The sequence below is a fragment of the Martes martes genome (genome assembly GCF_963455335.1).
Source record: "Martes martes genome assembly, chromosome: 5".
NCBI classification, from domain to species: Eukaryota; Metazoa; Chordata; class Mammalia; order Carnivora; family Mustelidae; genus Martes; species Martes martes.
In genome coordinates, this window is record NC_137892.1 from 101451623 (window position 1) to 101519399 (window position 67777).

The 67777-nt window shown below is 47.0% G+C and overlaps 2 protein-coding genes across 6 annotated transcripts in view; both read right to left on the reverse strand.

Moving 5' to 3' along the window:
- The window catches only part of FGFR4 (fibroblast growth factor receptor 4), a 10512-nt gene extending 1502 nt beyond the window's left edge, over positions 1–9010 (reverse strand). Inside the window, exons 1-16 of one of the 4 annotated variants that reach the window (XM_080805097.1) lie at positions 8847–8939; positions 6905–7047; positions 6248–6391; positions 5300–5563; positions 5128–5208; positions 4838–5004; positions 4178–4301; positions 3473–3663; positions 3192–3330; positions 2672–2865; positions 2414–2559; positions 2208–2329; positions 929–1039; positions 657–847; positions 138–260; positions 1–52 (exon numbers count right to left, since the gene is read on the reverse strand). The exon at positions 1–52 is cut by the window's left edge and continues 19 nt beyond it. In XM_080805097.1, the coding sequence (XP_080661223.1) occupies positions 1–52; positions 138–260; positions 657–847; positions 929–1039; positions 2208–2329; positions 2414–2559; positions 2672–2865; positions 3192–3330; positions 3473–3663; positions 4178–4301; positions 4838–5004; positions 5128–5208; positions 5300–5563; positions 6248–6391; positions 6905–6944 (2089 nt within the window). In that variant the 5' untranslated portion in view covers positions 6945–7047; positions 8847–8939. Of the gene's footprint in view, positions 53–137; positions 261–656; positions 848–928; positions 1040–2207; positions 2330–2413; positions 2560–2671; positions 2866–3191; positions 3331–3472; positions 3664–4177; positions 4302–4837; positions 5005–5127; positions 5209–5299; positions 5564–6247; positions 6392–6904; positions 7048–8801 lie in introns of all 4 variants that reach the window. The other 3 variants (XM_080805096.1, XM_080805098.1, XM_080805099.1) reach the window with 3 other exon arrangements.
- Positions 9011–24026: 15016 nt separating this feature from the next.
- On the reverse strand, positions 24027–59319 carry ZNF346 (zinc finger protein 346). Of its 2 annotated transcripts, none has more exons than XM_080803783.1 (7): positions 59095–59319; positions 46443–46546; positions 45774–45866; positions 43876–44020; positions 39614–39799; positions 27906–27999; positions 24027–25471 (listed from the first exon to the last, which is right to left on the reverse strand). In XM_080803783.1, the coding sequence occupies exons 1-7, from the start codon at positions 59267–59269 to the stop codon at positions 25384–25386; spliced, it is 885 nt and encodes a 294-aa protein (XP_080659909.1). In that variant the 5' UTR covers positions 59270–59319; the 3' UTR covers positions 24027–25383. The 2 variants fall into 2 exon arrangements, with proteins under 2 accessions (XP_080659909.1, XP_080659910.1); XM_080803784.1 differs by having other exon boundaries at positions 24029–25471; positions 39614–39847.
- Positions 59320–67777: the final 8458 nt, after the last annotated feature.

The window sequence follows — 67777 nt, forward strand, 5'->3', positions numbered from 1 at the left end:
AGACTCGATCAAACAAGGCCTCAGGTGCCATCCACTTGACAGGCAGGCGGCCCTGGATGGGACAGGTAGGGGCATTGACACCGAGTCCCACAGGTATCCCCCACCCGCCCTTTCCAACTCTGCCCTGCCTCCCTCACATTGCTGGTTTTCTTGTAGTAGTCAATATGGTGGACGCCACGGGCCAGCCCAAAGTCAGCAATCTTCATCACATTGTCTTCTGTCACCAGTACGTTCCGGGCAGCCAGGTCCCGGTGGATGCACTGGGGGTAGGGCAGGGGACTTAGGTTTATTAAGACGCATGGCTGGACGCTGGGCACACTGTACTTCCCAGTAACCCTAGGGAAGGCACTATCCACTTGTTTCATAGATGAAGAGGTCAATATTCGGAGGGGGAGACTAAAGCTGACTTCAGGGCCCACCCCCTCCCTCTCGCATGGCCTCTTCCCTTGCCCTGTGAGTTAGGGCCTGTGAGAGGAAGGAATGGGGACAAGCAGTGTCAAATGTGTACATATGGGAGGTACAGAAGGGCTTGGGGACATTTAGACAGGGCAATGGAAAAGGGGCGAGAGGAAGATGAGGACATTCAGTGCCGGGGGGCAGGAAAGTGTACAGACAGAGCAGTGAGAATGGTCCAGAGTGCTGCCCACCACCCATACCTTCCTCGACTCTAGATACTGCATGCCTCGGGCCACCTGGTAGGCGCAGGAAACCAGGGCGGGGAAGGAGAGCGGCCCCTCACTGCTCCTCGGACCGTCAGGGCTGAGGTCAGGGCCTGGGGGCCGCCGGGCCCGCAGGAACTCCCGCAGGTTTCCCTTGGCGGCACACTCCACAATCACATACAGGGGCCCTGTCGGTGGGGGGACGGGGAGGCTGCAGAGGCTATAGCTCCACACCCCCCATCCCTGCCCTTAGCCCCATTCCAACGTACCTTCCCGAGTACAGACGCCCAATAGATTGATAATGTTCTTGTGCCGACCGATCAGCTTCATCATCTCCATCTCGGAGACCAGGTCTGCCAAGTCTTTGTCGGAGGCATTGTCTGCAAGGGGATGGGGCAGCCAGGGTGACAGACATGGGGGAGCTGGGACAGGGCCTGGAGTGCTGGACCTGAATCCCTGCTAGGCGGTGTGGTCTTGAAAAAGTCTCCTAACTTCTCTGAACCTCAGGAGCGTCTTGTCTCCAATGGGACAATGGATCATGCCCCACCCACCGCTCATGGAAGTTACAGGGAAGCACCAAGATCAAGGGTCTAGAAAAGGTGGGCCTGTCTGTGAGTGGGGCTAGGAAACGGAATTCTGAACAGGAAGAAGCTCTATCTGGAGGTTTGGCGTTAGTTCCTGAAAGCGGTGAGAGCTCTTGGGGGCGGGAGGCAGGCTGGCGCCCTAAGGTCAGACTGGGGACTAGAGACCATCTGGCCTGGGAATTCAGGGAGCTGCCAGTGGGTTGCAGCTCGGGGAGGCTGGGAAGAAGCTGCTTCAGATTCTCTTGAGAAGGCTGAGGAGCAGGGGCTGACCTGTGGCCCTGGGCCAATGACATACCCTCCCTGCCAGACCTCAATGCACATTTCTCAATCCCTGCCTCCCAGAAAGTACCAGGTGGCCCCAGCTGTGCAGAGGGGATGGGGGAGCAGAAAAGCGGTTTGGGCTGCTCTTGTAGAGGAGGTGGGGGTAGCAGTGAGAGGCCCTGATGGTAGGTCCCCAGGTATCTCCTGTGGACTTTGGGGCTGGCACTTGGGCTGTTCTCCCGGAGTGGTGGATGCAAGAGGACAGATCTGGAAAGGGCCCAGGGTGGGGGAGGCTGAAGGTGTGGCTTGGGGGTACTCGGGAGGAATGAGGTGGAAGCCTGTGAGACTGACAAGGTTATTCGAGGCCACGGCTGACATGGGGCTAGGGCTGAGGTGGGGGTGTCTGACCCCAAGTCACCCCAAATCCTTGTAGTCATCATCCTTCCAGTGGGCAAGGTTTAATATACCAGGCACTCTCCAGGAACCTCAGGCCAGGAGGTAGGAACTACTGTTTACCCCCAGGTAACACGTGAGCAAATAGGTTCAGAAACGGCTTGCTAAGGTTGGTAGCAGAGTTGGGCCCCAGGCCCAAGGGTGGGATCCTGCAGCCCTTCTGGCCACCTTCTGGTGCTCAACTGGTTGCACCATGAGCCTCTTCTGTTGGTCCCAAGGCCACGGCACATCCCTCAGGGCCACCACTCACCCTTGAGCATCTTGACGGCCACAGTGCTGGCTTGGTCAGGCTGGGTGGGGTCCATGCCGAAGGCCTCTGCACGCACCACCTGCCCGAAGCAGCCCTCGCCCAGCGGCTTCCCGAGCACCAGCCTGGAGATGAGACAGCCGAGGCCTCAGCCACCTCAGCCTTCCTGCCTGGAGGCTGAATGCCCATCCTCCCTCCGTGCTGCATACCTGTCCCTGGGGAACTCCCACAGTGGGTCGAGAGGTAGGTCTAGACTCACAAGGCCAGCGAGCAAGGGAGGGCCACTGGAGGAGAGACGGACACCCCGCACCAAGGAGGAGCTGGACTTGGCCGAAGAGCCTGACTCCAGGGAGAACTGTAAGGTGGGTGACTCGGTCAGCCTGCTGGAGCTGAGCTGGGGAGGCGGGTGGGCAGGCCGAGAGCTTCGCTATGGGGGACATGGTAGGGGGTGGGGAACAGCATGGTACCTGCCGGGCCAGAGGGAAGCGGGACAGCTTCTGCACAGTGGCGGGCTGCCGGGGGTGCCGACTCAGGAGTACCTGCCCTCGATACAGCCCGGCCAGCAGCAGGAGGACAACCAAAGCCAGAGAGCCTGACACGTAGAGAATGATGTCCGTGTACCTGCCCTCAGGGGCCACTGCTGTCCATGTGAGGTCCTCCTCTGCTCACAGACACACACATAGACAGAAAACTGAGCAGTCAGTGGTTAGATGGCCAGCTCCACATCCTCTAACTCAGGCCTCATAGCTCCCAACACCCACCGAGACACTCACCACGAAAGCTGCAGTGACACCCTGTCCTGCGCACCCATAACCCAGGGGGTCACAGGGCAGTCCCACGGGGACACGCACAGAAGCACTGCGACACGCGGAATCGAACACACAAACCCTCATGCCACGTCCCAAGCCCCACAGGCCAAGGGACACAGCTTGCTGCTGGGGCAGAGCGGGATTACTGCAGCCCCTCCCGGCCCCCTCAAGTGCTCACCTGGCAGCACTGTGAGCCAGGCTGACTGGTAGGAGAGGCCAATGGAGTTGCCCGCCAGGCAGGTGTATTCGCCTGCATCCTCAGCTGACACGTTCCGAAGATATAGGACTTCCACCTCTGAGCTATTGATGTCTGCTGTCTGGGGACGGGGGCGGGACATACTCAGGGGTCACAACAGGGCCAGGGGCCATATTGTGGCCAGGAACGAAGCAGGGGGCCAAGCCCGTACCCCCACGCCCCATGGGAGAGCAGGAGGGTTCAGGAGCTGGCGGGTGCCAGACCTTCAGGACTTGCACGTAGGGGAAGCCATCGGCGCCAAAACTGCTGCCATTGACAACGATGTGCTTCAGCCACTGGATGTGGGGCTGGGCGTCACTGTACACCTTGCACAGCAGCTCCACGTCGCTGCCTGCCACAGCTGTGGTATTGGCTGGGAGCCCCGCCTGCAGGATGGGCCGGTGCGGGGACCGCTCTGGGGGCCAGGCCAGGCGGTCAACCCTGACCAGTGGCACCCACAGAAGCACCCTGGTCACCTGCCCTCAGCTCAAGGGACGGAACTTCCTGATGTGCAACTCAGACCTTGTCTGCCCCCTGCTTACGCTGCTGCAACCTTCCATGGCTCCCTATTGCCTTTGGTGGTCAAGGACCACTTCATAGTCTAGCATTCAAAACCCTCCCCATACACAGCTCCCCGCTTAAATGCCACACCCCAGGCATACACCTCTTCACAAAGGCATTGTTTTCATTACACCTAGGACCTTTATTCAGCCTGGGCCCTCTGCCTGGATGTCTTTCCCACCTTTTCTGCTCAGCTGACCCCCATTCTTCCAGGCAAACATGACCCCCCACCACCACCCCTGAACTTCTCACTGACCCACTGGGACACCTAGGGCAGCTTGAGCCCATGTTGCCAGCCAGACTGTGCACTAGCCGAGGGCAGTGTCAGGCCTCCCACCCCAGACCACCTTGCCTGCCCGTCCGCTCACCCAGCACATCCAGCAGATAGCTGTAGCGGATGCTGCCCATTGGGTTCTCCACGAGGCAAGTGTATGTACCGCGGTCCGAGGGCACCACACTTTCCATCACCAGGCTCCAGTGCTGGTGGCGCAGCTGGGGGCAGGGAAGCGTCTGTGAGTGGCCATTCACCGGTGCCCACCCAGGGTTCCAGGGCCCAAAGAGGCTAGATCCTGCCCACAGTGGTCTTCTCAAGTTCTCCAGGCCCTGGGAAGGCCAGGCCAAGGCCAAGAGGGATCTGAACCTTTGGTTTGTGCCTGAGTTTTAGCATGGCTTCTTCTTGGTTGTACCACCTGGAGCCAGTGTTTGCCCTCTCAGAGTCCCAGCTTCCTCCCTGCACCCTGGAGCTGACCCCATAGGGTCTTATGAGAATTAGCTGCTGAAACGCCCTACCTGCCAGTCAGTGAGCCTTCCCACTTTACAAGGAAAGCTGAGGCTGGGGGATTAAGTCACATGCAGGAGGGTGGTGGAGTGGGACTTGAATCGAAGCTGTCCCAGTCCGCGGTCTAGTGCTCTTTCTAGGGCCCTTCTAGCTGCCCTCCTCATTGGAGAAGGAATGACTTCTAGGCCGCAGCAGATCAATGGGAGAGTGAAAATGGAGGAGCAGATGGTCTTGGAACCTGGAGACTCACCCGAATGCCTCCAATGCGATGCTCCCCATGGAAATCCTGTCCGTCTTTAAGCCAGCGGATGGTGGGTGTGGGGTTGCCTGCCGCTGGACAGCGGAACTTCACAGTGTTCCCAGCAGGCACTGCGTGCAGTTTCTTCTCCATGCGTTGAGGGTGTGTCCAGTAGGGTGCTGGTAGGGAGGGGGAAGGCAAACTTACTGCCCCCAGGATGATTACCTGTTTCCACACAGGTCCCTTCTTCTCAGTGACCAGCTGGGAGGGAGGGAAATGAGTCCCTGAGGACTCATACTGACCTTGCTGGGGGTAAATGTGCCCATTCAAGGGGCCCCCGTGGGCCTTAGGGTCCTCATTGCCATTGCTGGAGGTCAAGGAGTCTATATCAGGGACAAAGAGAGACCTCTGAGGTCTAGGATGGGGACAGTCTCTCTCCCCAGGCACCCTTTAGCCCCTGCTAGACCCCCTTACCATCCACAACCAAGGTAACATTGTGCAGGACAAGCATGGAGCCTCGTGCCAGGCAGAGGTAGCAGCCAGCATCCTCCGGTAGGAAACTGGCGATCTCCAAGCGGCCCCTCCAGCCTCGTACCCGGCCAGCAGGTGGTAGGCGACTGCCCTCCTTGTACCAGTGGCCACCACGCTCAGCCCGCCCACAGCACAGCCGCACAGGCTGCCCAAGGGCCACAGTCAGCTCCTGCTCTTGCTGCTCGGGGCCAGGGGCCAGGCAGGGTTCTGTGGGCCAAGGGCAGAGGTCAGCAAGCCCCCCAGAACCCCAGCTGAGGGAGCCTTCTGTGTATGGGGAACATGCTGCACAGGCGGGACACAGCATCCCTCAACACATGCTGGACCCCCGCTGCTCCTCAACATAGACACCTGTCATCACATGCTACCGACACTGTACATAAGGCCACTGCCATGCCTCTGGTGCACATCACACATATGGTGCATAGCACACATGCTGGACTGGACATGCCATTGCCACACACACACACACACACACACCCCACATGCCACAGGTGCCACACCTCCAGGGCACAGCACACCCACAGTGCATACACCACACATGCTGCTGGGACTCCCAAACCACACACCCAGTGCACGGAACACACACGCATGCATGCGCACACGTGCACGCGCACACACATATGCACGCACGCGCGCACACACACACGCGCACACACGGTGAGGGGCTCACCACCAGCTCTGCAGCCCAGCTCAGGACCCTCACCCTGCAAGGCCATTCCTCTCTTGTGGACATAGAGATAGGTGGGAGCCAGACACTGAGTCTTAATGGTTGGGTCCTGCCCTGCTGTCACCTCCTCAGGGACTGGGCCAGGTCCTTCCCAGCTTTACTCAGCTAGTAGCCCCCCTCCAGGTGCCCACCCCTGCCCCCTTCTCCCACCTTAAAGGCCATACCTAGCTGCATTTCCTCAGAGGCTTCAAGGGACAAAGTGGGAGCCCCAGGCACCTCCACCAGGACCCCCAAGAAGGCCAACAGCAGCCACATATCCTTCCTGCCGCTCACAAGGACCCAGGCTGGGCTTAACACCAACTGCCTTCCTGCAAAGGAGGGAGAAGAACTCCTGCTATGCAGGCACCTTTGGGGGTGCTATTCCCCTGTTCTGCAGATGAAGAAACAGACCGGAAGTGGTCAGAAGACTTGTCCCTCCACCCTCACCCCCACACAGCAGTGCGGCAGAGATTGGGCAGACACTGGAAGCAGCTCTGCTGTGGCCAGAGCCCAAAGCTTCTTCACAGTAGGTTGTGCAGGGGGGCAGGGCCAGGCTTCCTGCTCTCCTCCGGTCCTGCTGAGACCCTGGCACAAGTTCACAGAAAGGGCAGTTTGGGGATTCTTTCCTCGGAGGAAAGCAGAGAATGGAGACATATCTTCTGCTCGCTCTCAGCACACATAATTTATTTTTTGCTGAATAAATGAATTTATTGCTAAAGAACCAAAAAAAAAAAAAAAAAAGAAAGAAATCTAATACAAGGCCAAACTTCAGCATCTGGATGTTATCTGATCTGACCCACACTTCTAGCACGGCTGACATTTTCATGGCCAGCTTTGAATACCTTCAGTGGCAGAGCACTCACTCCTAACACAGCAGCACATTCCATGGCGATCAAAAGTTCTTCCTCATTCTGAACCAGAATGGCATGCTGGGAATACATCTGCTTTTTGTGTCCTCACAGCTCCGTTTGAGGCAACACGGGCTCTGTGTCCAACAAAGCCAAGTTCAAATTCTGACTCTTACCAACTTACAAGTCCCTGTCCCTCTCACCAACTTACAAGTCCCTGTCCCTCTCAGGGTGCTGTCCTCGGAGGACTGATTGGAGGATAAAAGAGACCATATGTAGGGGCTGAAAACACAGAATGTTGGCATGTTCTTCCCTCCTCCCCCACCCCTTCGTGACGGTCACCCTGGGTCTGCCCTTGGTCAATTACCTCCCATTCTGGTGCAGTTCCTGTCAGGTATGAGGTACACACCCACCCTATCCATATGCCACCAAGGATGTCTCCATCTCCCAAAAGGAACTCTCAAAACAGCCCCAGCTGGAGCAGGGGAAGAGGTGACCAATGCAGTCCCAGGGGACCACTGGCTATTACCTGGGGCTCCGTAAGTCAGGAGGCACTGATGTCTCTGAATCTACCTTGCCCAGGAAGCTCACTGCACTCTCTCTTCAGCCACTGCCCCCCTTCCAGCTCTGGCTCCAAGGCAGGGGGCACTCAGCTTGTCCTGGCCAAAGCCATCATCTCCCCCTTCCAACTGCTCCTTCCCTGGGTTGCTCCTGCAGCTTGGGCATCATTTCTTCCCATCCAACTTCACCGCGCCCCCCCCCCCAACTCCCAGTCCCATCTTCCTCCTCAATCCTTCTCCTGTCCATCTCACCTCCTCTGTTTGGACCCAACGCAGGCCATGGTCATCTCCAGCTTGGGCCTTTGCAAATATCTCCCTTGACACTCCAGCCTCCACTCTCCAGCAGGGCTTTAGAAATTACAAGTATCTGCCATGTCACCACCCTATATCCCCCAGTTCTCAAGCCCTCAATGGCTGCCCATATCCAGCAGGGTCCAACCCACAGTTTATCTAGCATTCTAGGCCTCCCTCCTTGCCCTTGTCCTTGTCAGTATCTTTGGTTGCACAGTCTGCTCCTTCAGCCTCTTCAGCACTAAAGCCATTGGCTTTCAAAACTGGGCATGTCTTCTCTCTTGCACATACATACCTCTGTGTCCCCATTTCTCTTCTCCACCTTAACCAGATGCCACTGTCCTTGCACCCACCCCCAGTTTCCATGGCCCTTCTCCATAGAATCCGCTCAACCTGCAGAGCATCCCTCTGGGTCCACAGCTCCAGCTGGGAGAGGGGCGGGAAGTCTACGGATTTTATTCCCATTCCTAGGCTGCCCCGACCTTGTAACCTCAGGACCCTTCATTGTCGGATCACACCCAGCCACAGACAGACCGACCCACCGCCTTGCTAAGGGGCTGAACGGCCTGACTCTGGCATCAGACAGTCCTGGGTTCTCCTCCAGCCTCCCGCATTCAAGCGCTGGGAGACCTGGAGCAAATGACTGCACCTCTCGGATCCTCGGCTTCCTCATCTCTACTCGGGGGGCGCAGATGGTCCGGCAGAGGGACCAGGCGCTCTCCTTCCTCCACCCCTACCCGGTCACCCTGGGGGGAGGTGCGAGTCGGCAGGACCTGAGGGGGAGCTGCAGAGACAGCCGGCCCGCCCCCGCTCGGGTGGGCAATGAGTAACCAGCTCCATGGCCAGGGTGCTCTTTGGACAGAGCGGGACAAAAGGCCCTGTGTGCGCTGCGGGTTACTGATTTACCGTCTCCTCCACCCCCCTTCCGAGAGGACGCCCAGGTCCCCAGTGCTGGGAGGGGGCAGCTCCCTGAGCCCCGCTGCCGCTCGCCCTCTGGCGGTGGGGAGCGCACCCTGGGCCCGCAAGAGGTCCCGGCTCACCTCGAGCCTCCGCGGTCCCGCTCCAGGCACAAGGTTCCGGCTCACCTGGGTCCTCCGCTGCCCCGCTCCCAGCTCCGGCCAGTCCCGACACCCGCACCCAGCGGGGACCGCAGACTCAGCCGGGGCGCTCCTCCGCCCCCGGCCAGAGAGCCAGGAATGCATCCGCGACAGCGGCGTGGCCGCGGGAGGCCCAGCGCCCCGCCCACCTCGCGCCCCGCCCCTCCTGGACCAGCTCTATCCTGACAGCGGCTGGGCGGGGGTACAACAGCGCCCCGCCCACCTCCAGCCCGGCCCTTCCTGAGCCAGCTCCATCAAGACAACCAGGACGCCGCGTGTAGCACAGCATCCCGCCCACTTGGAGACCAGTCCCGAAACCCAACGGAAACCCAACGGAGCCGGAGCCGAGTGGCCCACTGGGCCAGCCCAATCCCGGGCCCCGCCCCAGCCTGCTACACACCCCATCAGACTCCGCCTCTTTAGCCGCTCCCAGACCAGGCTTCCGAGTTCTAGTGACTTGTCCTCTGCTCTTCACCCTTTTTAGGGAGCAACACCCAGCAGTTCTGATGGGAGAACCTCAACAGACCTTAGCCCAACCTGGCTACTCTGTCTTATGTGCAAACACCATACAATGGCTAGGAGATCCCCTCTGCCACCAAACACCCCCATTCATTCTCTGCACAACCTTTGGGGTGATATTTGAAATACAAAATCTGGCGAGCGCCTAGCTGGCTCAGTCGGTGGAGCATGCGATTCGATTTGGGGGTTGTGAGTTTGAACCCCACGTTGGGTGTAGAGATTACTTAGAATCTTTTTTTAACAGGCATCTGGGTGACTCAGTGGGTTAAGCCTCCGCCTTCGGCTCTGGTCATGGTCTCAGGGTTCTGGGATGGAGCCCTGCAAGGGGCTCTGCTCAGCGGGGATCCTGCTTCCCCCTCTCTCTCTGCCTGCCTCTCTGCCTACTTGTGATCTCTCTCTCTGTCAAATAAGTAAATAAAATCTCTTTTAAAAGAGATTTTATTTATTTGAGCGGGGAGGGGCAAAGGGAGAGGGGCAAGCAGACTCCCTGCTGCGCAGGGAGCCCAAGGGTGGCTGGATCCAGGAACCCTGAGATTATGACCTGAGCCAAGTCAGGCACTTAACCAACCAAGCCACCCAGGTGGTCCTTAAAAATATAATCTAGGGGTGCCTGGGTGGCTCGGTGGGTTGAGCCACTGCCTTCTGCTCAGGTCATGATCTCAGGGTCCTGGGATCAAGCCCCGCATCAGAGAGAGCCTGCTTCCCTCTCTCCCTCTGCCTGTCTCTCCGCCTACTTATGATCTCTCTCTGTCAAATAAATAAAATCTTTAAATATATATATAATCTAAATTAATTAATTAATTAAAAAATAAAAGGAAAAGAAAAGAAATATAAATCTGAATGTATCTACTACCCCTTTAAAACTTTCCACTAGCTTCCCATAATGATTTTTGGCATGACCTGGCCCCTGTCCATATCTCCATACAAATCCTTCATTTCTTTCCTTTCTCCCACTCTACCTCTGCACCTTTACACATATGGTTCCCTCTTCCTGGAATGAAGGTTCCCCTCCAGGTCTGTTTGGTTCCATCTCATTCTTAGATGTCAGCTCACTTCCTGAGAGAAGCCCTCTGGACCTGCCAGGCTCCTCTTAGATACCTTCTGTCCTGTGAGCATGGAGAAAGAAGCAAAAAGTGAAGTGACTCAGAGCACAGATTTCAGGACTCAAATCTCAACGCCATCACACTTGGAGTAACCTTGGCAGGTTAGTTTTCTAAACTAGTTTTCTGTGTTTTCATTTTCTCATCAGTATGGTTAAGTATAATGCTAGTATTTTCCTCATGAAGTTTTTGCAGAGTAAACATGTGTAAGCTTGTAGAACACTGCCTGGTTGGTATATGACACTTGCTTTGTAATGTTAACTATGACTAGGACCCGTTATTTCTTCATTTTCATGGAACATTCCAGAACTGTAACTAAACAGTTGTGTAAATAGAAGGCAGGAACTGCCTACAGACTTCAGCATTGTATCCCAAGTGCCTGGCACACAGCAGGTACCCCCAAATAGTTCTGCCCCACCTTGCTCAGGTCTGCCTCACTTGCAAGCATCTTTCCCCTTGAGCAACTAAACTGTGGCCGAACTAGGAGGGCAGCTGAACTTTGACCTCTGCCTGAGCCTCACCTGAAATCTAAGCCCTCCACTCTTCGGAAGATTTCTTGAGGAGAAAGGAAACGCCTTAGTTGGGGTCTTAGACTCATCTCCCCGCTGGTGGAGACTCTGCCCTAAGGCAAGCAGCTTTCTTTCCCATTGTTATGCAGAGGAATCGAGCTCTCTCCTCCCTGACTGTTTGTGGGACAGAGGCTTTTCCTTTGCATAACTAAAAAGCCCAATAAAGTGATTTTTTTCCTTTTCAAATAAAATAATCGTCTCTTCCCAAAGACAAATCAGAAAATAATTGGCTATCTTTTAAAACCAGCTGGTTCTGATTCTTCTTGTTCAGGGTCCTTCCTTGCTGGAGCACCTGGAAAGGTTGATGCTCCTGGCACTGCCGGAGCCCAGCAAATGGAAGCCTGCTGCCCAGAGGGGCCTCACCAGACCTCCCGGACTCCTGGAGAGATCCAGTTCCCTACCTCTGGTCCTCTGCTGGCTCCCCTTAGTGAATGTGGTTGTTGGGGGGTGGGTGAGCTGCCAGCAGGAGCTGGACCCCACACAGATTTCATTCAACTTCCAGGCACTTCTCAAGCTTACCTGAGCCTAAGGCAAAGGAGAGGTTTTCATAGCCCAGGCTGGGCAAGCTCCCTGCTTCCTGAGATGTGCATGTCCCTCAAGACTGGCAACCTATACCTCCCACCCCTGAGGTCTGCACGACCCTTGTCCGCCTCCCAGCCCACATTCGGTGACCGCTCACACTGACCCTCTGCCGCATCTGATGCTCTTTCACGTCATTCATTCATACACACATTCAGTTGCCAGGTGTCAGTTAATGGTTCATGACATGGTATGCGCTGTTCTAAATCGAGGGGGGGGAAAGCAGGCCTCCGACCCGACCCCTCCCCTTCAAGGAGCTGCTGACACTGTAGTGGGGAGAGATGGATAAGTAAACAGAGCACACAGGAAGACATGCTGAGGGAGTCTGGGAGAGGCATCCAAGCCTGTCTCCCCATCATGGCCTCGCTCTCTTGGTAACAATCTTCTACCAGTTACATTTGCAGTCTTCCTTTCAAAACTTTCAAATACAACCTCTGTCTCTCTCTCTCTCACACACACACACACGCCTAGAAGCTCAGGAGCCTGCCATCCTAAGATCCTGCGTTTGGTCTGCCTCTGCCTCAGTTTCTCTATTCAGGAAATGGACACACTCCTGCTTTCTTTTCCCCAGGGCTGTTGGAGGAAGTGAATGAGTTAAGAGCTGGGACTAGGTTTCAGCGGAACAGGAAGTAGGGAGGAAGTTCTTGCCTTGGCAGAGCTCCCACTGTCTGCCAAGTGACATGCTAAGCTAGCTAAGACATCATTTCACTTCCTGCTTCTTTCTTCATGCTTCATGAAGGTTATATATGCATTATATCCTTTGATCCTGCCCACAAACCAAACGGGGTTAGAATCCTTAGCTCCATTTTGCAGATAAGGAAACAGAAGCTCAGGCAGATGGAATGACTTGTCTAAGGTCATGTAGCAGGGCGACTGGCTGGCCTAGTTGGTAGAACATGTAACTCTTGATCTCAGGGTCATGAGTTCAAGCCCCACGTTGGACATAGAGCTTACTTTAAAAAAAAAAGTAAAAAAAAAATAAGGGGCCCCTGGGTGGCTCAGTCGTTAAGCGTCTGCCTTGGGCTCAGGCCCTGATCCCAGGGTCCTGGGATTGAGTCCTGCATCGAGCTCCCTGTTCAGTGGGAAGCCCGCTTTTCCTTCTCCCACTCCCCTTCCTTGTGTTCCCTCTCTCACTGTCTCTCTCTCTCTGTCAAATAAATAAATAAAATCTTAAAAAAAAAAAAGGAAAGAGAAAGAAAAGAAAAAGAATAAAAAAAGAGTAAAAAAATAAAGTCACATAGCAAGTGAACAACAGCATTGAGACTTGAATCCTGATCTCCTGGGACAAAGAGGGAAAGCTCAGGATGACTCTCCGCAGAGTTGGGCTTTTGTTTTTTTAATTTTTTTTTTCAGATTTTATTTATTTGACAGAGAGATCACAAGTAGGCAGAGTGGCAGGCAGAGACAGAGGGGAAGCAGGCCCCCTGCTGAGCAGAGAGCCCAATTCGGGGCTCAATCCCAGGACCCTAGGAACAGGGCCTGAGCTGAAGGCAGAGGCTTTAACCCACTGAGCCACCCAGGCGCCCCCAGAGTTGGGATTTTTGATGTGACTGCATCAGCTTGCTTTCTGTCCCCATGCTTAATTTCAGCCCAGGAAGGTGCAGACTCACCTGAAGGTGAGTGTGGGAGGTGGCTGGGGCTGGGCACGGCTCTCCCTGTCCATTTGGCTGGGACTGATGGGGCCCCTATGAAGTACCAGGCCCTAGGCAGAGGTTTGCAGATTCTGGGCTCCTGAAGTGCAAGGCTGGGCCAGGAGGGACTCCCGAGGCCAGGCCCTGCCCCCCACCTGCCTGAGAGCAGAGTTGGGGGGAGGGGGCAGACGTTGCCTGGTGCCGACCATGTTGCTCTTGGATGGCAGCCGGGCCCAGGGAACACTGGGGCTCTTGTGCAGAAGGGCTGCCCTGAGCCCCTGCCCAGGCCCCATTCCAGCCCAGGCCTGGTCCAAGCCCTGGCCTCTGAGCCAGTCCTGTGCTTTCTTGTCTTCTTTCCTTGAAAATTATTTTTATTTTGAGAAAGTTTTAAAATATATATTAAAAAAAAAGCACAGGGTAAAACCATATACTTGCTACTCAGACTTGACAGTTGTTATCACGTCTTCATTTTTTCTAACCCCTTTTCACCCTGACTTCTCTCACAGACTTCAGGGAGGTCTGGCTTGGCTTGTCAACATGGAGGTGATGCTGAGAGCTAGTGAGTGGTGAAAAGTTGGGTGTTAGAGCCAGACAGATAAAGGTTTGAATTCTGAACACTTGGGACCTTCGACAAGTCACTTAACGTTAAGCCTCAATTTCATTTTCTGTAAAATGGGAATAATAGCTTTTCTGTGAGGACTCAGTGTAATGATGTATTGGAGTCCAGGGCCAATGCCTGGCACATAGCCCATGCTCAGGAACAAGCAGCCAATATTAATAATAGCAGCTATGGGCCTAGGTAGGACCTACCCAAATACATGAGTAACACACTTTTGTGACCAAGAGGGAGGGACTGTGACTCCTCACAGGGACTGTGACTCCTATGGGCTGCCAGGGCTTTGTGGTGGAGGCAGGGAGCCTGGGGCAGCCTGGGAGAGGATGAAGCCAGATATAGGGGATGGGCTAGGAGTAATCCAAGGCTCTCTTTGGGATAGTCCTGGTTCTTCCCAGTCTTAGCTGCACCCTGGCCCTCTTGTCCACTGGTACCAGACACCGTGGACCCATGTCTTGGGGAAGTTTTCAGAGGAATAGGTTGTCAGTCTAGCAAGACTCAGCTCTCTTGAGGCTTGGGCCTACAAGCCTCACACCTCCTGGGGCTTGGCATGCGTATATTTTTGGAGGAGATAGGGGCCAGGACAGCTGTGAGGTGGCAGTACTGGGCAGGAAGGGATACAGGGCTGGTAGTTGGAATCAGGAAAGAAGCCTCAGAGAGGCCCTCACACTTCTCTACCTTGCCTCATTCCTACCTGGACCATATAAGATTTTGTCTGGGCACCCAAACCAGAAAACCTAAAATGCCAAGGGCTTTAATGAAACAGGTTAATTCATCCTTCACTAGTCCCAGGTCTCCTGAGTCTGGGAATGGGTGAAGGTGGGTTTGAAATCAGGGTTGAGGTCCCTTTGTTCTCTACACTTTCCCCTAATGCTTACAAAATGATGGTTTCAGCTCCCACCATCACATTTGTGCTCAGGCAGGAGGAAGAGAGAAGCCTCAAAGAGTGGAATCTCTATCCAGCAGCTTCTGATTTTATCTCTTTGGTGAGACTGTGATACATTGCCACCCCTAACTGGAACGGAGGTCGGGAAGGTCTGCTAGAAAGAAGGGGGACTGAAGAGCCTCATTGTCTCCATATCATCAATCTTCTCTTCAGTGCCAAAACGACTTCTTTATTATTATTATTATTTTAGTTTAGTTTTTTAAAGATTTTATTTATTTGACACAGAGAGAGACATCACAAGTAGGCAGAGAGGCAGGCAGAGAGAAAGGGGGAAGCAGGCTCCCTGCTGAGCAGAGAGCCCGACGCAGGGCTCGATCCCAGGACCCTGAGACCATGACCTGAACCGAAGGCAGAGACGTGGGGCTCGATCCCAGCACCCTGAGACCATGAACTGAACCGAAGGCAGAGGATTAACCCACGGAGCCACCCAGGCGCCCCTATTATTATTATTTTTTAAGTAAACTCTACCCTCAGTGTGGGACTCAAACTCACCACTCCTCCGAGATCAAGATTTGCGCACTCCCCTGACTGAGCCAGCCAGGGGCCCCACCAAAATGACTTCCTTAAAACACAGATTTAGGGGCTGAAGTGTCTGCCTTCGGCTCAGGTCGTGATCCTGGGGTCCTGGAATGGAGCCCCGCATCAGGCTCCCTGACCTGCAGAGAGCCCGCTTCTCTCTCTCCTCCCCACTTGTTCTTTCTCTTGCTACCTCTGCCTCTCTCTCAATTTAAAAAAATAAAAATAAAACACAGATTTAACCAACTCTCTCCTCAGCTTTAGCTACTCTTTCTCTCTCTCCCACTGGCATCCCCACCTCCTCTGGCACTGGAGGCCCTTCGAGAATGGTCTCTGCTGCTCTCCCCTGTCCCCCCTCCCCTCTCTGCAGAGATAGGTGTTCTGGGTGACCACCGCCCTGAGCTCCGGGCGAGCCCTCCCGATACTGTGCTGGAGCCTTTGTACCTGCTGTCCTTACTGCTGCGAGTGTCTTTCCTTGGTCCTGCCTCCCCTCCTCCCTTCCCTCCAACCATCGCACCAGACAACTGCCATTCAGCTTTCTGGACTCCTCTTAAGTGTTCCCTCTTCTCTGAGAACCTTCCAGACCACCTTGAACTAGACATCATCTGAATACTTCTCCTTTCTCTGAAAACAGCTCTCTATTTTCTTGGAGGTCCTGGCCTTCCCCTACTCCCAGTCCACTGGGATTTGGGTGGAACCAACTTCTCCCTGGTTCCTGTGGTGGGCATGTGTCCCTGGACTTGGCTGATGAGAATATTCCATCCCCCAGGCTATTATTATTGGGTCAAGGATGAGCGTGTGATCCACACAGGGCTAATGAGAGCCATTCTGGGTCTTTTATTGGAACTCATGGGAAACTACCACTCTCAGAGGTTACAGAAGCATGAATGTGGAAACCTAGCGCTGCTTGAGAGAGCCTCCTTATGAATGAGGCCAACCCAGGAAACAAGAGGACCAAGAGATGGAGCAGGCCTGGATTTGGCCATGCCTCAAGGCAGAAATTACTACTTTGACCATTTCATTAATTTGATCCAAATATGTTTTCTTAAGCTAATTTGTCTTTTCTTTTTTTGACTCTTTATAAATAAAAGGCCCCTAATAAATTCCTCCCAGTAGAAATGACTCCTCCCTCCCTTGTGTCTCCACTAAGCTCTGTTGGCTTCCAGGCCATAGTAGTCACCTGTTTACATGTCAGCGAATTCATCATGTCATTGTTCTATTTCTTTAAAACCTTTCAACAGCTTCCTGTTATTTATTTTTTTATTTTTAAGGATTTTATTCATTCTTTTGAGTGAGCGACAGAGAGACAGAAGAGAACACAAGCAGGGGGGAGTGGCAGGCAGAGGGAGAGGGAGAAGGACACTCCCTGTTGAGCAGGGAGCCCTAGGTTGTGGGGCTGAGATCCCAGGACCCCAGGATCATGACATGAGCCAAAGGCAGATGCTTGGCCGACTGAGCCACCCAGGTGCCCCTCGAGTCGCTTTTAGAATCAAGACCTGTATTAGTTACCTACTGCCACATAACAAATTACCCCCAAACTTAATGGCTTTAAATAACAAACATTTGGGGATGTCTGGGTGGCTCAGGGATGCCTGGGTGGATGAACTTAAACTGGCTGGAAATTGTTTCTTTTTTTTTTTTTTAGCTGAAAATCTTCATACACCCTGAGGGACCTGGGTCCCGCCAGTCTCTTTCCTTGTCTGGTGACACTCTCTCCCTCTTTCAAGGTGAGAAGCACCATCTTGCCTTGGGACCTTGGCACATGCTTTTCCCTCTACCTGGAGCATCCTCTCCCCACCTCTCCCTGCTTACCCATGGGCTAATTCCCATTCATGCTTCAAGTCTCAGCTTGTCTGTAACTTCCTCAGAGAGACCTTCCCTGCCCTGTCTCCCCCTTCCCCCCATGCCTAGGCTCAGGCCTCCTATTATATGCTCTGGCTACACTGGCATTTTCCTTTTAACAATTTATCGCAATTGGAATGAGATCTTCTAGGGTATGAAATTGTGTCTCATTCCAGGGTTCTGGCATACAGCAGGGGCTGAGGAAATATAAATTCCTCTTCCCACACTGTCTAGGGACCTCTGTCTTACCCTAACAACCCTCTGCCACACGCTGCTCAGCTTCTATCAGACTTTCTGACTCTCAATATTTTCATTCAGGTGCAAGTAACAGATACCCCAACTCAAATGGGCTTAAGCAAAATGACGACTTTATTGTTTTCTGTAATTTTTTAAAGATTTTATTTATTTATTTGACAGAGAGATAGAGAGAGAGAGCACAAGTAGGCAGAGGGGCAGGCAGAGGGAGAAGCAGGGTCTCCACTGAGCAGGGAGTCCGATTCGGGGCTCGATCCCAGGACCCTGGGATCATGACCTGAGACAAAGGCAGTTGTTTAACCGACTGAGCCACCCAGGCACCCCATGTTTTCTGTAGTTTTAAAGTCCAGGGGTGGATCAGGCTTCAGGAACAGTCAGACCAAGACTCATTCTCGGGCGCCTGGGTGGCTCAGTGATTTAAAGCCTCTGCCTTCTGCTCGGGTCATGATCTCGGGGTCCTGGGATCGAGTCCTGTGTCGGGCTCTCTGCTCAGCGGGGAGCCTGCTTCCCTCTCTCTCTCTGCCTGCCTCTCTGCCTACTTGTGATCTCTGTCAAATAAATAAATAAAATCTTTTAAAAAAAAAAGACTCATTCTCTCTTTTGCTTTCTTCCCTATGGCTCCATTCTCTGGCAGGTGCTCCCCAAGAGGTGACAAAGAAGGCTACCAACAGCTCTGGGCTCAAAACCTTCCCATTTAGCAACTCCTTCCCACCTGTTTTAGCAGAAGCCAGGAGGGTGGAGGTCATCTCCACCCAGACCACCTCAGCTGAGCATGGGGTTCCTCAGTAGACACCAGGAGGCCCCAACAGGTATGGTTACTATACTTGGTGATTCTGGAAGACTTTCTACCTAATAAGCCATTCCCACACATGGTGATTTAAAATGTTTAATGTCCCTCACAATTCTGTGGATTAGGTGGACTCACCTTGGCGGTTCTCCTGCTGCTCTCTTCTGAGGTTGTTCATGCAGGGCCGGATGGTCTAAGATAGTCTCCTTCACTGCCAGGAGCTGGCTTGGCTGCTGGCCTTTCTCCACATGGTCTCTCATCTTCACTTGGTCTAGCCCAGGCTTCCTGTTATAGTGGCAGGAGTGGAAGCTTCGAGGCCTAAGTTCTAGCCTTGGAAGTTGCACGGGGTTACATCGCTGCATCCTCTGATCAGAGCAAGTCTCAAGGCCGGGTCAGGTTCCCCATCTCAGTGGGCTGAGTGACAAAGCCACATCGCAAAAGCGCACAGATGCACGGAGGCAAATGGCCTCCTGAAGGCTATTAGTGAAACAATCAACTCTACTCACAGCCCCTCTCTTCTAGGTCCTTGCACTTACTCTCCTTCCAACCTGGGTTCTTTGACCTTGATAACCAAGGGAGGCTCAGCAAATTTTAGTAAGTCCTTAGCCCATACCCACTTTTAACTTATTCATTAATTGACTCAATCACTAAGCAGTTGTTAAAGCAATCACCGTCCTTTGCTGGGCACCAGAAACCCACTATGATAAGACCCAGTTACTGTCGTCAGAGAGTTTCTAGTCTAAAAGAGGAGACAGGGAATTGAACAGATCATAACATATATTAAGGGCAATGCTAGAGGGGGCACAGAGCATCTGAGAGCACAGAAGGATAGCCAACTCAGCTTTGGGGGTTGATGATCCTTTTAGGGTCACTGGGTTGATAGAGAAGCTGGAAATTGTATGAGACAGTACTCCTGGGGCGCCTGGGTGGCTCAGTCATTAGGCGTGTGCCTTGGGCTCGGGTTGTGGTCCTGGGGTCCTGGGACCCAACCCTGCATTGGGGAATCCCTGCTCAGCGGGGAGCCTGCTTCTCCCTCTCCCACTCCCCCTGCTTGTATTCCCTCTCTCACCGCTGTCTCTCTCTCCGTCAAATAAATGAATAAAATCTTAAAAAAAAAAAAAAGACAGTATTCCTGGTCATGATAGAAACCCACCTTCAATTGCCTTAAGGAAAAAGAGGATTGACTCATAACTCAAAAGTCCTGACAATAGTGGTTTCAGGCCTGATTGGATCCAGCTGCTCATCAGAAATCAGTCACTTCTCAACTCTCAGCTATTTTCTTCTGTGATGACATAATTTTCATGCATATTGTTTTTACATGTGGCAAAGATGGCTACCCACAGCCCCAGACTTATTCTGATTGCCCAGGCTTAGGTCACGGCTTCATCCAGGGAGTGGGGTCCATCTCTCAGGGTTACAGGACCACAGGTGGAAGAATGGGAGAGAGATATTACCCATGGGAAAACAGTAAGAGAAAAGCTGATGAGTAGGGTGGCCATCAGGTGTCCTCCTGGGCAGGTGACTGGCCTTCAAACAGTGTCCTCTGGAAGGAATTGTCCTGAGAAAAGGGCGAGGGGCCCTTTGGAGGTAGAGCGAGCCGGTGTGCTAACAAAGATGCAGAAACACAGTGGCCAGTGATCTCCATTGCTACTTCTTGGACGTGTAAGCTCTCCAAGATTCTGCCTCTGAGTTTCCACTGTGAAATCGAGCCTTTCTGAGTTGTCTTGAGGGCTAAATGAAATATCAAATACAGGGGCTCAGGAAAAGTCATCCTATTCTCTTCAGTCTTTAGTCAAATAGTGACTTCCTGGGACTGATCTACTTTGCCCAAGGAGGGGGGAAAAAACCACGTTCTCCACCTAGTGGCCACAAGGGTCATTGCGCTGTAGCAATGACCCATTTACAGAACTGTCTAAGGTTTCTTCTGAGTTTTGGAGACCCTGGACAGATGAAGCAGCATTTATGGAGGACAGCGAGTATTGGACAGGGATACACCTTGAATGTGGACCTGGCACAGGACAGAGTAGGTGAGGTTGTTAGGTGAACAGATGGCCAGTGGGAGAAATAGTTTTTTCCTATTCTATTTGACACTAATGACAGCTAAACAGAAGGAAGGTCTGGTTAGGGATGGGAACAGCTCATCTGGTAGGGGCTGCTGTGATGGAAGGGTTTTCTTTGTTACCTGCTTTGGGAAGAACCTCTAACTGCCCATCACTACCTCTTCAGCACTCGGGCTCAAACTATGACTTCTTACAAGTTCTACCTGACGACAGCAAGGCTTCAGGTCACATGAAGTTGGTGGCAGGGTCCATACCAAAACCCAGGGACCCTGAATCCCAGACCAGTATCCCTAGCGACATGTTTCATGGCTGCTATACGGCTGAATACACAGCTGGGTGTCTGCACTGAGAGGTTATTACATCCCAGCTTGCTTTTCATCCAGCTCTGGGTTAAGAGCTTTATATGCATGATTCCATTGTCTTCTCCTCAGATGTCTTTGGCTGCAGAACCTGAGGTGCCTGGGATAAGCTAAGGTTCCTTAGCAGTGAAAGATGACTTCTGGCTGGAGCCCAGGGAACCACGGAAGAACAACCTCTGGTTAGCATGCCCCCCGCCCCCACGCCCCAATCAGATTGAATGAGGTTTCTGGCATTTCATAAATCATTGACAATACAGGACTCTGTGCCAGATGCCATCTGCTTCTAGCCTCACATTCCCAGGGAGACCCAGAGCTTACTTCAAGCCAATAATATAAGGAACATTTACATAGTCCTTATTTTCATAGTATCTATCATAGGTCAGGTACCATAATTGTTTCATATGTATCTATTCTTTTAATTCCCCAAATAACCCTAAAAGGTAGATACTAATGTTTCACCCTTAGGTACAGGGCACCTCAGCAAGATCACACAGCTCTGCAGAGATAAGATCTGAACCCTGGCTGCCTGATTCCAGCCCAAGTTTTTGCTGCTACTCTAGACTGCCTTGTTAGGGCTGATGCCTCTCCCTCCATGAGACCTTTCTTCACTACTAGAGCCACTGGCTCTGTTGGAGCCTGCTGGATTGGGTATTGTGGGTCCTGGGCACTGACATGAGAGATCATCCCAGGCTAGAGAAATTCAAATCTGATCTCAGGGATGCTCAGAGTAAGAGCGGCCCTGATATGAAGTCAGTATGAACCCTTGGGTTCAAATTTCCACATGTCACAACAATGTCCAAAATTAGAAAGACTGACAATACCAAGTGCTGGCAAGTTGGTAAGTTGGTAGAACCACAGTGGAAAACCATTTGGTAGTATCTCGACAAGCTAAACACACACCTATCCTATGATACAACAATGCTACTCCTGGGTATATGTGTGCACATGCATGCCAAATGACACATACAAAAATTTTCACAAGAGCTTTATTTATAATAGTTCAAAATGGAAATAACCCAATTGCAGTGTATTCATGTAACAGACTGCTACTACATAGCATGAAAAAAATGAACTTCTGACACACATAAAAAGATGGATGAATCTCACAGACATAATATTGAGCAAAAGAGGATGTGATTCCATTTTATAAAATTCAAGAGCAAGCAAAACTAGTCTATGGTGATAGAGGTCAAAGCAGTGTTTACTTCTCGGTGATAATAACTAGGAAGGGGAACAAGGGAACCTTACGGCGATCTGGCAATGTTCTGTATCTTGATCTGGATGGTGATTACTCAGATGTGGACACATATGTCAGGTTTATCAAACTGTACTTGAAAAATTAGAGCACATTATGAAATGTAGCTCAACAAGTTAAGGAAAAAGTAGTATTTCAAATACAGACAATTTTTGGGTCTGGCTTACAGCAGTTATTTTTTGCCCACCTCCAACCATTCTTCTCCCTTGGTCTGGAAGAAGCCCCACACTTTCTCCTTTTCTCTTCCAGTCAAAGTGTTTTAGGTGGAGCTCACTCTATCCCAGGCCCCAAATCAGGGCACCATTTCCCCCAGTTGTAATGATTGGTTTAGGAATTGGAACAGGGCCAAGTTGGCTAATGAATCAATCCAGGATTTTTTCTTGGAACTAGTAAGAAAAGATGTTCTTTCTAGACTGTAGTTGCCTATCTATCAGGATAAAAGCCTAGAGCTGCCAGTGGCCATCTTGCTACCTCCTTGGAGGGAGTTCACCTAAGAGGCCACACAGAGGAAAGAAGAGTGAGATTAAATTCTTCCTGATGACATTGTTCAGAACCTGGATCTAGCCATTCCTGTACCAAAATTTTTCATTAGGTGAATTGGTAAATTTTCCTTTTTTGCTAATCATTTTGATTTCAGTTTTTTACAGTTATAATTGGAATCTAATACACTGGGAATCTTAGGTAAAATTATGAGAAATATTGGGGGGGGGGCTTGGAATTTAAATAACCACTGAGCCTTGTCCAATCTTTTTTATGGTTGTTTGCTCTGTGAGACCATAGCCCTGCCAGAAGGTGGGAGGGGCAGGCCCCGGGGTCCTGTGGGAAGGATTCTGGTCCTTGTTTGGAAAGGGTTCCAGGCTAGGAATCTAGAGAATTGGATTCCACTCTCGATTTTGTTGCTTCTTAGTGGCAGGACCTTGGGCAAAATACTGTATCTCTTTGAAAGTTTTTTCTATAAAATGGGATATGAGTACCTAGCTCAAAAGGCTATTATGCAGATCAAATGCAAGTTTCCCAACTTCTCTAGCTTTTTCATACCCTTAGGTGAGTTAGTGCCTGTGTCCTGGGCATTCTCACTATACCCTGTATGATCCTCTCACCATTGCCACAGTGATCTTTATCGTGTATGATCTCCCCAATAGCAAGAAAGTGTTGATCCCTGTGCCCTCTTGCCGACAGGGCTGGGCACATGGCTAGCAGTGACTCCTAAACCTAGACTAAGAGGTCTTATGGGCCAAGGCTAATGATCTGGCAGCCCACCCACCCTTCCGCCCTTCATTTCTTTGCCTGATTGATAATGCTGATTCTGACATCCTGTATAAGGTAAGAAGGATTCCAGGGAAACTTCTGGGACAGTCCGGGACTTTGGATGCTGAGAGCTGAGAATCCATTGTGGGGACCACATAGGACCCTTCCCAGCTGGTCAAGAGCAGGTGAGTAAGAATAGTTTGCTGAGTGAAGAATGGGGGCTGAGGCTGCATTGCGTACCCTGCTCAGATCTGGCTGTCTGAGACAAACGCTGGACAAAGGGCTCCTGAGGCCATCACACGCACTCCTTCCCTAGCTCATTTCTGGATCACAGAAAAGCTTCCTGCAAGAATCTCTAGGCTTGTAAGTTGATGGAACAAACCCAGTGCTGAAGAAGAGCTGTGTAGGGAAAGGCCATCTTTCCTTATACACACTCATTCATTCATACGTTCATTATTCAACAAACACTTCATGACACACCACTCCATATTAGAGAAGTAGAGGTGAAAGAGGCTAGGTCTTAGCCCTGAAGGGATTAGCCTGGAGAGAACCATACTAGACACAGCCTCCATCTGGGGTTCCCTGTCTGTCTCCTGTCCTACTCTCCTGCATCTCTTCTCCATTGAACAGCCAGAACGATCCTCTCAAACAAAGTAGATTCTCAGCTTAACCCCCCTAAAGAGCTCCATAAAGCCCTCAGTGACGGGGAGGTAGATGAATGGATGAGATCGTATTAAGTTTAGGGCACCTGGGAAGGCTTCAACAAGGTTGCCAGGCAATTTAGATGTTTATCTCTGTCTCACCTCTTAAGATCAGTGTTTAGAGCCCTGGGAGTCTGAGAGGGGTGAGGGTAAGTGGTCAAGACACGCATATTAGATCCAACGGCAATATGGCACCAAATCCCAGGCCTGTTAAGTTGCAGTCTGGCTCATGGGAGAAATTCTTTATTTAGATGCTTCAGTGACCAAGAGACAGAGCATAAGCACACGCACACACACCCATACAATAAGTAAAGGCATTTCACAGGCAAAGGGAGAGGCAATAGGGGGAAGAGGCCACAAGAGCAGCTAGGGGCTTCTCTGACTCAATGAAGAGGGGCCTATGATGGTGACACTCCTTGGAATTCCTGCTTGAAAGCTACAAGTGAAGTCCCAGGGTATAAAACACAGCAGAGTTGGAGAAATCTAAGCTTGGAGCCCGGGCAACATCTTTTTCCTCATTGCAAAAACCTGTACCAGCTCTCCTTTCTTCTCCTGGGGGTCCTATCCTGTTCCCTGGCACCCAGGAATCTCCTGGTGGATGATGGGAGAGGGCTAGCACCACAGCAACCTGGGCAGGTGGTCTGCTGCATAAGGAGAAGGAGAGGGCTAGTAGAGCCAAGGAGCAGCAATGAATCTCTGAGCTGGCTGGCATGAGGCAGTTTGCCTTTAAGGGCACAGAACCATCAAGGAAACTTGCATGTGGGAGCTTTCCCACATGTCACTGGGTCAGAGCACCTCTCTGACAGAGGAGGGGAAAGGACCCCCTTGGAGATTTCCATGATCCCACAGGATACTGAGGCTTCCTCCCGCTCTAGCTTTTTTCCAGCTGCTGCAGATCCTTAGCACCATTCAGGAACTGCAGAGGAGCAGCAGGAAGGATAGCACTGCTCTGCCAGGACTGTATCACTGCTCTAGGAGGAAACTTCACAGTGGGTAGAAAACTGTCTAAATGGCCAGCATCTGGTCCCAGGCTCAGGAAAGCCTGTACTTTTTGGGGAAAGGGGGAGTCATATTAGCTCCAAGCTTCCATGGGACAGCCACTTCCATCTACCCTTTCCCCCCTAGGCCAAGGTCTGCTGTGAAAGCTCCAGGTTTCACTGGAGCTGCCTAGAGCCCAGGGAGAGCTCAGTTCTTTAGCTACAGAGACTGGTTCAAAACTGACCTGCAAAGAAAGACAGGCCTGGGACTCATGACATATGGCCCAAAGACACTGGGGAAGGGGAAAGGCCATCCTCCAAACTACTACCCTGTGAGGCCCCAAGTCCTCTCAAGATCCACCCCCTTCTCTCATCCTGACCTACAGGGTCCATTCCAAAGGGGTAGAGCAGGGGTGGATTTGCCTGGACCAATCAGAGGCTATCTGCTGCCTCAGGCCTATGTGTTCTCCAGGTATAAGAAACAAGGAAGAGGGAGCCAAGGGCTGACCATGGTCACGGGAAGCTGGCTCATGGCTGGTTCAACCTTGGGTGCTGGACAAAAACATCTCTAGTCTTCCAACGTGGCTGAGTCTTTCAGAATGGGTTGCCTTTGCACTGGAATCTGGCCCAGGGGGGATGCCATTGTTTTTGGTGACCTGCAATTTGAGAAGGAATAAATGTACAGGGTCAGTTTGTGGCGGTTTATCCAGGTAGTTTATTCTAAGGATAATACAGCTCTTCCAGGGCCTCGGAGTAATAAGAAGGGCAGCTCTCCTTTATTGAGGGCCACTGCAAGCTAGGCACAATGCTTGGTGCTTTGCTGCCAGCATCTTATTTTATCCTCATGGCAATTTGACAAGGAGTGAGATAGTATCTCCATTTTATTTATGAGGAAACTAAAGTTCAGAAAGTGTAAGTCACCTGCCCCCAGTAAGCTTTTTAGTGTTGTTTTGTTGTTATTTTTAACACCCCCCCTGCCCCGCCCCCCACCAGTAAGCTTTTTGAAAGTGTGCTTGATTTAGGATGGCAGCCCATGTCTCTCCACTATACCAAGCCATTTATTCTGCCTACAGGGTCCTATATGACCTGGATAGTATAGACTGATCATTCTCCCCCTCACACTGAGTCACAAGTGGCTCTCATGTCCCTCTCTATCCCACTCTCTGGGCATCTAGCAACACCTGATATTGTTTTATTTGTTTATGCATTTGTTTAGAATCTGCTTCTACCACTAGATGGGGATCCAAAAGATCAGGGAACATTACCGGTTTTGGTTCTTACTGTAGCCCTAGTGTTCCAAACAGGGCATGGCACATAATAGGTACTCAATAAATATTGAAATAAATATGAAAGCTTATCTCTAATAGCTCCCCTTTTTTGTACTAGTACTACACATATATGATCTCTAACTTTCATGTCATCCTATCAGGTGAGGATAATGAGCTCCATTTGGAATGTCAGAGCAAAATGAATACACTTTGGAAACAAAACATTTGAATTCTGAGTCTAATTCCAAGTAACTATGCAATCCTGGGCAAGTCACTTAACCTACCTGACTTTAGGTTTCCTTGGGTTGGAAAAGGGGGGTTTGTGTGGCTTTAATTCAGAGCTGCTATTGTGAATTAAATGAGATTAAATTAGGTGTTCAACAAATCATATCTATAATCTTACAGAAAAGGAAGTGGAGGTTCAGAGAGGTTTACTGACTCACCTAAAGTCACACAGCTGGCAGTATAGGAAGAAAATAGTAAACGCTATCATTTTCAAGATGGGGTAGCCCCAGGGCAGGGCTCTGGTTGGTTCTAGGTGGTGTACTGAAACTGCCACCAGTAAAGCTGCAAGGGAGGTATACTAAAATGGGAGTGAGCCCCAGGCTGGATTACAGGGGCTTTTTTCAAACCTAAAAGAAGCCTCAAGAGTCCTCCCAATATAAAAATATATACTAAACACATATAAAGAAGATCTGCTGCAATGTGGGAGAGGAAACTTCAGGCAGAGAGGACCAAGGACATTTTGACTCTAATGGTCTGGGTTTCTACCACCTTTAATTCATTCAGCTTTGTGAGCAATACAGGACCTACCACCAAAGTCAAAGAAATCATTTAGGGGACTTGCTTGCCTGAAACTCAGTTTTCTCATTGGTAAAATGGGGGCATTTCCATCTCAGATGGTTACCTAGTGGCACACTGTCCCTACTACCCAGATCCCTTCTGAGAGGAAGGGACAGAACCACGTGAACCCTCCCCTGGCCAGGCCCTAGTCGCCTCATATCACATGGTGCCACAGCCTCCTTGTAAGCATGATGCCCTGGAGGAGTGTGCTGTGAGCTAGGCAAGCCTCAGTATGAATTACAAGCTCTGTCTCACACTGTCACTTGGAATGGTGGTTGCCTATCTGTAACAATAATCCCTTCTTCCTAGGGCTGTTGTGAGGATTACCTGAGAGAATTTGCTTGGCATATGCCCTGTAACAGAATAGGGGCTCAAAGAATGTTAGTCATTTTTAAGGTTATTATAACAGATGACTGATTCTGTTTACTTCAAAGCACTTATCACAGTTTGTAACTATTGGTTGTTTACTTGTTTATTGTTTGTCCCCCCCCACCCCCCCATCAGAATGTAAGGTCATGAGAGCAGGGACTGGGTCTGTCTTGGCCACCACTCAGAGGGTGTTCAATAAATATTTGATCAAGGAATAAAGAAACCTGGTCATATTAGGTAATAACCTGTAGAGGGAGCCCTTGCCATAGAATTGATGGCAATCAAGACTAGGTTCTTCATGGCACTAGTGGGAACAAAAAAACAAAGCTTCCCTAGTCAGACTACTGAAGAGCAGGAAATCTAAGTACGTTTAGAAGACCACCAAGGAAACTATGTTTCTCTGTGAAAACCTTCAGCCCAGCAGGTCCAAAGGCTGCAGAGAAGGTGATGGGAGAAAAACTTACAGAGGAGACACTTCTTTCTGTTGATCTGTTGACTGAGAAAAGGCTGCCAGGATACCAGTTTAGCAAAGGAATACCTGGCTTTGTTTTCATTTAGAAGCCCTGAGTTCTTGTTGCAGACCCTTGGATTTCAAAGGATGAATACTCACTGGTTCTTGTGTTTGAAGCCGCTGACATGAGCTTGATACTGTTCTATGGAGTTCAGCACTATCTTACACGTCTTGCAGGGGTAGCCCTTCCCAGCTGAAACACACATAAAAATCAAGATGTTTAGTTATCCAATAAAAAGGGACCTGGGGACTGCTGCTTTCAACAGTTAATGCCCTTCTGAGGATGGATGGTGGAGTGAGTTTAGGTGGTTGGCCCTGATGGGAATCCCAGAGGCCTCAATGCTCAGGGGGCACAGGCTGTGTGTCTATGTGCTTCCTGGGGTTGGGAACTTCCTCATCCCCTGTAGCATCCCCACAACTGAACCTGGTCCAGACTAGCTGTCTGTTGAGTAAATAAAAAACCGACAAAGAGGTGACATTTGGTGTAACTGTCTTTTCTACCTTGACTGTGCTAAGTGGCCTCATTAAGAATGTTCTTCACTGAGAGATCTCTGGGAAACTGCCCCTCTCCTTGGGCTTGCAATAACAGTAATTAATGGGAATACCTGCTATGAAAATTAATCTGTCTTTCTACCTTGGGGCTAACAGACACCCTGTCTTACTACCAGCTCTGATCCATTGCCAAAGTGGTCTTTGTCTACATGGTCTAGTAGAGAGCATGGTCAGGAGCAAAGATATGGAGCTGGACTTCTGGCTCTGCCTTCATGTGAGGTTGGTGAAATCCCTTCTCCTCCTTTCCTTCCTTTCTTTCTTTGTTTTTTAACTTTTTAAAAAAGGTTATACTTATTTATTTATTAGAGAGAGAGAGACAGTAAGAGAGAGCATAAGAATGGAGAAGGTCAGAGGGAAAAGCAGACTCCCCGTGAAGGTGGGAGCCCGATGCGGGACTCGATCCCGAGATTCCGGGATCATGACCTGAGCCAAAGGCAGTTGCTTAACCAACTGAGCCACCCAGGCGCCCTCCCTTCCACTTTCTGATCCTCAGCTTTTCTCAACTATAAGCCAATTACCCTATGACTGATAACCATAATACTTATAATAAAAAGCAATATTATTAACTAAGTATCTGATATAGGCCATGCACACTGTATTACTTTGTTTGGCCCTCATAACGATCCTGTGAGAATCATTATCATTATTTTATAGACGAGGAAAATAAGGCACAATCACAATCACATGTCTAAGAACACAGAGTTAGTAAGTGGCAAACTCACTTGGCTGGCCACAAAGGCTGTACTTATTCTAACAAGCCAAATGTTAGCTGTACAAGGCAGCTGTACACATAACTTCAAGAGCCCTCTGGTTCTGACACTTTTCCAATCATCTGCCATCCTAAAGTTTCACAACTCCGGAGTGAGATCACCTAGGCTCAAATCCCAGCTCTATCATTTCTTACCTGTAGGACCATAGGCCAGTTACTTAACCTCTCTGAGATTTGGTTTCCTCATTTGTAAAAGTGGGGCTTCTCTGAGAATCAGGTTCCTTACCTATAAAATGAGGTTAATATTAGTATCAACCTCATAAGGTTATTGTAATGATTTAAGTAAAAGCATTTGACACATAGTAAGTGCTCAACAAGTGTGAGTTTTCATCACTAGCATTATTTTACTCTTATGGGTTCAATGCGTTAGTCTGGTAAAGAGGTGGAGAGTATCTTTAAATCAGCCTTCCATGGCAACTGTAGCTACTGTGAACACCAATGATACCTCTACTCCAAAAATCCAGCCAATGGTCCCGGCTACATTTGATTCCTTTGTATCTTCAAGTATTTCCTGGAAGACACATCCCTTGAAGGAATTTAAGGGGAAAATGATTGCAATCAGAATTCAGGTCCTTTTTAGACATTAACGGACAGCATTTGCAGAAGGCTTAATTTTAGACCCTCAGCTCTTCTCTCTAAACTCTCTAGGGGGTTGCATTCATGCCCCTGACTTTAATTACCACCTAAAACATATGAAACTACCAATATTTAATAGCTACTGACCTACCATATGGCAGTATCTCCAAACCAAACCTCTCCTTTGAGGTCTAGATCTATATATCCAACTACCTACTTGGATATCTCATGGGCATCTTAAACTTAAGCTGATGAAACCTGGCTATCCACCTACTAGCTTAAGACTAAATCTGGGGGCGCCTGGGTGGCTCAGTGGGTTAAGCCTCTGCCTTCGGCTCAGGTCATGATCCCAGGGTCCTGGGATCGAGCCCCACATCGGGCTCTCTGCTCAGCGGGGAGCCTGCTTCCTCCCTCTCTCTCTGCCTGCCTCTCTGCCTACTTGTGATCTCTGTCTATCAAATAAATAAATAAAATCTTTTAAAAAAAAAAGACTAAATCTGGTCACCATTCTTGACTATTCCCTTTCCTTCACCTCCCACTTTTTTTTTTTTTTTTTTTGGTAAAGATTTTCTTTTTATGTAATCTGTTACATTACCATGGGGCTTGAACTCACAACTCCAAGATCAAGAGCTGCATGATCTACTGACTAAGCCAGCCAGGTGCCCCTCACCTCCCACATGTGATGGCCAAATTCTGGCAATTCTACTTCCAAAGTAGCTCTTGAATCCTTTTACTTCTGTCTACCTTCTCCACTGCTACCTTAGTTCAAGCTCCCATCTTTTCCTGTATGAATTACTACAATATCCTCATTGCTGGGGTCTTCTTCTTCTTCTTTTTTTTTTTTTTAAAGATTTTATTTATTTATTTGACAGAGAGAGATCACAAGTAGGCAGAGAGGCAGGCAGAGAGAGAGAGGGAAGCAGGCTCCCCGCTGAGCAGAGAGCCTGATGCAGGACTCGATCCCAGGACCCTGAAATCATGACCTGAGCCGAAGGCAGCGGCTTAACCCACTGAGCCACCCAGGCACCCTTGCTGAGGTCTTCTCACTCCCTTTCCTCTCTGTTCCAAAACATCCTCCACTTTGTAAGCAGAATGATCTAAAAATGCTTAAACTGTCAGTGGCTTCCCAATGCTCTTAGGATAAAGGCCCAAATCCTTAACATAACCAACAATACCATGACTGGATGCTTGCTCATCTTCTGCCCAGGATCGTTTTGCCCAACTCTCTTCTCCTTATGCTCTGGGAAGCCTTCCTTGATCTTTGCTCCCCCATCTTAAGTCAACCCGTTTGCTTCCTTTTCTTTCTTTCTTCAAAGATTTGTCTATTTATTTAAAAGAGAGAGCGTGCACACATGTGCACGAGCAGGGGGAGGGGCAGAAGGAGAGGGAGGGAGAGAATCCCAAGCAGATTCCCCACAGAGTCAGACATGGGGCTTGATCCCAGGACCCTGAGATCATGACCTGACCCCAAATCAAGGGCCGGGCACTCAACCAACTGAGCCACCCAGGTGCCCCCTACTTTTTAAAGGAAGATTTATTTATTTATTTATTTATTTGAGAGAAAGAGAGAGAGAGAGCAGGGTAGAGAAGCAGAGAGAATCTTAAGCAGAATGCATGACGAGCAAAGAGCCCAACGTGGGGCTTGATCTCATAACACTGAGATCATGACCTCAGCTGAAACTAGGAGTCAGATGCTTAACCAACTGCTCCATCCAGGTGTCCCATTTTCTTTTCTTTTTAAAAATAGTTTATTTTTAAGTAATCTCTACACTTGACATGGGGCTCGAACTTACAATCCTGAAATCAAAAGTTGCACACTCGGGACACCTGGGTGCCTCAGTCAGTTAAGTGTCTGCCTTTGGCTCAGGTCATGATCACAAGGTCCTGGGATCCAGTCCCACATCTTCAACCACTCCTCTCCCTCTGCCTGCCATTCCTCAGCTTGTGCTCTCTTTCTCTCCCCCTCTGTCAAATAAAATCTTCTTTAAAAAAAAGTTGGGTAATTAAGTTTTGGCAGAGGTCAGAAGGGAAAAGTCAAGCTTCTAATCAACCTAAAACCTTTGCTAAGGTGGAGTCCCTGTCAGCTAAAGTCACTGCTTTGCATATCCTAGACCAGCATCCCACCTCTGTGTAGAAGGGGGTCAGAGTAGGTTTGGTGCCTCTACGGACATCCTGCAGTTGGAAAGCCTCCTGCCAAGTAAACTTAGAGCTGGAGGCAGGAGAAAGGAGTATAAGTCTTAGAGCCAGACTGAACTACAGACAGAGACATACACTGACTGTCACTTAATATCATCAGACCATGCTCCCCTTCGGCAACCTCTCTGGCCACAAACCCAGAGCCTGACATGACACATGACCCCTACCCTCAACTTGAGCCCCCTGGGGATCCCGCCTCAGCACCGGCAGATCCAGCCTGCCATGCCCCTAGGCCCTAACCCTACCTCTAGGATGGCTTTTCAGGCTTCCGTCCCCAGAGGCCTGGCCCCTAAGCCCTCCAGACTGAGGACCCCTGAGCAACACTCCAGCACTCCGCCTGACACCCAAGAGGAAAGTGCACCATTTGAAGCTGCACAGAACCCTCAGAGTGGGAGAAACCTGTGTGCCCCCCTGAGGCCACCCCCACCTTCAGTGGCCCCTGGCCACAAACCTGGAGCCTGACATGCCACCTGACCTGTGCCTTCAACTCGGTACCACCGCCCCCAACCCCGGGGATCCCGCTACAGCGCCGGCATATCCAGCCTGTCATGCCGCTAGGCCCTAACCCTACCTCTCTAGGTTGGATTTTCAGGCTTCCGTCCCCACGGCCTAGTCCCCAAGACCTCCAAACTGGGGACCCCTGAGCCACATCCCAGGACTCTGCCTGCCACCCAGGAGGAAACCGCGCTGTTTGGAGCTGTGCAGAACCCTCAGAGCCACAGAAACCTGCATGCCCCTCTGAGGCCACTCCACTGTCAGTGACCCCCTGGTCACAAACCTGGAGCCTGACACGCCGCCTGACCCTGGCCCTCAACTCGGACCCCCGGGGATCCTGCCTCAGCGCTGGCAGATCAGGCCTGCCATGCCCCTAGGTCCTAACCCTACGTCTAGGTTGGGTTTTCAGGCTTCTGTCCCCAGAGCCCTGGCCTCAAACTCCTCTAGATTGGGGACCGCTGAGGCACACCCCAGGACTTCGCCTGCCACCCACAAGGAAAATGCAACGTTTGGAGCTACGAAGACCCTCAGAACGGGAGAAACCTGCATGCCCCCGCTCCTCCAGGCCACACCTACCTTTGGCATACCCCCAGGACAGAAACCCGGAGGCTGAGGCTCAGTCTGACCCCCTCCCTCAACTCTGCCCCGGAGGAGATCACCTCAGGGTGCATTAGGGGAGCCGCCTTGACCGGCCCATGGTCCTGGACGGCCGCACCATGCACCTAGCGAGAACGTGCTCCCAACACCGGGCGCTCACGGCTTGAATGGCCGCACAATGCTGGCCAATTCTCACGAGATTTCTGCCCAAATCGATATCGATTTGGACACAAACCTTGAGAGAATTGGCCAGAAAACTCCAGTGAACTCGCTTCCGGCGGCAGGGGCCTTCAAAGGAGCCACCTAGGCCTGGCCCGTGGTCTCGAAGGGTAGTGGCCCCAACACTGTGAGAAAGCACTCTAAATGCTAGGCACAGGTGTGGCCCGAGTGGCCTCAGAATGCCAGCCACCCCCGCCCTCTACTCAGCCCCCTGTGGAGCCCACCTCAGCGCTGGTAGATCGGGCCTGCCATGCCCCTAGTCCCTAACACTACGTCTAGGTTGGGTTTTCAGGCTTCCACCCCAGAGACCTGGTCCCAAGCCCTCCACAATGGGGACCACTGAGCCACACCCCAGGACTCTGTCTGCCACCCAGGAGTAAACCGCACTGTTTGGAGCTGCACATAACCCTCAAAGTGGGAGAAACCTGCATGCCCCTCTGAGCCCACCCCACCTTCGGCGGCCCTCCTGGCCACAAACTGACATGCCACCTGACATCCGCCCTCTACTCAAACCCCCTGGGGATCCTGCCACAGCTCTGGCAGATCAGGCCTGCCATGCCCCAGGCCTTAACATTACCTCTAGGTTGGCTTTTCAGGCTTCCGTCCCCAGAGTCCTGGCCCCAAAGTCCTCCAGATTGGGGACCCCTGAGCCATATCCCTGGATTCCGCCTGCCACCCAGGAGGAAACTGTGCCATTTGAATTTTCTCCCTCAGAGAGGGAGAAAATTGTATGCCTCCCTGAGGCCACCCCTACCTTCGACACCCCCCCAGGCTACACACCCAGAGCCTGACGGTCACCCTGACCCCCTCCCTTGACTCTGTCCCCCCACCCCGACCCTGGGAGCTCGACTCAGCGGGGGCCCTCAGGGGAACCACATTGGTCCCGTGGTCCCGGATGGTGGCAACACACACCTAGTGAGAAAGCACTCCCAAAACCGGGCGCATGCAGCCCGAATGGCTGCACAATGCTGGCCAATTCTCACGAGCTTTCTGCCCAAATCAATATCAATTTGGGCAGAAAGTTTGTGAGAATTGGCCAGAAAACCTGTCGAACTCGCTTCTGGCAGCGGGGACCTTCAGGGGAGCCGCCTGGGCCTGGCCTGTGGTCCCTAGCAGTTGCAGCCCCAACTCTGCGAGAAAGCGCACAAAATGCCAGGTGCAGCGCAGCCCGAGTTGTTGAAGAACACAGGCAATCCCTGCCCTCTACTCAGCCCCCCTGGGGAGCCTGCCTCAGTGCTGGAAGAATGGGCCTGCCATGCCCCTAGTCCCTAACCCTAACCCTAGGTTGGTTTTTCAGGCTTCACTTCCCAGAGGCCTTGCCCCTAAGCCCTCCAGACTGGGGACCACTGAGCCACACCCCAGGACTCCGCCTGCCACCCAGGAGGAAAGTGCACTGTTTGGAGCTGTAAAGAAACCTCAGAGCAGGAGAAACCTGCATGCCCCTCCAAGGCGACCCCACCTTGGGCGCCCCGCCCTGCCCCACAAACCTGGAGGCTAAGACTCAGCCTGACCCCCTCCCTCAACTCTGACCCCAGGGAGCTTGCCTCTGTGGGGTCCACAGGATAGCCGTGTGGGCCTGGCCTGTGGTCTCAGATGGTCATAACACGCACCTAACGAGAAAGGGCTCCCCAATTGGGCAGGCACATGGGCCGAATGGCCACACAACGCCGGCCAATTCTCACGAACTTTCTGCCCAAATTGATATCGATTTGGGCAGAAACCTCATGAGAACTGGCTGGAAACCCCCGGCGAACTCACTTCTGGCGGTGGGGCTCTTCAGGGGAGCAGTCTGGGTCTGGCCTGGGGTCCCGAGTGGTCGTGAAAAGAAAAAGAAAAAAGAAAAAGAAAGCACTCTAAACGTCAGGCACATGCACTGGCCTGAGTTGCCTCAGAATGCTGGCCACCCACGTCCTCTACTCAGCCCCCTGTGGAGCCTGCCTCAGTGCTGGCAGATTGGGTCTGCCATGCCCTAGGCCCTAACACTAACCCTAGGTTGACTTTTCAGGCTTCCCTCCCCAGAGGCCTGGCTGCCCCAAGCCGAGATTGGGGACCCCTGAACCACACCACAGGACTCCATCTGCCACCCAGGAGGAAAGCGCGCCATTTGGATCTGCACAGAATCCTCAGAGCTGGAGAAACCTGGGGGCCCCCTGAGGCTACCCCCATCTTTGGCGCCCCCCTGGGCTACAAAACCAGAGCATGATGCTCAGCCTAACCCCCTCCCTCAACTCTGCCCCCTGGGAGCTCGCCTCAGCGGGGGCCCTCAGGGGAGCCACATGGGCCCACCCGTGATCCCCGACAGTCAAACATGCACCTAGCAAGAAAGTGCCCCCAATACTAGGTGCGTGCACGGCCCATATGGCCACAGAATGCTGGGCAATTCTCATGAACTTTCTGCCCAAATCGATATCAAGGTGGGCAGAAAGCTCGTGAGAACTGGCCAGAAACCCCCAGCAAACTCACTTCTGGCGGCGGGGGCCTTCAGGGGAGCTGCCTGGGCCTAGCCCATGGTCCAGAGTGGTTGCGGCCCCAACCCTGCCCCAAAGTGCTCTAAACACCAGGCCCATGTGCTGCCCCAGTTGCCTCAGAGGACCAGCTACCCTTGCCCTCTACTCAGCCTCCTGAGGAACCTGCCTCAGCACTGGCAGATCGGGCCTGCCATGCTCCTAGGCCCTAACACTAACCGTAGGTTGGTTTTTCAGGCTTCTGTACTCAGAGGCCTGGCCCCAGGCCCTCCAGATTGTGGAACCCTGAGCCACAACCCAGGACTCCGCCCGCTACCCAGGAGGAATCCAGAGTTTGGAGCTGTGCAGAACCCTCAGAGAGTGAGAAACCTGCATGCCCGCCTGAGGCCACCCCCACCTTTGGCGGCACCCCTTGGCCACAAATGCGGAGCCTGGTGCACCGCCTGACCCCAGCCCCCAACTCAGCCCCCCAGGGATCCTGCCTCAGCACCGGCAGATGTGGCCTGCCATGCCTCTAGACCCTAACCCTACATCTGGGTTGGGTTTTCAGGCTTCCGTCCCCAGATACCTGGCCCCCAAGCCCTCCTGATTGGGGACCCAGGAGCCACAAGCCAGGACTCTGCCTGCCACCCAGGAGGAAAGCATGCTATTTGGAGCTGTGCAGAACCTTCAGAGCAGGAGAAACCAGCATGCCCCACCGAGGCCACCCTAACCTTTGGCAGCCCCCTGGGGAAAAACCCGGAGCCTGGCGAGCCACCTGACCACCGCCCTCAACTTGCTCCCCTGAGGATCCCGCCCCAGCACCAACAGATGGGTCTGTCATGCCCCTAGTCCCTAACCCTACGTCTAGGTTGGGTTTTCAGGCTTCCACCCCAGAGATCTGGTCCGAAGCCCTCCAGATTGGGGACCACTGAGCCATACCCCAGGACTTCACCTGCCACCCAGGAGGAAACCACGGCATTTGGAGCTGCACAGAACCCTCAGCACGAGAAACCTGCATGCCCCCCTAAGGCCACCCCTACTTCGGCGCCCCCCTCCACCCCACACCTGCACTGTTCCCCCGCCTCAAACCCGGAGCCTAAGCTCAGCCTGACCCACTCCCTCAACTCTGCCCCCAGGGAGCTCACTTCAGCAGGCACCCTCAGGGGAGCCTCGTGGGCCTGGCCTGTGTTCCTGGAGGGTGCAACATGCACCTAGTGAGAAAGCGCTCCCAAAACTGGGCGCCTGCACGGCTCGAATGACCGCACGATGTTGGCCAATTCTCACAAGCTTCCTTTCTTTCTTTCTTTTTTTTAAAAGATTTTATTTATTTGTGTGACAGAGAGGGAGAGATAGCGAGACCAGGAACACAAGTGGGGTGGTGGGGTTGGGGGGGTGGGAGAGGGAGAAACAGGCTTCCTGCTGAGCAGGGAGCCCAATGCAGGGCTCCATCCCAGGACCCTGGGATCATAACCTGAGCTGAAGGCAGACACTTAATTTAAGTCACCCAGGTGCCCCTCTCACAAGCTTTCTGCCCAGCTCGATATCGATTTGGGCAGAAAGCTCGTGAGAATTGGCTAGAAACCCCCAGCGAACTCGCTTCTGGCAGCGGAAAGCCTTCAGGGGAGCCGCCTGGGCCTGGCCTGTGGTCCTGAGTTGTCGCAGCCCCAGCCCCGTGAAAAAAGCACTCTAAACGCCAGGCCCACGTGCGGCTGAGAAGCTTCAGAATGCTAGCCACCCCCCCCCCCCTTCTCAGCTCCCTGTGGAGCCCACCTGCCATGCCCCGAGGCCCTAACCCTAACCCTAGGTTGGCTTTTCAGGCTTCCCTCCCCAGAGGCCTCGCCCCTAAGTCCTCCAGATTGGGGACCACTGAGCCACACCCCAGGACTCTGCCTGCCACCCAGGAGGAAACCATGCCATTTCGATCTGCACAGAACCCTCAGAGCGGGAGAAAGCTGCATGCTCCACTGAGGCTACCCCCACCTTTGTTGGCCCCCTGGCCACAGTCCTGAAGCTGTACAACTTCAGGCAAGTCACTCTGAGTCTCAACTTCTTTATTTGTGTGAAATGGGAAAATCATACCTACATTTAGGAATGCTGAGGGAGTTATATTATAATATACATGTTCATATCAAAGGCGGTGTGATACCCCTGTCCCGGGTCTAGGTTTTCATGAAAAATTCTGGTTGATCTGTCAAGCAGTCAGATGCCTTAAGCAAGAAAATAGGACCTAGGATAAAAATTCTAGGATTAAGTATGGTAATTAGCCTTAGACAAATGGAGGAGTAGATACAGGAAGGAGGTTTTGGCTTAAGATAAAAGAATAAAATGGACAGAAGTTAAGATAAGCAGCCTAAAACACAGCAGTGTTTTAGGCAGTAAAACTCTCCAGCAGTAGCCAGAGATAATTAGGAAATGACCAGGGCAGCGCCAAATAAAGGCGGGCCAGGAGCTGGAGCAAAGAAGGGTCAGCTGCAAGAGAGCCCTGGGTCATGCCGGCTGGATATTGTGTTGTTTCTATCAGGCTAGGGCCAAAATAGGGGGGTGCCATAGAAGAAGGGTTCTGAGGCTTGGTTCTGAAGTTTCCAGATTCCTCAGCATTATGGGGCTGATCCTGTTAAAGGGGAAGGCACTGCTTGTATGTGGGAACACTAGGTAAATATCCAATTTTGAAGAGGTTTGTAATGCAGGATCCTTCAGTGGCATTGGAAGAACAGTCCTTAGCACCCTGCTGAAGCCACTGTTTCATGCCCATCTCATCTTGTCAGTACTGCTCAGTGATGCCCTGTGTTGAATGGCTGCTTTGTGTTTGGGCGTTGTTAGAGAGGCATGATCTCTCCCCTTGCTCATATATGTGGAACATCTACAGCGTCTGGGTGTTCTCCTTTCCAGGACTGTGGCAAGAGCACAGATGACTCTGAGCAGCAGGCTCCCTGAGGCCAAGTTGTTTGTACTTGGATGCCACCGGGGCCTCAAGTGTTGACTGTCTGGTGCTGCACCTCCGTGGCCTGGGTGGAAAACCTGAGGACCCATATGAATGATCCTGTAGGCTCCATGAGACAGGGACTGTGTCAGTCTTGGTCACTACTATACCTCAATAAAGGAAGACAGTAGGTGCTCAATAAATATTTACTGACAGAATGAAAGAGAAAAAATAATAACCCTCTCCTCCCCCACTCTTATTATAAGCCAGAAGCATATTGTGATGGGCTTTTAACTCGTCACAAATGCTTACTCCTCTGATGCTGCCTGGCATCTTGAAGTCAGGGAAAAACTAGTGTTCTCTGAGAGTGGTGTCCTTTACCACACTGTCCCAGGGATATAGGCAGGCCTGAGCTGCTGAGAGATGAGGGACCCTGAAGATACTCTAAAGTCTAACAGAGGCTACTGAGGTCTTCACATAGGAAAGTGGATGACAGGGAGCATAAATCAGAGGTTGCAAACTGGTGGCCCTGGCCCAAATTTGGCTTGCAGACAGGTTTAACTCACACAAGATTTAACATTTTTAAAATTTGGTAGCACATTTAAAACTGAGGGGAATTCTTTTTTTTTTTTTTTTTTTAAGATTTTATTTTTAGGTAATCTCTATACCCAACATGAGGTTTGAACTCACAACCCCAAGACCAAGAGTCATATGGTCTACTGACTGAGCCAGCCCAGCACCCCTAAAAATGAGAGGAATTCTTAAAGAAATCTGACTTTCTAGATTCTTTTGAAAAACTGAAGATATGGTAGTTCCTAGCTGGAGCTGCGTAGGAGAGGCACATACGCTTCAGCTGATCAAATCCCCTCTTGGCTCTTTCACTTATTTAAATTTCCTATCTGGTTTCTGTAGGTATTTGAGTTTGCAACGCCTGCTTTAGGAGACATAAGGAAGAAAAGGGCAGAGTCTTGGTAGTCTGGGGAATTCCAGTGGTCAGGCTCTGATCCAGCTCTGGGTGTAAGCAGGGCCCTCTTACCTGATGAATCAGTGACAGCAGGGTCTGCCAGCCGCCCATAGTGTGCCATGAGTTTGAGCTTGGTTTCCTGTTTCCTGTGTTTCTTGCCCACATAATGTTGTTGAGCCATGACAGGGTCGTTGAAAGTCGCATGGCAGAGGCTGCAGAACTTGTCTGGATCTATCATCTCTCTATTCTGGTGCAAGGCTAAGGTGGAGGCCACAAGGAAAGGGTTTGTAAGGCATTTCAACAGAGCTGCGGTGAGAGAGTTCAAACAGAAACAATGAAAAGACCCAGAAGCTTTCTAGTATGCTGAATGGAAAGAAAGGCGGGGTCACTAATCACACTTGCAGATGTGGCACTGCCTGTGTGAATCAAACAGGGAATGCCTTCTCTAGTTGGGAAAACTGGGAAGATTTGGGGGAGCCAAAGACCAGCTACTTTGTCGGCAGCTTTCACTACTTTAGGTATATGAACACTGATTTTCTCATATTCTGAGGAGGCTTCTGCTATCAAATTGCCAAATTACAACAGCTTAGAAATGTACATGTTTATAGTTTTTTTATCCCTCAGAATTCCCGAGAACTTCACAGCAAGTGGGACAAGAAACTTGGGTGTTTTATTCCCATCCTCAAAGTGCCCTTGTTACAGAGCTGGGAGCCAATGCACAGATGCAACAACTGAGGGCCTGAGGACCTGGAGAGTCATTTAGAAAAGGCAACTGTGCTAGGGAGACCTTTTGGATTACACTGCCTTCTAGGTGGAGCAGGCAAGGAAGGAGATGACACTAACATTTAGTTACGTGCTTTGTACATATTATTCCTCCTGTGGTCCTCAGAACTACCCCATGGGATAGATATCATTTTGCCACATTATAGAGAAAAACCAAGGCTCAGATGGGTAAAGTGACTTGTCCAAGATCACCCTCCTAGTGAGTGAATTTGTCTGTGTGACCCTAAAGACTATGCTATCTTTGCTATGCCAGGCTGCCAGAATGTAGTAGGGTAAGCTAAGGGCTACAGTTCATGCTTTCACCTTCAGAAAACATCCTTGGCTTTGGTCAATGAATTCAATGAATCAGAATCTGTTATAGGCATATGTATAAGCCTCCTATGGGTCAAAAAACGTCCTGATACTGATCGTGGGCCAGACTACTGCTTTATGAAGTGGATGCCAAGACTCATTAATGAGTCCATGTAGCTAGAATGATGTCAACCTAGTAACCACTGCTTTAAAAACGTGGCCTAGAACCCCCACCAATGGTGGAAGAGAAGCAGGGCTTAGCAGCACTCAGATAGATGGCTCAGATGATTGCTCATCCCTGGACCACTTCAATGGGGGAAGTTTTGAGGATTTTTCAGAAAGCCAGAGGAAACTTGCTGGCTTTTCTCACAATGGTTTTCCAGCAAAGGAATCTCAATTTCCTTGAACACTGACTTTCCCTGTCCATTGTTTCAGCAAGTCACTTGAAAAGTAATGCACATGTTGTAGAACATTTAATATATGAGAAAATATTCAATATGTGGTGTTATGTTAAAAAAAAAGGCAGGTTATACAGCAATCTATTATGTCCTCAATTTTGTAAAATATACAAATGAAAAAACATACTGGTAATGCATGGAAAAAAGGCCAAAGGCATAGAGTAAAAGGGTGCTTTTCAGTGTTTTCCAACTTTTCTATAATGAATGTAGATTCTTCACATCAGAAAGGAGAGACAATAATGGTCGTTAAAACATAAAAAGGTCATTCTTTAAAAGATACCAAAGAGGAGCATCAGAGGTAAATGGTTAAGTAAAGTTGGAGGGACCACTTCATGGACATCCAAAAACAACAATATGGAAATATGGAAAGAGTATTCTACAGGGATGTTTCGTGTACCGTTACTTATAAAGATCAAAAAAGGGGAAGAGGAAAATATTTAACATTAGAGGAATGGTTACATGTGGTATGATGGGCTATTATATGATCATTAAAATGTTTATGAAAAAGTTTTTAATAACATGGGGAAATACAAATGTTATGTTAAACAGAAAATTATAAAATTACACACATAATATATGATCTTATCATTGTTAAAAGATATATGCCCAATCTTTATGTGTGTACTGGTATTTTGAAATGTCACCAATATATTAATAGTGTTTCTCTTTTGGTGGCAGGATTTGGGGGATATTTTACTTCCTTCTTCATACTTTTTGCATTGTTTGAGCTAGAATTACTCATAGTGAGTATGCATAGTATTTTTATAAACACAGTAAGGTTATTTTAAGTATTCTATGTTTATATGCACATATATATGAATTTAATCTGGATATACATAAAACTATACACACAGATAAACACACATACACATAATAAAAGATTATAGGAGAAACAGTACTCCAAAATGTTAACAGTGGTTATCTCTGAATGGCAAAATTATAGGTACGTTTTCTTTTCATATATCTATATTTTCCATATTTTCTACAACATGCTTCTATTACTTTTACATTAGAAAAATGTTTAATTTCAGAAACAGAGTTCTGCACTCACATAATAACATTGAAATGTGCTTAAACTACAAAATTCAGTGAAAAGTAAAAGCAGGATACAAATGGTAGATGCACTTTGATTACAACTACATAAAAACTTATCTGTATGTGACAAAGGCTGAAAATGAATATGGAAAATAACCTTTTTATGTGGAATCTTTGGGACCTGGCATGTTCCAGGGAATTTTCCCATTTACAGAAAAGATCAATCCATATAAAGATAAATGACCTTATAAATTTCTGTTCTTAAGGTAGTTTTCCTTGGCCTAATGTTTTAATCTCTTTGGTACCATTCATGATACCAACGCCAGCTTTCTTTTTTCTTTTTTTTTGTTTTGTTTTGTTTTGTTTTTTTAGTTTATGTACTTTTTTTTTTTTTTTAAGCAATCTCTACACATAATGTGGGGCTTGAACTCATGACCCGAGGATCAAGAGTCATATGCTGCACTGACTGAGCCAGCCAGGCACCCCCAACACCAGTTTTAAACAAAAGCAATTAGTACTAGTATAACTTGATGAATAAACCATAAGCGAGGCCAGTGACAGGCTCCAGGTGGTAGATGCCTCACCAAATACTACATTTCATAAGGGGATTCCTCTAGCTTGCTATCTTGATAATGATGATAATACTAACAGCAGCAGGTGTCATTTACTGAACATCTATTATGTCCTAGGTTTCTTACATACATTTCATCCTCACAACCCATAAAGTAGATAGTATTATTAACATCTTATAGGTGAGGAAACTCAGGTACAAAAAAGTTAAGTCATATAGATGGTAAATAGCAGCACCAGGATTTAATCCTGCATGTCAATGACCTCAAAGTCCATATTTTGTTGTTTCATAGCATGAACTAGATTTGGGTATGTTAAGAGGGTATAATTATGAGTGATTTTTCACTTTATCTTCAAAGTCTTCCAAAACATTGTTGTCTTGTTTTCATAATACAGTATTATAAAAAAGAATAATAACTATTTTAAATAGTATAGTTAGTCTACTTCTTGGTCCAAAATAAATAAAGAAGCAAAAATTACCAAGAAAATAATAAAGTAAAATCAAAGAACTTTCATTCTCGACTAACTGCAGTTAGCACCAGTTAAAAATTCCAGAAAGTCAGGAATTAATGAGATGAGAGTAAGGGTTGAGTACCAGTGGTGACAAGATAAAGGGGACTATTTTAGAAGTCACTGCACTGGGAATGAATTCGTGGCAAAGGCAAACATGGCTTGCTGGGTAATAGTGGCAGTGCTAGAGTATCCTGCTTTGAAAAGCAAGTCCCTGTCTTGAGGAGAACAGGCAGCTTAGAGGATTAAAGTGAGCAGGGCATAACCTGAGCCCACGAAAAAGACAAGGATTTAGCTTTCAACTTGCAACACGTGGTAATGAAGGCAGGTGGATGCTGGGAGGGAAAAATCTAAGTGGGAGAGGTAGGAGATAGAATGCTCTCATGGTATGCATGGCCTGGAGGACTCTGGCACTCCCAATCATAATTATTTGTCAGGGCAAGAGCTCAGGGCTAAGATGCTTCTACAGAGAAAAACTGATCTAACCAAAGAAAGGGAGGTTAGGTGAGCACAACTCTGAGTCTGCATTCACTGAAGCTGGGTCTACTTTGGTATTTGTAAGGGCTATCAAAAGTAGTTCAACCTCTCCAAGTCTGTGGCCCCACTGAGCATTTCTGGGAGCACCTGGCATTGGTGCCATGAGGACGGGAGGGGTCCCGATATAGCACTACTCAGGAAAACCAGTACCTTCCACCTTAGTGGATTGCTGCTTCAGCTTTAAGTTCTTTGCGTGGGTCTTCCCCAGGTAGTGCGACTGGGCCACGACAGGGGAGGAAAAGGTCATGTTACAGATGGGGCAGCACTGGTTCTTGTCTTTGCTTCTGCTGCTCTTCTGGTTGGGAGAAAGAACACAGGTCTGATCACGCCACTGCCCAGCCAGAAAATCTTTAGTGGTTCCCCATCGCCCATAGAAGAATGGGCATTCAAGGCTCCCTTCACACACTAACCCCAACCTACCTTTCTGGATCTTTCTCCAGCTACTTCATTTCAGGCTCTACTCACCATTCCCCACTTTATTCTCTGTTGCTTCCTTGCTTTGCTTGGGCCATTCCTGCTACCTAGAATGATCTTCCTCTTTTCCTGCCTGGCATGTATCAGCTTAGCCTTCAAGGCCCATATATATATATATATATATATATATATATATCACTTCTGGGAGACTATTACTCAAGAAAATCATTCAGTACATGATTATTGAGCTGCTTTGTGTGGGTATTCAGAAAAAATTAATCTTGTTCCATCTCTGCATGCCCAGAGTTCCTTAAAAAGGCCTTATTATACCACTTGTCACCCAAACCGACAGTGTCACAGCTTAGGAGACTTTGGGAATGGACCATTGGACTCATCTTTGTTTCCTATCCTTAGCACCCTGCTGGAGGCTGGCACATAGCAGATATTCAGGTTTGATTTGTTGATTGTGATTAGGCCAGAAAACAATGTATTTCAAGCCTATGTTAAGAGCTCCCAGTCCCTCTCTGAGGTCTGATCTGTGAATAAAGTATTCATTCCAAGCGCATTTTACAAGTTTGGCACTACTGACATTTTGGAGTAGGTAATTCTTTGTTGTGGAAGAAGGGGAATGTCAGTCACTTCATTTGAACTACTGGACCATCCTGAGGGTTGAAGTAATCGAGATACAAAGAGGTGAAGTGACTAGTCCAGAGTCATAGAGTTGGTCTATCTTTCTGAATTCTAAATCATAAGCAGAAGGGTAACTAGGGGATGGGTCCAATGAGTCTGGAGAAGGGATGAATAAGGCTCTTCCAAATCTGTGACCACTATAATAGGAGGAAATCTATAAATTTTTATTCACTGAGCATCCACTAGGAATTGGAATTTTACCTCATAATACCCTTAAAAGGTAGGAATTATCATCTCCATTTTATGGGTAAAGTACAGAGAGGTGAAGGGACTTGCCCAAAGTCACCAAACCAGTAAGGTGCAGAGCTGGTATTGGGCCCTCGTCAGTGTGCTTCTCATCCCATGACATTTGAACAACCTCCCATGGAACAAAAATAGTGGTACCCCTGAAAGACTAGGACTGTTTCAGCGTAATTCTCATTGTATTTCTAAGCCAAAACCAAATGCATTTACATCTCAGTCGGAGCAGGCATTTGGAAAGGTGTTTCTTCCACTTGTTTATTCAAAACATTCAAGTGCTGAACTCAGCTCTTTCCTTCCCATTTCAAGAAAGCAAGCAGCTTGGTTTCCTTCCCCTTCTTCTCCTTGAGTAGTGAATGCGTAGCTTCTTGTCCTGCTCCAGTAAACCAATGAGTGGTAATGCATAACAATGGCTTCATTTACTGAGCCCTACTATGTGCCAGGTTCTGTGTTTGGTGCTTTTTATAAACCTTCCCTCATTTTAGTTTGGAAAAATCCTAAAAGATAGTTGATATTAGCATTTTCAATTTTAGGGAGGAAGAAATCAAGGCTCAGAGAAGTAATAAGACTTGTCCAAGTCATAAAACATGGCCAGGATTTGAAGCCAATTCAGTCTGACTCAAAGCCCACCTTCTTTCCACCACACCAACCTGCCTGTTGGCTTCATCAGGAAGTGAGCAGTCTCAACATGGCAGCTGGATTACCTGATCTGAGTCTAGCTTCTTCGTTTCCCCTTTTAATGTCTCCATTCCATGGATTGCTAGGTATCTCTTCACTTTGTTGGCATGTTTTTTGCTCTGCAAGAACCCAGGAAAAAGATCAAAAATAGCCAAAAGCCATTTCATATCTAAGGCAGTCAAAAATACTAGATTTTCATCTGATTCATCCTCACAAAAACTTCTGAGGATGAGAAGGTAGGGGAAAAACCTAGTTTATTGAGCTCCTACTCTGTTCAATGTGCTTTACATGCTATTAAATCTAACCTTCACAGCAATCAATGAGAAAATTACCATCATCTCTATCTTACAGATAAGGAAACTAAGGCTGAAGATGGTGAGGTTTCTTGCCCAAGATGAGCAGCAGAGTTGTGATTCTAACTCAGCTCTATTTAAAGCCAAAGTGCATATTTTCTACTATACCACATTGAGAGGGAAGATGAAGTATGATGATCCTGATTTGGATGGGAGAGATGAGACACAGAAAAATTAAGTCAACCTTCAAGTCACAGTCAGCATGCATGGAGGCAATGTCTGGGTGGCTAAGAAGGAATTACATACACTCCATTTTGCAAGCCAGGGAGAAGTGCAGAAAGTAAAGTATTTCTTTTTTTTATTTTTTGAAAGTAAAGTATTTCTAAAGGTACAATGGCATACCTGGTAGTGTGCCAGCTTCTGGGACTCAGAAATGAGCAAGGCGCAGCAAACCTTACACTGGGTATTGGTAAAGAGACACTGGTTCTTCTGGATCATGTGCTCCACTACAGAGAGGAAAATAAAAAATCTTTGAGTTAAAAACTTACCTCAAGAGACAAACCATAAGAAACTCTTAATCTCACGAAACAAACTGAGGGTTGCTGGAGAGTGGGGGTGGTGGGGATAGGGTAGCTGGGTTATGGACATTGGGGAGGGAATGTACTATGGTGAGTGCTGGGAAATGTGTAAGCCTGATGATTCACAGACCTGTACCCCTGGGGCAAATAATACATTATATGTTAATTAAACAAAAAAACCAAAAACACACCTCAACAGCACTATCTCTGAACCCTGTCTCAAACGTAGGTACTGAGTAGTGGAATGCTATACCATTATACCTTGGCACACCTTAGTTACTCCTTCCCTATGCTTTCATGACTCATGCTATGTTCTCATATCACCAATACAATTACTTTATAATTTTGTGTAAGCCATTTTCTTTATTAAGTAAATTTTTTTAAAGTTATAATTGATATACAACATTATATTAGTTTCAGGTGTACCATATAATGATTTTATATTTGTATATATTGCAAAATGGTCACCATAATAAATCTAGCGAATATCTGTAACCATATAAAGTTACAAATCTTTTTCTGAAACTTTGAAAACTTCCCAGATTTACTCTCTTAGCAACTTTCAAATATACAATACAGCATTATTAACTATAATCACCATCCTAAAAATTCTTTTAAAAAGAAATCTTTAGATCATAAATTTAAATAGATAGCAATAAAAATGAAATAATTCTAGACGGACACTGGTACCAGAGGCTTGGAGCTCTCCTTACAAAGAATAAGAGAGAAGCAACTGTGAAGAAAGGTGTTAAGACATGACAGCACCCGGGGCGCCTGGGTGGCTCAGTGGGTTAAAGCCTCTGCCTTTGGCTTAGGTCATGATCCCAGGGCCCTGGGATTGAGCCCCTCATTGGGCTCTCTGCTCAGCAGGGAGTCTGCTTCCCCTCCTTCTCTCTTTGCCTGCCTCTCTGCCTACTTGTGATCTCTGTCAAATAAATAAATAAAAATCATTAAAAAAAAAAAAAAGAAAAAGACATGACAGTACCCAACTGAGACTTCATCCCAGATAGAATGAGAAAGACTGAAAGACTTGAAAAGAGAATCATTTAATTACTTTTTTGCAATTGTAATAACAAATTCTTATCTTTTTTATTTTTTGTGAACATTTTCTGTAGAATTAAAAATAAAGCAACTTTATTAAAAATAAAGCAATATTTATTCCACTAAAAGATCAATAGCATTTTCTGATTTTATTTATTTTTAAAGATTTTATTTTGGGGGCACCTGGGTGGCTCAGTTGGTTAAGCGGCTGCCTTTGCCTCAGGTCATGATTCCAGGGTCCTGGGATCAAGCCCCGCATTGGGGTCCCTGCTCAGCAGAGAGCCTGCTTCTCTCTCTCTCCCTCTGCCTGCCGCTCTGCTTACTTGTGCTCTCTATCTCTGTCGAATAAATAAAATCTTTAAAATAAAAAGATTTTATTTTTATGTAATCTCTATACCCACTGTGGGGCTCAAACTCACAACCCTGAGATAAAGAGTTGCACGCTTTACTTACTGAACCAGCCAGGGGCCCCACATTTTCTGATTTTAAAAATTTACATTGGTATAACTGTACACATCATTTGGTTAGAATATTATACTGGAGTTTAGTTATTAGAAGACTAGAACATTCTTTTTGTATGGAAAGAACATGATTTTGTAAGGAAACATTAAAAATTGGTTTCTTTGGAATAAATCAGAAAATTTGAAAAGCAATTTTGGAGGATAAGTATCAATTAAAAGATGTTGCTGTATTATCTTTCACCTTTATAAGACAAGGTAAACTAATTCTGTTATTATACAGTTCACACAAACTATCATCTAATACCAGTTAAATGTGTATGGTACAAATCGTGGTTAGGAACTTGGGCTCCCCAAGCATGCACACTTGGGTTCAAATCCTGCTGCTGTTTCTGTAAAGTGTGTGATTTTATAGAAATTATTTAATCTCGGGGCACCTGGGTGGCTCAGTTGGTTGAGCATCTGCCTTTGGCTCAGGTTATCGTCCTGGCATCCTGGGATGGAGCCCCAAGTCAGGCTTCCTGCTCAGCAGGGAGCCTACTTCTTCCTCTCACTCTGCCTCTCCATCAGCTCTTGCTCTCTCAGGTGCTCTCTCTCTCTCAAACAAATTAATAAAATCTTAAAGGAAAAAAAAGGAAAGAAATTGATCTCCATCCTGTGGTTTCCTTTGTTTACAATGGGAGTACAGAACCCTCCCTTATCTGGCAGTTCTACTTTCTGTGATTTCAGTTACCCATGGTCAACCATAGTCTGGAGGCAGATGATCTTTCCTCTCACATATCTTCAGAAGGTCAATAGTTGCCTAATGCTATGTCACAATGCCTGTATCATTCACTTCACTCTATCTCATCATGTAGGCATTTTATAATTTCACACTACCACAAGGGCAAGTACAATACAGTAAGACATTCTGAGAGAAACAGAGATACCACATTCACATAACTTTTACTACAGTATATTGTTATAATTGTTCTGTTTTATTAATAGTTACCATTTCCAATCTCTTACTGTGCATTATTTTAAAATAAAACTTTATCATAGATATGTAGGTATAGGAAAAAATATAGTATATATAGGGTTCAATACCATCTGTAGTTTTAGGCATTCAGTAGAGATCTTAGAATATAATCCCCACGAATAAGGGGGACTACTATACTGGTAGCATGGATCTCATGGTATGTATTATCCATGTGGTTTTCCATGCAAAGCACTTAGTGCAGTGTCTGGTTTAGTACATGTTCTTTGTCAATGGTGAATGTTATTATGTCCAATTCTTTTTTGGGTCCTGTGCTTCTGAAAAGAGTAATTATTTTCCAGATTGTACCTGTGAATATATACGTATTTTTAAAAGATTTTAAGTAATCTCTATGCCCAACATGGGGCTTGAATTTACAACCCCAAGATCAAGAGCTGTATGTATGCTGCATGGACTAAGTCAGCCAGGTGCCCTAAGATATTTATTATTCTAGAACTTGATAAGTGTTGAAATTTTTCTTGATCTGACTTTGAAACATTCCAATTCACCTCACATATTACACAAGTTCTATACTGTAGTAAACCAAGACATTAACTATTCTTAATTGTTGGGCTTGGGGAACTAAGCCTTACCTTTGGGGACGAAGTAAAATTTCATGTAAGGCATGAGTTCTATCATGACACCAATAATCTGAGGCAGGGTCAGAGTCCCGAAAACTGTGAGCAGACAGAAAGCTCACATTTTTAATCTTCTATTCTGGACCAAAATGTGGTCAAGATGCTCTGGAGGGATGTTCCTGGTAGGAACCTTTTTTTTTTTTAAGATCGATTTATTTATTTGAAAGGGAGGTAAGAGAGAATCTTCAACCAGACTTCCTGCTGAGTAGGGAGCCTGATGTGGGGCTTGATCTCATTACTCATGAAATCATCACCTGAGCTGATATTAAGAGTCTGATGTTTAGCCAACTGAGCCACCTAGGTGACCCTCTTGGTAGGAAAATTTTAAGGTGACTTTCCTTACTCTACAAGGTCTAAAGCTTATCTGTGCCAGCACTTTTGGGCAGAAAGGCTGCTGTCTGGCTGTATTTCTGCCCCTTAAGAGTCTCTGTTTATTCCCCCATTTTTCTCCTATTGTGCTTGGTAAATTTTTGTGAAAGACCTTGCTGGTCTTAGCTGGGTTCAGAGTAACCAAGGAAAGTGGGTCTGTGAACAAATCTGGGCCAAAGTTTTTATTTAGCCAACTGAGCCACTCAGGCACCGTCAGAGCTTTTATTTTAAAGGGAGGATGAGTGGCTCCTCAGAATGTAAAGCCCATAAGGGAGAGATGGTACCCAGAGTCAGAGTATAGTCATCCTCTCCTGACCTGAAGATGCTGGATTTTTTTTTTTTTTTAAGATTTTATTTACTTATTTGACAGACAGAGATCACAAGCAGGCAGAGAGAGGGGACGGAAGCAGGCTCCCTGCTGAGCAGAAAGCCCAATGCGGGGCTCGATCCCAGGATCCCAGGTCAGATCATGACCTGAGCCGAAAGAAGAGGCTTAACCCACTGAGCCACCCAGGTGCCCCTTTTCTCTCTCTCTCTCTCTCTCTCTCTCTCTTTTTTAAGATTTTATTTATTTATTTGACAGACAGAGATCACAAATAGGCAGAGAAGCAGGCAGAGAGAGAGGAGGAAGCAGGGTCCCTGCTGAGCAGAGAGCCCGATGTAGGGCTCGATCCCAGGACCCTGGGATCATGACCTGAGCCAAAGGCAGAGGCTTTAACCCACTGAGCGATCCAGGCGCCCCTCTTTTTTTTAATTAAAGAAGATGAGGTTCTTTTTCAAAGATATTCAGAATCTGACTCTCAAAGGCTAAACAGAGCAGGGACCATGTATGACTTTGTATCCCAGTATCTGGTACAATACCTGACCCACAGGAGGACCTTGGTGAGTATCTGCTGAATGAATGAGATGTATCTCTCTGGCCTTAGAGAGTATATCCACACAGTCCACAAATATATATTTGGAATGGTTTCTGTGTACCAGCACTGGGGCCATATCAACAAGTAAGACAGAATACAAAGTAAATAAAAAGCAAAATAGTGACAGAGAAAAAGAAACACTACAAAAACTAAGTGGCTCTCTCTCTCTCTGTGTCAAATAAATCAATAAATAATCTTAAAAAGGCGGGGGGCGGGCACCTGAGTGGCTCAGTCGGTTAAGCATCTGCCTTCGGCTAAGGTCATGATCCCGGGGTCCTGGGATCAAGTCCTGCATCAGGCTCCCTGCTCAGCGGAGAGCCTGCTTCTCCCTCTCCTTCTGCCTGCTGCTCTGTCTACTTGTGTGCGCGCTCTCTCTCTGTCAAATAAATAAATAAAAAATCTTTACACAACAACAATGAAGTAAGTGGTAAAGAATGATGGGGGCGGTATAGTCAGTGAAGACCATCTTACAAGGCATCAGCTATAAGGAGGTCTGGGGGAAATAGTGTTCTTGCCTGAGAGAGTGCCAGGTCTCTGAGGCAGGGATGAGTTTGGCATATTCAAGGAATGGAGAGGAGGTCAGTGTGGCTAGAGTACGGTGAATGAGATGAAAGTGGTAGGAAATAAAAGTTGGAGAGGCAGTGTAAGATCATGTTGAATGAATGTAAGGCCTCAAAAGCCATGATTTTTTTTTTAAGATTTTATTCACTTATTTGACAGAGAGAGAGAGAGCGAGAGCACAAGCAGGGTTGAGTAGCAAAAGGGGAGGGAGAAGGAGGCTCTCTGCTGAGCAGGGAGCCCCATGTGGGGCTTGATCCTAGGACCCTGAGATCATTACCTGAGCCAAAGGCAGATGCTTAACTAACTGAGCTACCCAGTTGCCCCCAAAAGCCATGATTTAAACTATGGATTTTGTTTTTAGTGCCATGAGAGGTAACAAGATCTGGCTTATGTTTCAAAAAGATTGCTCTGATCATCATGTCAGCAGACTGTATGGGGATACCAATGGAAGCTGGCAATGGAGACAGAGAAAAGTGTATGGATTTGGAATTACATTCTGGAAGTAGATCTGATATGCAATTTCTTAGATTGGATGTGGGGGAGTGAAGGAAAGAGTCAAGGGTAACTCCTAGGTTTTGAGCTTGAGCAACTGAACAGATGAGCTGCAAACTGGAGGATGACAGCCTTGGAGGAGAACTTAAGACTTTTCTTTGGCTATGTTAAACATGAGTGGTCTATCAGATATATGGGTAGAGATATCAAGTAGTCGTTGAAGATTCAAGTCTGGAGCTCAAGGGAGAGGTCAAAGCTGGAGATTTTAAGTTGAGAATCATAAGTATATCAATTGTACTTTATAAAGGCTATGGACTGGAAGAGAATGCCTAGTGTAGATGGAAAAGGAAAGAGTTCCTGTGACTGAGTCTTGGATCCCTCCAAGCCCTGTGACAGAATTGTCCAGCCAAGTCCTTCCTAAATTCCTAACTCACAAGAACCATGAGAGGTTTACAAGATTGGAGGAAGCTATGGTCCACATTGGGAAAAAGAACTCACTTAAATTATCAGAATTTTGAGAAGGTGGCCTAAATGTGCATCTCTACTGCCCTGATATGCATATACAACTTTATTCATTTATTTATTTTTTAAAAAGATTTATTTGCCAGAGAAAGAGAGAGAGAGAGAAAGTGAGCACAAGCAGGGGGAACGGCAGGCAGAGGGAGAAGCAGGCACCCTGCTGAGAAAGGAGTCAGATGCAGGACTCGATCCCAGGACCCTGGAATTATGACCTGAGCCAAAGGCCGATGTTTAACTGACTGAGCCACCCAGGCATCCCTCCACATACAACTTTAATCCAACTACCAATTACCTCCCCGAATGGGACAGGTTTGATATAAGAAATTAGATGCTTAGAAAACCATTGGAAAGTCTGAAGGTACTTGGCTGGGCCTTCATAAATGTCTCTAGGAATAATATTTGTCTGTTCCAACAAAAGAGCTATAGTTTGAGATCTCCATTGCAAACTTGGTGAAAGTAAGAAGTTTCCATTATCAATGAACCTTCATCTCAGCCTATGAAGCTTGATAATGGATTCTGGAACACTGATGTAGGATGATCTCATAGTTCCAAGACCCTTTCTTCATAGTAACAATAGTGAAAAGCCATAGGAATATGATCTTCACTGCACTTCTGTCTTCCAAATCTATGATAAGACATCTTTGGCAGGATTGGGTTTGTATCTATATTGTAGCCAACAAGAGGATGTATAGGGCAGAGATTGAGAGATATAGGACAGGGCTTATTTTCACAGGGTCAGTGAAGTATGGACAGAGCTAGGGTAGAGAAGCAAGATAATTCTTCATAAACTTAAGGAATGTAGGAGAAGTAGTATTTGGCAGATAAATGATCATGATACATCAATTCAAGTTACTGTCTTTAGGAGACTTAATGTGCCTTAAGTTGCCTTAGGATACTTAGGTCCTGAATAGCTGATCAGTGCACGACTAAACCACCTTCTATATTCCAATTAATGGTGAACATTGCTAGTCTATAATGACTTGCTATTCCTTGGCCCCAAATGTGGCCTTAGAATATTCAACTCAGCTCCACAGAAATTCACCAATTGTCTGAAGATGGTCCTCAGAGATGTAACCAATTTAATAGCCTGCTTATTATGGCTTATTGGGAAGTAGTGGATTTCTAGGTACAGCTATAGTTAGAAAGCAGCATACAACAAAATATCCTAGTAAAAGCAAGCTGGATATAACCTACCAGTGGGTCAGATTTGCTAGGCAGTATAGTTTAATGGGCAGGGTGGTCTACAAGAATGCATTGGACAGTTAGCCCCATTAAGATTACTTAGCCTCAGTACTTCTATTTTGTGAATCCATATTACTGATGGTCTGAAAAGGCTCAAATTTTATCACAGAAAAAAAGTATGAAGAAAGCAAATGTAATGGTATTGATGATGTGGTGTTAAAATTTTTTCTACTTAGGGGGCACCTGTGTGGGCTCAGTTGGTTGGATGGCTACCTTCAGCTTGGGTCATGATCCCAGGGTCCTGGGATGGAGCCCCATATCAAGCTCCTTGTTCAGCAGGGAGCCTGCTTCTCTCTCTCCCTCTCCCTGCTACTCTGTCTGCTTGTGCTCTCTCTCTCTCTCTCTGTCAAATAAATAAATAAAATAAAATAAAATTTTTTTATACTTAGAACACATATAAAACAAGAGTTCAAGGGCGTCATGGTGGCTCAGTAGGTTAAGCGTCCAACTCTTGATTTTGGCTCTGGTTGTGATCTCAGGGTCATGGTATTGAGTCCCTCATTGGGCCCCACACCGGGCATGGAGCCTGCTTGAGATTCTCTCTTTCCCTCTCCCCCTCTGCTTCCTGCTCTCTCTGCGTCAAAACAAAAAATAAAACAAACAAAACAAAAAAGCAGAGTTGAGCTGAAAGTACAATAAATGAAATGAAAAATTCACAAGAGAAAATCAACATCAGTTTCAAAGTAGCAGAAGAAAGAATCAGTGAACTTGCAGATAGATCAACAGAAATATTCAATCTGAAGAGGAAAATAAAAAAGGATGAATAATGAATAGAGCCTTAGAGACTTGTGGGATACATAAAGCACACCAAACAAATATATATGGGGAAACTTCAGGAGAGAAAGGAGAAGAAAAAAAAAATATATTTGAAGAAACAATGTTTGAAAACTCCCCGTATTTGATTAAAGAAAAACAATCCATACAGCCAAAAGTCTCAAGTCTCTCGGGGTACCTGGATGGCTCAGTCAGCTAAACTTCTGCCTTCCACTCAGGTCATGAACCCTGTCCTGGGATCGAGCCCCACGTCAGGCTCCCTGCTCAGCAGGAAGCCTGCTTCTCCCTCTCCCTCTGCCTCTGCCTATCACTCCCCTGACTTGTGCACTCTCTCTGTCCAATAAAGAAAATCTTAAGAAAAAAAAAAAAAAGTCTCAATCTCTCAAGAAATCTACACCCAGATACATCATAGTCAAACTGTTGAAAGATAAAGACAGGGGTGCCTGGGTGGCTCAGTCGGTTAAGTGTCTGACTTTTGGTTTGGCTCAGGTCATGAGATCAAGCCCCCTTTTGGGCTGTGCACTCAGCTAGGACTCTACTTGAGGATTCTCTCCCCCTGTCCCTTCACCTGCTTGTAGTCTCTCTCACTCTCTCTAAAATAAATACATAAATATTTTTTTTAAAGAAAGATAAAGACAGGAACTCCTTAAAGTAGCAAAAGAAAAATGACTCATCATACATAGTGCAATAATTTGATTAATGATTTAACTTCCTATCTGTAACAATGAAAGCCAGAGGGCAGTGGTATAATAGTAGTGAGAAGATCAAAACTGTCAACCAATTACTCCATGTCCAGCAAAACTATCCTTTAAACATTATGCTAAGCGAGAGAAGCCAGTCACAAAAGGCCACATATTATACAATTTAATTGATATGAAACATCCAGAATAGGCAAATCTATAGAAAGAGAATGGGAATGAGTAGTTGCCAGAGGTGACTGCTAATAGGTATAGGGTGTCTTCCTGGGGTGATGAAAATGTTCTGAAATTATTGGTGATGACTGCACAATTCTGTGAATATACTAAAAACCACTGAATTTTACAAGGGTGAATTTTATGGTACATGAATTATGTACCAATAAAGATGTTATTTTATTTAAAAAAATTTTTTTAGAGATTTTATTTATTTATTTGACAGAGAGACAGAGAGGGAACACAAGCAGGGGAGTGGGAGAGGGAGAAGCAGTCTCCCTGCTGAGTAGAGGGCCCGATGTGGGGCTCCATCTCAGGACGCTGCGCTTATGATGTAAGCCGAAGGCAGATGCCCAACAACTGAGCTACCCAGGCGTCCCAACATGTTATTTTAAAAAATTATTCTTTAAGACTGAAAGCAAAATAAAGACATTCCCAGATAAAGACTGAGAGAATTCACTGCTAGCAGGTTTGCTTTGCAAAAAATACTTAAGGAACCCCTCTGGCCGAAAGGAAGTGGTACTAAGTGGTAACTTGAAACCAGAGGAATAAAAAAAAGAACACCAGAAATGGTAAATATGTGGGTTAATATAAAAGACATTATAAATATTTTTGTTCCCTAAATTCTCTTAATTTCTTTAAAAGACATACTGTATACAGGTCCCTGGGTGGCACAGTCCGTTGGGCGCCTGACTCTTGGTTTCAGCTTAGGTTGTGATCTCCAGGTTGTGAGATGGAGCCCTGCCTCTGGCTCCACACTTAGCAGAGTCTGCTTGAGATTCTCTCTCTCTCTCCCTCTGCCCCTCCCCATTGTGCACCCTCTCTCTCTAAAATAAATAAATCTTAAAAAAAAGACATATTGTATAAATCAATAATTATGACACTGAATAATTAGGTTTATAATATATATCGATGTAATATATATAACAATAATATACATGACAACAATACTACAAAGGAGGGGGAGGAATGTAGCACTATTAGAGGAATGTTTTTATATTTTACCAGAATTAAGTTAGTAGTATTAAAAAAAAAAGTTAGTAGTGTTAATTTGAAGTAGACTGTGATGAGTTAAGATGCATCTTGTAGTCCCTTGGGCATTAAGAAAATAAAATAAGTAAAAAAAAGTATAAAAAAATATTAACAGAAATTAACATGGTTCACTAAAAAATACTTAACACAAAAGAAGTCAGTAGAGAAAAAGGGAAGAACAAAATGTAAAGGAGATAAATAGCAAAGTAGAAAATGTAAATCTAGCCATATCAATAATGAAATTAAATGTGAATTGTCTTAACAGCCAACTCAAAAGGCAGAGACTGTCAAAGGATAAAAAAGCAAGATCTATATAATGAGATTCGATTTTGCAACAAAAAGTAATGAAGTACTAATACACAGTACAACTTGGCTGAACCTCAAAAACATGCCGGGGAAAAGCCAAATGCAAAAGACTACATATTGTATGATTTTGTTTATATGTAATGTTCAGAAAAGGTAAATTTATAGTGGTTGCCTAGGGCAGGAGGTGAGAGTGGAGATTTAATGTAAACAAGCACAAAGGAACTAATTGGAGCCATAGAAATATTCTAAAACACAACTCTGTACTTTTACTTAAAAAAATCATTGCATTGTACAGTTACAATGGGTGAATTTTATGGTATACATAAATTATAACTCAATGAAAGTGCTAAGAGAAAAACAAAACAAAACAAAACAAAAACCAAGGTGAGTAGAATTTAGTGTTAAACAGGGCTCTACCTAAACCTCATATAAATATTGGAAAGCGAGGAGAGTAGAAAAATGAACTAGGTCCTAAGTGACACTGTACACTCACACACACATAAGCAATTCACTTTTTAGAGCACAGCTGCTGTGTTCTCTGCTTCAAGGTCCAAGGGGTGCCTTCCCTGTCCCTCAAGGACAAAGGTCACTCCCTCTTTGTGCACAACCAATTCTTACACATTCCTTTCCACTGCACCCATTACCTTATACTGAAATTGTTTTGGTGTCTGCTTCTTGGACTAGACTATAAACTCCTCCAGGGCAACGGACAGTATCTTCCTCCTCTCTGTAGCTCTGCAGCCCAGCCAGTCCTGGGAACTGAGCAGGTTATCAGTGAATGTTTGTCAAATTAGTGAAAAGAAAATTGGGATGTGTTTGCAGGGATTTGTACCAAACAAGTCTGAAATTATGTGGGAGTCAGAAAGCCCATATTAATTTAGGAGTCAGACTAGACTAGTTTTAAAACTGGAGAAGTATACACAAGGGTATAGGTCTGTGTACCACTTCAAATTTAAACATATCTTCCTTGCATGTGGTCAAAATTCCATTTTATGCCAGGGCAATGAGTTCACAAGCAACATATTAAACTTCCAAGATTAGTCTGCTCACCAAGCAAACAAACCATCTGATTTTACTGCAGATTACTTGACAGGATTAGCACAGAAGGCCAGACAGTTCTTGTACTTCTGGGTTAGAGTTAGGCAGCTAGGGGCGCCTGGGTGGCTCAGTGGGTTAAGGCCTCTGCCTTCGGCTCCGGTTGTGATCCTGGGGTCCTGGGAGCCTGCTTCCCTTCCTCTCTCTCTGCCTGCCTCTCTGCCTGCTTGTAATCTCTGTCTGTCAAATGGATAAATAAAATCTTTAAAAAAAAAAAAAAGAGTTAAGCAGCTAGCTCTGCTAAGGACTATGAAGAGGGTCATGCAACCAGGTCAGGCCAGCTCTTTCCATGCTCTTCTACCTCCATCTTACCCAGAGCCAGGTCAAATGCAGAGAAAGCTGGGAATCTTCAGCCCGGAAAGTGCCCCCACCTCCCTCACCGCCCTGGCCCCCGTGTATTCTGTTCTCCACAACTTCGGTACAAGCATGGGATACAAAGAAGCTGGAGCCAAAGTATACCCTGGCCAGTTTCTCAGGCTCCCGGCCCCCATCACATTAAAGGGACCCAGGTAGTAGAGACCAGACGCCTAGAAATGGGAGTAAACCAGGTTGAAGATACCAAGACCAGGAGGAAAAGGCGGGTAAGAACGCCTTCTGGAGTTCTTGGCAGTGTGGGGCACGACAGAAGGAGGCAAGCGACACAAGGGGTGGGAGAACCAGGAGATTGGGGCGATGTTAAGTCAGGGAGCAATGGTGAGGGGCTAGGAGTCTGGCGGGGAAGGTTCTGTGGGTCTCAGAAAAGGCACGGATAGGAATTACATTCTACGAGTTTAGGATAAGAGCCGTGCTCTGGTGGGTAAGAATGGAAGGGGGAAAAACCCCGCGGCCTGAGTATGAGAAGGCCCTTGACCAGAAGATCAGGGAGACCTCATTCATTGCTGCTGCGGCCTCAATTTTCAAGGGAACGGGCCCACGGTACCCAGGCCCAGCCGGGGTGCACGAGTCAAGAAGTCCTGGGGCGCGTCACGCAAGGGGGCGGGCCGGGCGCCAGGGGGTGTGCCCGGAGACCCGGGGGCTGGGCCGCGTTCCCGCCCCGCGCTTCCGCCACTCCCCGTGAGACCAGCGGGCGGGTGAGGGACTTGCGCCTCTGAGGTCCCCGGACTCACCTTCCTCCCTTCCCACCGGTTGGGTCCCGGACACTGCTTCCCACAGGCGGCGCGCCCTCTCGCGGTCGAAGCGCAGCCCGTCCGGTTCCCGTCCTTCTCGCTCCTCCGAGCTGTTGTATGGCCTGGCCCCTCCACCGTCCGCGGCCTCCACGGTGCCCAACGCGGGATACTCCATCTTTCCTGCAAGCCCTAACCGGCAGATAGCCACTCATAAAGCTTGGTCTCGCGAGATGTGGGTGGGAGGGTGACTTTGCCAGGCCAACAAATCTCGCGAGGTTTGGGGGCCGCAGATCGCGTTGCGGTGCCGGCCCAGGCGCTTCTCTCTGATGGCTGTTGGGGGACCTCCGAGTAAGTGCTGTGGAATTACTTGTGATCTCTGTCAAATAAATAAAATCTTAAAAAAAAAAAGTGCTGTGGAATTGAGTCAGTCGCTGCTTTTACAGCAGCCCCTTCCCTCCAGTATAGGCTCGTGCAGCCCTTGGCTAAAGTTTCTCGCCTTGTTCACCGCCAGCCTTCAACACTTCTCATTTCGTTCTCTTGAAGGCCCTGTTATGTGGGAATATTTTCTACGTTTTACTGTTAGGGAAATTGAAGCCCAGAACCTAGAAATAGTTTACTCAACAGTAGAGCCAGGACTCCATCTCCGTGATTCTGTTACTGCTGATAATAAATACCATTTGAGTTTCAAGTTCTAATTCCCAGCCCAGACCTCCCCCTTAAACTCTCCAACGTAACAGTCAAATCTGAAAATTTATCCTCCGTCCCCACATGTCCTCCCCCAGTCTTTCTGAGCCACCATCTCTTGCTGAGGTTATTGTGGCTTCTTTACTGGACCTTTACCTTGCCCTTCAGATACTCTCAGCACAGCAGCCCCAGCAGTCCTCTTACAACAAGCCGTATCATGATACCCTGATGCTCCTCCTCTTCAACAGGTTCCCATCCCACTCTTGGTGAAAAGCCAAAGTCCTTAGTTTAGCCAAAGGGCCCTTTGCAGTCTGACTTCCCTTAACCTCCCTGATCTCATCTCCTATTGTGTCAGCCTCCAACACCTTCATTTCTGTCTCAGTCACCTTGATCTCCTGGAGTGCATTTCCCGCATATATCCTCATGACTCAGCCTCTTTCTTTCTTTTCCTTTCTTTCTTCCTCCTCCTCCTCCTCCTCCTCTTCCTCTTCTTCTTCTTTTTAAGAACATATTTATTGGGACGCCTGGGTGGCTCAGTTGGTTGGGCGGCTGTCTTCGGCTCGGGTCATGATCCCAGCGTCCTGGGATCGAGTCCCACATTGGGCTCCTTGCTCGGAGGGGAGCCTGCTTCTCCCTCTGCCTCTGCCTGTGCTCGCTCGCTCTCTCTCTAACAAAAAAACAAACAAAAAAGAACGTATTTATTTATTTGACACAGAGAGATACAGTGAGAAAGGGAACACATGCGGGGGGAGTGGGAGAGGGAGAAGCAGGCTTCTCGTAGAGCAGGGAGCCAGATGTACTTAATAGGAGGACCGGGGAATCATGACCTGAGCCAAAGAAAGGCAGGCGCCTAAACGACTGAGCCACCCAGGCGCCCTTCAGCCTCTCATTTCATTCTCTGGCTACCCTATCTAAAATTTAACCCCTCCACACACATTTCATGTCCTCCTGTCCTGCTTTATTATTTTTTTTCCTCTTTAACACGTAACATTATCAGATATAGTATGTTTTTACTTTTTACCTTGTTTTTTTGTTTGTTTTCCCACTAGTAGGCATGCCCCAAGAAAGCACAGATTTTTGTTTTGTTCTCAGTTCAATCCTCAGCATCTTGAAATAGAGCCTGGGCTCTCATAGGTACATACAAAATATTTGTTGAATGAATGAAACTTTTGATATAATTACTTTATTTCAACTTCATTTATTCAAATGTTTATTGAGAGTTTACTATGAGTTAGAGGTTATTTTGGGCATTGGAATACAGTTGTGCACAAGACAGACGAGGAAGCTGTAATATAGTGTTTTTTATTCTAGTGGAGGACAGTATAATAAACAAGTCAACAGATAGTAATAAGTGCTAAGGAGAAAATTGTGGAGGCCGAGAAAAATTTAGGCCATCCCACCTCAGGTTTAGCCTTAGCATAAGTATAGCCATCTTAGCTCCGGCAGCCATCTCAGACCCCTGTGCCCAAGGGCTGAACTTTCCCCTACTTTACTTTGGTTCTAAGAACCCCCACCCTGCTTTAGTTCCAGAGACCCCCACCCTGCTTTAGTTCCAGAGACCCCCACCCTGCTTTAGTAACAGGAATCCCCACCCTGCTTTAGTAACAGGAACCCATAAATACCCCTGCCTTAACTAAGCTCTGGGTCCAAGTCCCTACTCTGCTGTGTCGGGTATACTTGGGCCCAAGCTTAAGCTTGTTAAATAAACCCTCGTGTGATTGCATTGGTGTTGGCTCCTTGGTGGTCTCTCGGATGTGAGATGTTGTACTCAGGTACAACAAAAATAAAACAGTAATACGTATTGGGTGAATGATGTGGAAGGAATATTAGAGTGGTTAGAGAAAGCCTCCGAGGAAATGACCTTTTACCTAAGACCTGATGGATGAGAAGTTAAAGACCATGCATGCAAAGAACTGGGGAAGAATGTTCCAGGAAGAGGGAACAGCAGGTCCAAAGTCCCTGTGGCAGGAGTGAACTCGCTCTGTTGGAATAGGAAAAAGGACAGTATGGTTGGAGGCCAGTGAACTAGGGGAAATTGGTATCAGAGGAGGCAAAAGAGAGGGAGAGACAGAGATGTTTCTTGCCTGAGATGACACAGCTCACTAGCGGGATTTACTTGTTTATACTATAAATATTGTGGATCAGCTCTGTGTCAGGCCTCAGTGCCTGACTCATCTATTACAATGCTATAGATGATTGATGTTTGTGCAATGTTTAATAGTTTATGAAGCACCTTTAACATACATTGTAACATTTAATCCTTAGGGTGGTTCTCCTATGAAGAATTCTTATTTGACAATAAAGAGACAAACTGGGAGAGGTGAAGGTTTTTTCAGGATCCCATAGCTAGTTAATGTCAGAGCCCATGCTTGAACACCAGACCTCAGACTGCAAATCCATGTCCTTTTGCCAGTACCATATGACCAGCCTAAAAACCAATGACTATACATTACTTATTTATCTTAAAGTTTCTAATTAACCAGATTTCCATAGTGTGAGTTATTTAGCTAGAAATCCAAAGGTATAGAGGACATTTTTGTCAAAGTCCCAGAATTCAAGCATATATCTTTGACACAATAGAGCAAAAAACAGTACCCCTCCTCTCCCTCCAAATCTGATCAGGTGCTCAAAACAATTTAGATTATTCTCCAGTGAATGCTATCATGAGATTTTCTGCTTCTCAGCTCTGTGAACACATCTCTAGTTGTTAGAAGTGATCATAAATTAGGTTTTACTAATAAGATGTGTACAAGCATTATTTGACTCAGAATTTGAGATTGGTCCAAAACAGCAGGGTTTGCTCTTGAGGAAACCTGACAAATCTATGTTGGTGGGGGAAGGGGGGAGGAATGATGATCACACACACACACATCTTTGCTGCAATCCTAGCCTACTGCTCAGGATGGGTCATGTTATAGTGTCTTCAGGGCTGCAAGGAAGCATTGTCTTCAGGACATGCCAGGTTTTAAATCAGTAACTTTCCAAGGACAGGTTGACAGTGTAAAGGAGTTTGCTGATCAATAGGTTGGGATTTCCAGTGGGTTTTGAGGAGGGGAAGGAGGAGAATTAGATTTAAATAGAGCTTCCCAACTGTTTCCATGTCACAGCCCACTTAAAAAATGAGCATATCTGTATGCCAAGTTTAGACTAAACATAAGACAGCTTCTTCTCATCACCCAGTGGTGGTGCAGGGACTCACAAGTATTCTAGACCCTACTGAGCCACACTTAGGGCAGGAGGGCTGGATGTTCAGAGCCCTGTGAGGTGCGACGGGTGGTCATGATGTCTTACACCCCGACAATGTCTGAGGTGAGAAGAATGGGGATTAACCCTACCAATCTCTGAGGCAGAAACAGGCAGTCAGTTAAAGTCATTGAGATACTCATGTTGATGTCAGCTGCTCCATTCTGCAGTCATGACCTACGCAACATTAGTGAATTATTTAACATTTGTAAGTCTGTACATCTGTAAAATAAGCAAATGATACCTGCTTTAAATGAAGATTAACCAAAATAATTTCCATAAACTACTTACCCCATTGCCTGGCACAGAGTCAATGGTAGTTGTTACCAGTTTATTCTGAAAGCTATATTTTTCTGAAAATTTCACAAACTGATAGTAGGTTCTAGTCTCCATCTTGGTGAAGCTAAAGTCTACTTTTCTAGATCTAGCGTTTTAAATCCCATAATTTCTAGAACCAGTTTCAGTTACTTATGCATTTGCTGATGGATCACAGTGACTTAGTTTAGTTTAAGAGACTAAACTAAGTTCCTCAGTATCCAAGGAAATCTAGAGTGGCTTTTTAAAAAAAGACTTTATTTATTTATTAGACAGAGAGAGCAAAGGAGGGGGAGCAGCAGGCAGAGGGAGAGGGAGAAGCAGGCTCCTCGCTGAACAAGGAGTCTGACATGGGACTTAGTCCTAGGCCCCATGACCTGAGCTGAAGGCAGATGTGTAACTAACTGTGCCACCCAGGCACCCTTAGAGTGGCTTAAAATGATTCAGTGAAGCTCTGTCATCTTCACTGAAGGATCGCCAAGAGATCACTATAGATTTTGAAATGGCATAGTAACTTGAGTCACACTGAATTAACAGGCTTTATTTTGGGCCTACTACATTATATGTCAGTATCTTTGTCCATTTGGGCTACTGTAACAAAATACCATAGACCAAATGGCTTAAACAACAGTTTATTTCTCACAGTTCTGGAGGCTGGAAGGTCCAAGATCAAAGTACTAACAGATCTGGTGGCTGGTCTCTGATGGGAGCTGTCTTCCTGATTTACAAACAGCTATCTTCTCCCTTAGTCCTTACGTGGTAGAAGGAGTGAGAGAGTTCTCTAGAGTCTCTTGCATAAGGGCACTCATCTCATTCATAAGGGCTCTATCCTTATCACCTAATCAGTTCCCAAAGACCCCACTTCCTAATAGTATCACATTGGGGGTTAGAATTTCAACATCTTAAATTTTAGAGAACAAAAACTGTCTATTATAGCCAGGCACTGTACTATAGTCCCTTACTGACAATACTTAGTGGCTTCCTGTTGCTCATAGGAGAAAGTTAAAAAGTTAAAATGTCCTACTGTGGTATAAGACGCCCATTATAAAGTCTTTCTCCTTCCCTCTCCATTCCCTTCTTCTTCTTTTAAGATTTTATTTATTTGTTTGAGAGAGAGAGAGAGAGAGCAGGAGCAGCAGGAAGGGGAAGGGGAGGGGCAGAGGAGGAGTAGAGGGAGCAGAGGGGGAGGAACGGGGAAGCAGACTCCCCACTAAGATCATGACCAGAGTTGAAAGCAGATACTTAACTAACTGAGCCACCCAGGCAGCCCTCAACATTAAGTGTCTAATACCCATGTTGTTGCAAGTAACTACAGTTCATTAATTTTTTTTAAGTAGGCTCCATGCCTAATGTGGGCTTGAACTCACAGATCAAGAGTTATTTGCTCCACCTACTGAGCCAGCCCAGCACCCCTAGTTCATTCATTTTTCTCTGTGGGATAATAATCTGTTATGTGACTATATCATAATTGGTTTACCTGTTCTTGTATTGATGGACATTCGAGATGTTTCAGTTATGAACAGAGTTACTATTAACATTCTTCTTTTTTTTTTTTTAAGATTTAAAAATTTTTAAAGGAACCCCTGCACCCAATGTGGAGCTTGAACTCACAACCCTGAGATCAAGAGTTGCATGCTCTACCAACTGAGCCAGTCCGGTAACCCAGCATTCTTATATTTAACCCCTGGTGCACTTGGATAGGCATGTCTTAGGATATAAACGTAGGAGATGATTCCCGGTTGGTAGGTATGTGAATGTTGTACTTTATAAGCTAATGCCAAATTGTTTTCTCAAGTGGTTGTATCAGTTTATATTCTCATCAGCAAAGTATAAAAGTTCCTATTGATTTTCATTCTTTGCAGCACTCGGTACCATCAGACTTCTTTATCTTTTGCTGATCTAACAGGTGTAAATGGTATTAGATGTGTGGTAGGCCTTTTCATTCTATTCTTTATCTCTCCTTTTTTAATTCATCAAACATTTATAAGCATTCTCCATGAAATAGATACTTTGTTAGGTACTAGAGAATTTAATGTCTCTCTTTTTTTCTGATTTACTTTTTTATTGGGGTATAACTTACATGGAACAAAGTATACAAGTACAAATCTTGCATAAATTTTAATATATAAATACATGCGTATAATCACTACCTGTGTTAAGTTATACAACATTTCAAGTCCCAGAACGCTCACTGTTCTTCTTCTCAGTCAAAAGGAATCATCCTGAATTCTATTGTTATCGATTAGTTTTGTCTAATCTTGAACATTGTGTAAATGAGTTAATTTCCAAATATTTGGGGGTTTTCTAGATATCTTATTGTTAATTTCCAGTTTAATCCATTGTGATCAAAGAACATATTCTGTAAGACCTCACTCTTTTGAAATCTTGAGATTTGTTTTATAGCCCAACATATGGTCTATTTGGTGAGCATTCCATTTGTGTTTGAAAAGAATGTGTATTTTGCAAGTTGTTTGTATAGTGTCACATAAATATTCAGTTATGTCAATGTGGTTGATAGTGTATTCACATCTTCTATATTCTTACTGATTTTTCCTTAGTTCTGTCGATTACTGAGGTAGGGGTCCTTGTGTTCAAATCTTCAACTGTGAATGGATTTGTCTATTTCACTTTTTGGTTTTGTTGGTTTTTTTGCTTCATCTATTTTATTTCTGAATATATAATAGGAAAGTCATGTTTTTCAGTTAGACACTTTTATCAGTGTGAAATGCCCCTCCTTATCTCTAGTAATACTTATTATCTAAAGTCTATTTTATCTGATATTAATTTAGCTGAGCTAGCTCTTTTCTGTTTGCATTTACATAGTACATATTTTTCCATCCCATTGTTTTCTGTTCTTTTGACCTTGATGACGTTATATTTAAAACACATCTCTGGAAATAGCATATAGTTGAATTTTTAAAATCCAGTCTGATAGTCTTTTTCTTTTATTTCTAAGAGTGTTTAGCCCCTTTCCATTTAATTTAATTACTGACATGTGAGTTTATTTTTACCATTTTGCTGTTTTTTGTTCACTTCATCTGTTCTTTGTTCCTTTATTCTCTTTGTTGGTTTTTTGTTTGTTTGTTTGTTTTTTGCCTTCTCTTGGATTGAACAATATTTTTTATCATTCTCTTTTTTATCCTTTATTTTTTATAGGTATTTAACTATTCAGATATTTGATCATTATTTCATTATTCTTTTAGTGGTTTCTCTAGAGATTATAATATGCATCCTTAACTCATCACAGTCTACCCTAAATTAGTATTTTCCACACTTTCTGCGTAATGCTAGCACTTTAAAATTGGTTAACTCTAATACTTTCTGCTTCCTGGGTTATTGTTGTCATATATTTTGTTTCAGTGTATTGTTTTAAATTCCACAAGACATTATTTTTTTGTTGTTTTAAATGGTCAGTATTCATTTATATTTACCAATTTAGTCACCCCTTTTAGGTATTCTTCATTCTGTTTTGCAGTTCCATGTCTCCACCTGGCTCATTTTCCTTCACCTAAGATTCCATTTAGTATTTCTTGTAGTGCCGGTCTGCTCATGATGAATTCTCTCAGTTTTTGGTTGTCAGAAAATATTCTGTTTTGCCTTCATTAAAAAAAATTTTTTTTTAATGCTGGTGGGGCACCAGGATAGCTCAGTCAGTAAACCATCTGCCTTCTGCTTAGGGAGTGATCCCAGGGTCCCGGGGACCAGCCCCTCATCAGGGCTCCCTGCTCAGAGGGGAGTCTGCTTGTTCCTCTCCCTCTGTCCCTCCCTTCCTTCCCCCTCCCCCACTCATGCTCTCTCTCTTTCTCTATCAAAAAAAGGAAATTGTTTTGTTTTTTTAATATTTTATTTATTTATTTGACAGAGAGACAGCAAGAGAGGGAACACAAGCAAGAGCAGAGGGAGAGAGAGAGAAGCAGTCTTCCCACTGAGCAGGGAGCCCAATGTGGGGCTCGATCCCAGGACCCTAGGATCATAACCTGAGCCAAAGGCAGACGCTTAATGACTGAGCCACCCAGGCACCCCCAAAAAAGAAAATTGTTAAAAAAAAATAAAATGCTGGTAAGATCTACATAGCATAAAATTTACCAATTTAACCATTTTTAAGTGTACAGTTCAGTAGCATTCAGTAATTCACATTATTGTGCAACTACCACCACAATCCATCTCCAGAACTTTTTCATCATCCCAGACTGAAACTCTATACCCATTTAATGGTAACTCTCCATTCTCCACTCCCCTTAGCCCTTGGTAACTACTATTCTACTTTCTGTCTTTGTGAATTTGGTTATTTTAGGTACTTAATATAAGTGGAATCATTTATTTGTCCTTCTGTGTTTGGCTTATTGAACTTAGTATAATGTTTTTAAGGTTTATCCATGGTGTATTATGTATTGGAATTTTCTTCCTTCTTAAAGCTGAATAAAATTCCATTGTCTGTATA

Bases quoted from the DNA above. Each gene is read 5' to 3' on its own strand.
- ZNF346 (XM_080803784.1), bottom strand. From the start codon at position 59,269: ATGGAGTATCCCGCGTTGGGCACCGTGGAGGCCGCGGACGGTGGAGGG. The intron at 46,547-59,094 runs GTGAGTCCGGGG...TCCTCTCTGTAG, and splicing joins ACCGGTGGGAAGGGAGGAAG to TGGAGCACATGATCCAGAAG. The intron at 44,021-45,773 runs GTAATCCAGCTG...TCTCCCAACCAG, and splicing joins AGAAGCTAGACTCAGATCAG to AAGAGCAGCAGAAGCAAAGA.